General features: G+C 41.0%; 1 non-coding gene and 1 pseudogene across 1 annotated transcript; one reads left to right on the top strand and one right to left on the bottom strand.

The window, feature by feature from the left end:
• Nucleotides 1-1,736: 1,736 nt before the first annotated feature.
• On the bottom strand, nucleotides 1,737-33,563 carry LOC122124914 (annotated as a pseudogene).
• On the top strand, nucleotides 29,740-29,901 carry LOC122124939. Its single transcript, XR_006150694.1, has one exon. It is a non-coding gene; the product is annotated as a U1 spliceosomal RNA (small nuclear RNA).
• Nucleotides 33,564-61,559: the final 27,996 nt, after the last annotated feature.

Genomic DNA, 61,559 nt, shown 5'->3' with positions numbered 1-61,559 from the left:
ATTATGAACCAAGAACTACTTCTTCAAAAGTGTAAAGAAATAAGCCAAAGCCACCAGAAAAGACTCATGAAAAGACTCATAAATGGGTACTTAAGAGAAAACAAAAATGTTCTTAGTCAAACACTGGTAGATAGGATGGGTGGTGCCTCCATCACAGCTTGGCCTCAATCCTTAACCCACTGAGGAATGAGAGTGCCTTGGCCAGGCCTGCCTTCAGTTCTGACCCAGCAGCCTTAGAAGATTTGGGTTCATCCAACCTGGTAAGTTCTAGGACATGAGACCCAGGGGTATCAACACTTACTCCCTAGGACTCCCACAATGGAAGCTATTTGCACTTTGATCTCCCTGGGGCAAGGACACAAAATAACCTGCTTCTAGTCACAGATCACTCTCTGGGACAGTTTACTTTCTAATGAGTGAGACCAGCTTGGCTTAAAGATCTCTATCCCACCCCTCCCCACCCTACCCCAACCTCAGGGCTGGTAGAGGAAAACTTATGGAACTTACCATCTCCCAACTTTACTAGCAACAAGGTACTTGCACCTCACCCAGAAGTACCTTTTCCTTAGAGCTTTCTATAAGTTGCAGTATTCCCATAGCCCTGTTTCTGAAGAAAAACGTACTCTTACAGGTTATTGGTGGCCATGGAGGAATGCTTGGCACAGACAACCTGCCTGGAGCCTCACTGAAAGAAGAGTGAAAGATTCTGGCAAAAAGAACCAGTGATTGATTTGGCCTCCAGTGAAAACAGAAGTGTTCACCCTCTTCCTGGCCATTGTAGGTTCTAAGCAATTGAGATTTCTGTTTCACTCATGTAAAGTAAACATACCCAACAGGCTAGATCCATCCATCCCTTATATCCTTACAACACCCTGTGGGCCTCAGACAGCTTTGACTGCTGGAAAAATGAACATGAGAATGGGTCATTGGGAGAGGCCATGTCTCCCCTCCTCTGTTTGACTTGGAAGTACTGTGTCAAGCAGTTCTTGATACACTATGGGACTGGTCAGCTTCTCAGCCTCTCACTCCCTCAAACAGCTAGAATCACTTCTGTACTTAAAGCTGCCAGACACCTTGAGAAACTACCCTGGCAACCAGGAACTTGCACTCATCCTGTGAGTGCTGCTTCATTGCCAACTGAACTCTAAACACAGGGATCAGTGTTCCTGATACTGTTTCTGGGGAATGTGACTGAAATCCCTCTGATGGGACATGAGACAAGAACCTGTAGTTGTCTGAAGGAGAAGTAGCATCTGGATCTAGTTTTCTTTCTCTTCAAACTGCTTTTTTGCTACTTGCATGCTTTTGAGAGATTGAAAACTATAAAACTGGGCCAGGGGGAAAAACAACAACATTGGCACTTGTCATCCTCCTCTTCAAAATAGCAGAAAAACCATGAATTTAATACTCCTCTTGAGCACCAGTCCTATATTGCTAAGATTAAATCCTTCTGGCCAAATTTATATTTCAAATACACTGAAAGAATAAAAAGGATTCTAAAGAAGAATAAGGGCTCAGGGTATAAAATGTATACTTCTTTATTTATACAAATAGGGTTTTAAAACAATCATATTTAAAAGAAATCTGCATTTTTACATTCACTGTCAGTGAGTTCCTGACAGAGAAGGCTGAGCATGATGATACATAGCAAGGTCCCACTGCAGGACAACAGTAGCTCAGGAAAGCACCATTTATTTGAGAAGCAGTAGGCAGGCTCTGGCATTCCTGTTGCACTGTTAGCAATGGGAAGTCTTAAACCTCTTCTTCCACAAGACTTCTTCAAATTCCCCCTGTTCATCAGCAGTGGCATCTTTGATTTGCTGGTACTTGGACACCGGGTCATTGATGTTGCTTTCAACCTCAGTGAACTCCATCTCATCCATGCCCTCACCTGTATACCAGTGCAAGAATGCCTTGTGCTGCAACATGGCACTGAACTGCTCTGAGGTGTGCTTGAAGGGTTCCTGGATGGCCATGTTGTTGCCAATGAATGTGGCCAACATCGTGAGGCCATGTGTGGGGATGTCACACACAAGTGTCTTCACGTTGTTGGGGATCCATTCTGCAAAGTAGCTGCTGTTCTTGTTCTGCAAGTTGAGCATCTGCTCATCCACCTCCTTCATGGACATGCGGCCTCGGAAGATGGCAGCCGCTGTCAGGTAGAAGCCATGGCGGCGATCACAGGTGACCATCGTGTTCTTGGTGTAAACATCTGCTGGGTGAGCTTGGGCACTGAGAGAGCATTGTACTGCTGGCTGGCACGGCTAGTCAGGGGTGCAAGGCCAGGCATGAAGAAGTGCAGGCAGGGCAAGGACACCGTGTTCACAGCCAGCTTGCGCAGGTCTGCATTCAGCTGGGCAGGGAAGCGCAGGCAGGTGGTGACCTTGATCATGGTAGCCAACACCAGGTGGTTCAGGTCTCCATAGGTGGGCATGGGCAGCTTCAGGGTGCAAAAGCAGATGTCATACAGGGCCTTGTTGTCAATGCAGAACGTTTCATCTGCATTTTCCACCAACTGGTGGACAGACAAGATGGTGTTGTAGGGTTAGGTGAGGATGATAGGGTTAGGTGGATAAAGGCTCAGCCCAGCACTGGGAACTAGAGTGTCTGGATGTTAGGGAGGAGGGGTGCCCGTTAGCCATCTCCCATGGACTATGATGACATATCAAATATGAAGTTGTCTGGTCTGAAACTCTGGCCAAATGGTTCCAATCTCACTGAGTCTAAGGTGCCAGTGTCCAACATCTTGGGCAAGGGCATGACACTGAAGGTGTTCATGATGCTGTCTGGGAACTCCTCTCGGATCTTGTTGAGAATCAGGGTGCCCATGCCTGACCTGGTGCCACCTCCCCGGGAGTAGGCCAGCTAGAAACCCTGGAGGCAGACACACCTTTCTGCTCACCACTTCCAGCACTGACTCCACCAGCTCGGTTCCCTCTGTGTAGTGGCCCTTGGCCCAGTTATTGCCTGCTCTGTTCTGGCCTATCAGACACAAAGACATGATGAGACATATACTCCAGGAATAATGACTTTGCTATATGTATTGTGAAGACTATAGGTTCCTCTGAGCAACTTTGGCTATTATTTTAGATACACTGGTGAAATAAAGGAAATGTTTTCTTTTTTGGGGTCCAGTCGTGGGCCTGAACTCTGGGCCTGGGCGCTGTCCCTCAGCTCTTCAGCTCAAGGCTAGTGCTCTACCACTTAAGCCACAGCACCACTTCTGGCTTTTTTTCCTGATTATATGGTGCTGAGGAATCGAACCCAGGGCCTCATGCATGCCAGGCAAGCACGGTACTGCTGAGCCACCTTCCTAGCCCCCAGGAAATGTTTTCAATGTATCTGGGACCCTACAAATCAACCAGGTTCTAAAGAAAGTAAAGACAATGTGGAGGAAGATACATTTTAACCCAAACCACGTACTTCTAAAAATGAACAGAGCCTGGTGATGGGAAGGGGTCTTAGTGGTAGAGTGCTTGCCTCACATGCACAAGGCCCTGGGATCGATTCCTCAACACCACATAAACAGAAAAAGCCAGAAGGGTTGCTGTGGTTCAAGAGGTAGAGTGCTTACCTTGAGCTGAAGAGCTAAGGTACAGTGCTCAGGCCCAGAGTTCAAGCCCCACGACCGACCAAAAAAAATGAACAGAGCCTGCCTCAATACTGGAAAAGTACTTACTTTCACAGGAGGAACAGGAGAACAGAATGGTCAGAGGGAAGCTAAGCTGCAGGCACTTGTCTGCACCTTGCTCACACATAGCTGTGCTTTGATTTCTGGTGTCCTGAAATGGTTCCCTGTTATTGCCAGGTATTTGAAAGGGCCAGCAACGTTGAAACCTTGTTGGAAGCGTTCCCTGCTCGCTGATCATTCCCTTCAGAGGCTGTTTGCAGACTGGTATTTATCTTTGCTGATTGAGTGGACAGGGACATGATTCCTGTGGACTGAAATAGGTGGGTTAGGTGAGGATGATATCTAGATGAATAAAGGCTCAGCTCAGCTCTGGGAACTGGAGTGTCTGGATGTTAGGAAGGAGGGGTGCCTGTTAGCCATCTTCTATGGACCATGTTGACATACTAAATATGAAGTGTCTGGACTGAAACTCTATGGTTCTGATCCTACTAAGTCTAAGGTGCCAGGCTTTAGGTCCACCATGATGGCCCGAGGAACATATTTGTTGCCTGTGGGAACAAGAGTTGACTTGGGCCTATACTTGACAAGGAACTTAGGAGCAGAGCTTATGATTCTAAGTGGCTCTCAGCATTCATTATATAAATTACAGCATTTCAGACATGGAAACAGAAAAGGTATCTTAAGAATGAATCACCATGCAAGAGGCTTCAGCAACTTTAAGGACGTTTGCAGTTGTCTATTTCCATGCATTTTATTCCTTTGCTTTGGACATGGTGGCTGAAATCTCAGCTACTCAGGAGGCAAAGATGAGCATCAGGCTTTGAGTCTAATGGGGCAAAAGAAAGATAACAACACCTTTTTTTTGTTGTTGTTGTTCATGGTGGGGCTTGAACTCTGGGCCTGGGCACTGTCCCTCAGCTCTTCAGCTCAAGGCTAGCACTCTATCACTTGAGCCACAGTCCAACTTTCAGTTTTCTGAGTTGTTTATTGTAGATAAGGTTCTCAGGGACTTTCCTGCCCAGGCTGGATTTGAACGATGATTCTCATTTCTCAGCCTCCTGAGTAGCTAGGATTATTGGTGTGAGTCATCATTGTCTATCAGCAAGAAGCTTTCTCTTTTTTGTTAATTTTATTTTTATTGTAAAGAGGAGTTACAGTTACATGAGTAAGGAAATGAGAACATTTATTGTCGAACATTGTTACCCACTCCTTTGTTGTTCTCCCACTATACCTTCCCTTCCCCATTTAAAAGTAGCTAGGTGCAGAGCACCAGTGGCTCATGCCTATAATCTTAGCAACTGTGGAGTTGGAGATCATCACTGTTCAAAGCCAACCTGGGCAGGAAAGTCTGTGAGACTCTTATCTCCAATAAACTGATAGAAAACCAGAAATGGCACTGTGGCTTAAGTGGTAGGGCTGCTTGTCTTGAACAGAAGAGTTGGGGCACAGTGCATAGGCCCAGAGTTTAAGTGCCACTGCCGACAAAAAAAAAACAAACAAATAAAACAAAAGAGCCAGGTGTGGCTCTTCAGCAAGTAGATGTAGGGGAAATTCAAGTATAATGCTTTCCTGGGGAAAATACATAAAATTCATATTTCTTGTGTTATAATTTTTCAATAATTGTTATCAAATAGCACATTTCCCTGTATTCAAATACTCAGAGCAACCTTGGGCAATTACTTGCAATTTGCCATTTAACCTGATTTTTCAAAAGGGATATCAGTTAAAATGATATAAACATGAGTTTGAGACTGCCCCCTTCCTAAACAATGACATGAAGAAAACTGGCCATCCTGCCTGATATACAGGATCTAATAAAGACACAACATAAAATACTGTTCGTATCAGTGACACAATTCCACACAACGACTCTCAACCAAGGAACCACAAGATTAAAGTCTTATATCTTACTTAAGCAATATCACCACAAAATACGAAGGTGAGGACATCCCCAAATGTAGATCTATAAAACTCAAATACATTAAATAGCTCTGTCCTTTTGTTTGCACTTTTTCATTGGTTTATTACACAGGAAAACCAATTATCTACGATTCTGTTTGTATACAATGATGTAGAATGGAAACTCTTCATATAAAATTAAATGAATTTCACATTGACAGTTACAAAAACTGACAATCTACTCTGTAGACTTCAGTAAGGTTGTTTGTATTAGGAAAGACAATATATATCACTTAAAAGCAGTGTTTACAAATTATTATTGGGTTTTTCTACATCACAACAATGTTTTTTACTTTAAAAACCTTAAAAAGAATTTATTGTTGGCTAAGTATTCATATTCAAAATGCTGAAGTCCAGAAGTGTTATAGATTTCAGGGTGAGACACTTTATTTATGCTTTATGATTTGGACTATTCACATATATATTAATGACTGAACATCCCTCTTTAAAATTTTAAAATTTTCAATTTCAAAATTTTTTTTTAGAAATTTAATCTGTATTTTAAAGAGGGCAATGCAACTGGGCTCTGGTTGCTGAAGGGTGAAATTCTAGCTACTCAAAAGTCTGAGATCTTAGGATCGCAGATTGAAGCCAGCTGGGGCAGGAAATTCTGGGAGACTCTCATTTCCAAGAAACTACCTGAAATAGTTGGTGTCATGCCACCTCCTGCGGAGTCTGCATGAGATCGCCTTAGACAAAGAGCTTTAAGGAAGCATGCCTGCAGGAAGGGGGTGTTGGTTCAAGGCTTCCCATACACTTGGCTGCACCTTTATAGCCTCTACCTTTATTCTTACTATATTCTTCTTGGCTGTACATTCATTGCTTTTATTCTCGTTTTGGCTATTTTTCTATTTATCCGTGAACAGAGCATGTTGTTTCTTTCCAGTCCAATAGAGATGACTTCTCTAAACAATAAAGACTAGGACCAAAGATTAAATGTGGGCGATGCCCCAATCAATCATCTGATGTGACGCTGCCTCCAAAAACTCCTACAACTTCACAAGCGGTTTTGCGGCTCACGCATAGTAAACATAAAAACTTAAAATTTCCAAATATGTTACAACAAGCAGAATTAATGAATTAAACTAAGCTAGAAGGAGTTATCCCAGAAGCCCAGAGAGTTCTAAAAAAGGAACCCCTGGTAATAAAAGGAAAAGAAAGATTGAAGAGATGAAGGACAATGCCTATGCCCAGAGTTGAAGCTCCATGACAAAAAAAAAAAAATCCAGGTGTGGCTAGTCAGCAAGTACAGGTAGGGGGAATTCAGTAAAAGGCTTTCCTGAGGAAATTCACAAGTGTATACTAAAAAATTAAAACAAAATATATGGTGGAGGGGCTCAGGTGGATACAGCACTTGACTTACAAGATTGAGGCCCCAAATTCGAACTACAATACCACCCTAAGAAAGGCAGGAACTCCTTCCTTGTCATTAGTATTCCCCAGGGACCTATTCTGCCACAGTATTGGAAGCCAGACAGGAGACACTCACTAGCTGCCTCGTTGTAATATACCTCGATTCTCTGCAGCTGTAAGCTGCTGTCTACATAATAGTTGCCAGTGCAGTCAATGTTGTGCTCATCGCTTAGCATTTCCCAAAACTGAGATGGAACTAGAAGTGTATTATGGCCTAGAATGTTAACTGTCCAAACAATGGATTTTAAAATAACTATAAGAAACCCAAGTCCTGTTGACACAAATATTTTTGTAAAAAAATTAATTTTTTAAATTAAAAAAAGCACAAAAATTGATGGTATTTTAGTTTTGTTAATCTCTTTGCTCTCTGGCTGAATAGAAGACATCTGGGTTCTCCTATGTTTATTCCATCTTACGGGATACCATATTCTGTTTGGATTCTATGATGAGAACCTGGCCTTATATGGACATGAAATTGCCAAAGCAGTAACTTGAAGACTCAGCTAGAAGGGTCTCCAGAACCCCAAGGGTCCTCAGAGCATACACCGACAACCACGGACTTAGAAAACACCCAACTTAAGGGAACTGAGATAGGGCATGAAAACTCAGAGAAATTTGCATTAAGGTGGGTGAACTGTTCTCAATTATCTAATACTCATCAGTTGACAAAAAGGGAATACTCTGTATCTGTCAGCTCAAAGACACTGCACTCCTTTCTTTCAAATCAGACCAAAAATGCATTAGTCTATTCCCAGGAAACTAAGTACAATGACTTGAGTCTCAGGTAAGACTAAGACATGCAAGGGATTTGAAACCACCCCAGCCTTGCTTAAAAAACCACACCCACCTGGCCCACACAAATTAGGGAAATTGGGGAAACTATCTGGGGGACTTGATTTCTAGGAGGTTAGGGACTACTATGGAGCCCCACCTACCTCAGCCTAGACATGACCACCACCACCTGCACCCTCCAACCCTGTCCTCTTCATCCTCATCCCCCTAAATTTGAGACTAGGATCCTAGGCCAGTGTCATGCTCCCCTTTGCGCCAATCTGGTTGCCACAGTGGCTTGCCTGTATGTACATGATCTCCCTCACGGTGTAGGGCTGCAAAGCAGTTGGATGCGTGTCCTCAGCAGTGGTGTACACAGAGGAAAACAGGTAGGGCTGGGGAGCAGGAATCTGACACAGCCAACTCAGATCCCCATTTAAACCTCTGGTTGTTACGGGGCAGAGGAGATGGGGTGGACTTGATAGGCAGAGCCAGCACGTGCTCCAACTCAGTCTGCCTACTGCTGGGTAATCAGAGATAGCAACCTGTTATCACTTAGCCCTGGCATCCAGCTGTCAGCCTCAAGTCAATTAGCACAGCTGCCACTCTATTTGGAACCTCTTGCCACACTGCCATCCACCTCCCACCCTGACTCACAAGAGAGGCTGAACCCTGGGATCCAGGAAGCAAGAGGAGGGGCTTCCTCTACACAAGGTACTTGTGCCAGAAGCCAAGAACAAGCCTACCATCTATTTTTGATAGGAGGGCCTAGAACTGAAGGGGCACGTTCTGTTGGATTCCATGACTGATTTCCATTCTGGGAAGAGTCAGGGGCTTAGGGCCTTGCCTTCATACTCAAGTTTTCTTTTCTTTTCTCTTAAAAGCAGCTTGCTTTATTACTTAAGCCATAGGTCTACTACAGTCTACTTTTTGTTTCATTTGGCTTCTGCTCCAAGCGTGAGAACTCAGCTCCTGCTCTGTGTGTGTGTGTGTGTGTGTGTGTGTGTGTTTGGCTGGAGTTAGGCACGTTGGTGTTAGGGCTTGAAATTAAGGCCTGGTGACTCTTTCTGAGATTTTTACTATTATTGAGATTAGGTGATTACCTAAATTTCTCTTATTTCAGAATATTGTGGAATAGTGATATTTAGTTGAAGTCACAAACATATTTTAACCTTCACAATGCAAATTGTCATTATTATGGTCGATAAAGTTTGTGAATTCTGTAAGCTTTGACAATACAATTCTATAAGCTTTGACAATACAATTATTTCTTCCAGGTGATATATACATTTCTTTCCTTTTGCTTATTGTAAGACGTTCTGTCTTTCACTCTCATTCCTCTCCTCTCTTTCTGAGGTTTTATTGATTTACTTAGTTAACTGAAGGGTAGATGGCTCTACTACTTGAGCCACAGCTAAACTTCTGCCTTTTAAGTGATTAATATGAGGCAAGAATTCCATGGGTAGTCCAGGGCAGTACAGAGAGGCTTGAAATCTGAGGATCAGAGTTCAAAGTCAGCCTGGGCAGGAAAGTCAATGAGCCTCTTATCTCCAGTCAACCTAATAGGTGGAAGATAGTAGAGCTGTAGCCTTGAGCAAAACACTTCAATTTTAAGTCCCTCGACTGAACACACTGAAGCAAGTTTCATGGACTTTCCTGTCCAGTATGGCTTTGAACCATGTCCTACAGATTTCTGTTTCCTTAGCATTCAGAATTGTAAGTGTGAGTCAACATTTACAAATCTTTAATTACCTCTTCTTTCACCTTTTCAGTTATTTATTATTTCTTTCTTTTTGGCATTTGTTATTAGGCACTAGCTATTATGCTGATTTTTTGTTTCCCTTGAAACTACCATGACCTACAACTTTGACCACAGGTAAACTACAGGCTGTTTTTCTTTTTTGCAGCTCTTTTTCTAGGGCTTAAACTCAGGTCACAGTGACTGAGGTTCTATTTCTTTTTAATTGAGTAGTGGTTCTTAGGTCTTGAAATTAAGTCATGATGACTTTCCTTGAGGTTTATTTATTTTTACCTTAATAGTAGCTGGTTTCACTACTTGAGCCACAGCTCAACTTTTGCATTTTTTTGTGGTTAATAGGAGATTAGAATATCAATAGAAAGTCAAGAGCGTTACAGAAAGGACTGAAATCTGAGAATCATGTTTCAATGCCAGTCTTGGGCAAGAAAGTCAATGAGACAATTATCTCTAATAACCACCTAGAGGTTGGAAGAAGTAGACCTGTAGCCATGAGCAAAACATAGCAAGTTCAAGCCCCCATACTGAACACAGTAAAATATGTCTCCTGTACTTTCCTTCCTGGGCTGGCTTGAACCAAAGTCCTCAGTTTTCAGTAATCTGAGCAGGTAGAATTACAGTTTTGATTTAGAAGGCCTTAATATGCTCCCTTTCCACCTTTTCCCTTATTTGATTGTCCCTTCCCCCTTTTTCAAAGTTCATGTCCTTTATTATTAGGGCCTACTCATTTATGCTCAGTATTTAATTAATTTATTGATATTGTCAGTTTTGGGGCTTGAACTCAATGCCTAGGAACTGTCCATCAGGGACACAGCAGGCACACTACTATTTTCAGACATAGTGCCACTTCTACTTAGTTGGAAAAAACAGTCACCAGGGGACCTTTTAGCCGAGGCTGGCTTCCAAATGTGATTCTCAGATCTAAGCTTCCTGAGTAGCAAGGATTACAGGCATGAGCCAGAGGCACCTGGCTTGTTTTTTTTAGATCAAAACTAGCAGGCTCTATATTTAGGCCACACTACTTCACTGTCCATGAGATTTTTGGCCTTTTGTTTTTTGCTCAAAGCTAGCAGGAACAAAAACTCAACTCCTGAGGTCTTTTTTTTGGGGGGGAGGAGGCTTGAATTCAAGGCCTAGTGACTCTCGCTGAGGGTTGTTTTGTTTTGTTTTGGGTATTTTGTTTTTCATTTCAAAGCTAGCAGGCTCTACTACTTGAGCCTCAGCTCAACTTCCGCCTCTATTTTTCTTTTAGTGGTTAATAGTAAATAAGAGTCCCATGGGAACCAAGGCACTACACAGTATCCTAAAATCTAAGGATTACAGATTAAAGCCAGCCTGGGCTAGAAAGTCCATCAGTCTCATCTCCAATTCAGCACATGATACAGGAAGTAGTATTTTTAAACTTGAGTAAAAACCCTCAAGTTCAAGCCCATGTCTAGCACACTCAAAAAGAAGTTAGTTGGACTTTCCTGCCCAGGCTGGATTCGAACTGTGATCTTTACATTTCAGCTTGGATTAAAGATATGAGTCTATATTATAAAAAACTAATTGGCTCTTTTCTTCTTCAAATACATTTATTTATTTGTTGGTTCTCTGTCTTGTTTTTAGGGCCTCACCAATCCTGCTGAAGGATAGAATGCTCTAAAACTTTAGTAACAGTTGCAATTTGGTTCATTTTTTGGTTTTGGTGGTTAGTAGGAGGTAAGTATAGACACTCCCACAAGGTCCTGACTTATACTGATTGCGGTTCATTGTCAGGAGACAAGGAAAGTTCATGAGACTCTTATCTCAAATTAACCTCCAAAAGATTGGAAATGGTCAAGCAAAAACTTGTAGATCATATCCCAGAAAGGAACACACACACACACACACACACACACACACACACACACACAATGGGCTTTCCTGTCCTGGTTGGCTTGGAATAGTAATGCTCAATTTCAGTGTTTTGAGTAGCTAGAATTTCAAGTGTGAGCCACCCGTTTCTTGTTAATTTTTATCATTTTTAAGACTCTGTGCTCTCTTGCACTTTTTTTTTCTTTCTTTTTTTTATTGTAAAGCTACTATACAGAGGGTTACAGTTACATGAGTGAGGTTATGAGTACACTTCTTCTTGAACATTGTTACCCCCTCCATTGTTTTCCCCCTACCATCCCCTCCCTCCCTCCCTTCCCCGAGGTTCTTTTTTTTTTTTTTTTGATTGTGATTAAATGATTACATAATTTCAAAGTCACAAGTTCATTCTAACTTCCCTGGAGCAAATTGTCTACCACAGTCTGTAATATATAACAGTGTTCACATGTTATATACCATATTTGTGATCAGCAGCATGGGGATATTTAGTAGTGGTTCAACCAGATGAGCGGGAGTTCTTTGTTTCTTAAGTCCTGTTAGTTTTGTCGTATCACCTAATCTTTTGGATTTAGCATCCACTTATCAGGGAGACCATGTACCGTTTGTCTCTTCGTTCTTGGCTTACCTCGCTCAACATGATTCCTTCTAGCTCCATCCATTTCCCTGCAAATGCCATTATTTTGTCATTTCTAATGGCTGCATAATATTCCATTGTGTACAGATACCACAATTTTTGGATCCATTCATCTGTGGTGGGGCACCTAGGTTGTTTCCATACCCTAGCTATTGTGAACAGTGCTGCAATAAACATGGAGGTGCACGTGTCCTTGTATATTGGTTCCTGTTGTTCAGGGTAGATGCCTAGAAGTGGTATGACTGGGTCATAAGGGAGGTCAATCTTTAGCTTTCTAAGGACCCTCCAGACTGCTTTCCAAAGTGGTTGTATAAGTGTACATTCCCACCAGCAGTGTAATAGGGTTCCTCTTTCTCCACATCCCCTCCAGCATTTGTCGTTGGCTGATTTGTGGATGTGGGACATTCCTGACTGGGGTAAGGTGGTATCTCAGGGTTGTCTTTATTTGCATTTCCTTCACCACCAGGGATGATGAACATTTCCTCATGTGTTTCTTTGCCATTTTTATTTCTTCATTTGAGAAGTCCCTCTTTAGTTCCCTTGCCCATTTAGTAATTGGTTTGTTAGGTTTGGGAGGGATTAGTTTCTTGAGTTCCCTGTATATACAGGATGTTAACCCCTTGTCTGATATATTGCTGGTAAATATTTTTTCCCAATTAGTTGGTTGTCTTTCTAGCTTAGTTGCGATAGATTTAGCTGTGCAGAAGCTTTTTATTTTAAGGTAGTCCCATTTGTCGAGTCTCTCTCCAACTTGTTGTGACCCTGGGACTCTGTTCAGGAAGTTCCTTCCTGTGCCTATTAGTTCAAGTGTCTCTCCTACTCTGTCCTGTAGTAGTTTCAGAGATTCAGGTTTAATGTTAAGGTCTTTAATCCATTTTGAGTTGATGTTGGTGCATGGTGATAGGCTGGGGTCCACTTTTAGTTTTCTGCATGTGGCTGCCCAGTTTTCCCAGCACCAGCGGTTGAAGAGGCTGTGTTTCTTCCATTGTATGTCTTTGGCTCCTTTGTCTAATATCAGCTGGCTGTAGGCCTGTGGATTTATATCTGGATCTTCTATTCTGTTCCATTGGTCTTCGGGTCTGTTTTTGTGCCAGTACCATGCTGTCTTTGTGATTATAGCTCTGTAGTAGAGTTTGAAGTTCGGCATGGATAGCCCTCCCATATTGTCTTTATCCCCTAGAATTGTTTTGGCTATTCTAGGTCTTTTGTTGTTCCATATAAATTTTTGGACTGTTTTCTGTATTTCAGTGATGTACGTCATTGGGATTTTAATAGGAATTGCATTGAATTGGTATATTAGTTTTGGAAGTATCACCATCTTTACTATATTAAGTCGGCCTATCCAGGAGCATGGGAGGTCTTTCCATTTCCTAGTGTCTTCTGCAATTTCTTTCTTTAACTTTTTATAGTTCTCATTAAATAGTTCTTTTACATCTTTGGTTAGGTTACTTCCTAAATATTTTATTTTTTGGGAGGTTATTGTGAATGGGGTTGCTCCCTTCATTTCCCTCTCTTCTTGTGCATTATCAGTGTATAGGAAGGCAACTGATTTTTGTGGGTTTATTTTGTATCCTGCTATTTTGCTGAAGTGACTTATGATTTCTAAAAGTTTGGGGATGGAGTTTTTGGGATCGTGGAGGTATAGTATCATGTCGTCTGCAAAAAGGGATAGTTTAACTTCTTCTTTCCCTATGCGGATCCCTTTAATGTCTTTTTCTTGCCTTATTGCCCTGGCTAAGGGTTCTAGGACTATGTTGAAGAGGAGTGGAGACAGTGGACATCCTTGCCTTGTTCCTGTTTTTAGGAGGATTGGTTGTAGCTTTTCCCCATTAAGTATAATATTGGCTATTGGTCTGTCATAAATGGCTTTTATTGTTTTTAGAAATGTTCCTTCTATTCCTATTTTCTCCAGAGCTTTTAGCATGAATGAATGTTGAATTTTATCAAAGGCCTTTTCTGCATCTGTGGCGATAATCATGAGATTCTTGACCTTGGCTCTGTTGATATGCTGGATTACATTTATTGACTTAAGTATGTTAAACCATCCCTGTGTCTCTGGGATGAAGCCTACCTGATCATAGTGTATTATTTTTTTAATGTGTTTCTGGATTCTGTTAGCTAGAATCTTGTTAAGGATCTTCGCATCTGTGTTCATCAAGGAGATTGGCCTGTAATTCTCCTTTTTGGTTGGGTCTTTGCCTGGTTTGGGGATGAGTGTGATATTGGCTTCGTAGAATGAGTTTGGGATAGCTCCCTCCTTCTCTGTTTCTCTGAAGAGCTTGAGGAGTATGGGTATTATTTCTTCTTTAAAGGTCTTATAGAATTCTGCTGTGAATCCATCTGGTCCTGGGCTTTTTTTTGTTGGAAGACTTTTGATAGCTTCCTGTATCTCATTATAGGATATTGGCTTATTTAATTGGTTAACTTCTTCTTTGCTCAGTTTGGGTAACTTGTATTTCTCTAAAAATGCATCCATTTCCGCCAGATTTTCTTCCTTTAGAGAGTATAGCTTTTGAAAGTAGTCTGTTAGAATTGTTTGGATATCTTGGGTACGTGTTGTGATGTTTCCCGTGGCATCCCTAATCCTATTAATATGGGTTTCCTCTCTTCTTTTTTTAATTAATCTTGCCAACGGGCCATCAATTTTGTTTATTTTTTTCAAAGAACCAGCTTTTTGTTTGGTTTATTTTGGTTATGGTTTTCTGATTTTCTAATTGGTTAATCTCTGCTCTCAATTTGGTTATCTGGCTTCGTCTAGTAGCTTTAGGTCCCATTTTTTCTTGTTTTTCTAGCTGTTTTAGTTGCAACATGAGATTATTTACTTGGTCTGTCTCCATTCTCTTGATGTGGGCACTGAGGGCAATAAATTTGCCCCTCAGGACTGCTTTTGCTGTGTCCCACAAGTTTCTTTGTGAGGTGTTTTCATTTTCATTGAGTTGTAGGAAATGCTTTATTTCTTCTCTTATCTCTTCTGTTACCCAGGCCTTGTTAAGGAGTGTGCTGTTCAATTTCCATGTATTAGAGAAATTTCTGCGGTATGCTTTGTTATTGAGAGCTAGCTTGATTCCACTGTGGTCAGATAGGATACAGGGGATTATGTCGATCCCTTTGTATTTGCTTAAGTTCCTTGCATGAACTATGATATGGTCTATTTTGGAGAAAGTTCCATGAGCTGCTGAGAAGAATGTGTACTGTGTTCTTTTAGGGTGAAATACTCGGTAGATGTCAGTTAATTCCGCTTGAAGTATGGCCTCACTTAATTCGGTAGCTTCTTTGCCAATCCTCTGGTTGGTAGACCTGTCCTTTGGTGAGAGTGGCATGTTAAAGTCTCCTAGTATTATCGTATTGGGATCTATTTTATTCTGTAAGTTTGAGAGCATTTGTTTAACATATCTGGGTGCACCGATATTTGGGGCATATAAGTTGATGATGGTTATATCCTCCTCTTGGATTGTTCCCTTTATTAATATGTAGTGTCTGTCCTTGTCTTTCTGTACTGATTTTAATGAAAAGTTTATTTTGTCAGATATCAGGATAGCTACACCTGCTTTCTTATTGGGGGCATTTGATTGGTAGATCCTTTTCCACCCCTTCACTCTGAGTTTGTTTGTATGTTTGGCTGAGAGGTGGGTCTCCTGAAGGCAACAGATGGATGGGTCTTGTTTTCTGATCCAGTCCTCAGTTCGTTTTCTTTTAATTGGCAAATTCAGCCCATTTATATTAAGAGAAAGTATAGAGAGATGCATTGTTGTCCCTGCCATTCCGTTTTCCTAAGTTTTTCTTTTTTCCTTTCCTCCTGTGCTTGCTCAGTTAGACTTTGAGTAATGCCTGTTTGGGGCAGGTCCCAGTTCCTGGTTGCTTTCTTCAGGTTGTGTCCCCCCTCTTAGAATTCTTTGTAATGCTGGCTTAATGTTTATGTATTCATTTAGTTTTTCTTTGCTATTAAAAGTTTTCAGTTCTCCATCGAATGTAAATGCTAGCTTTGCCGGGTATATCAGTCTGGGTTGGCAGTTATTGGCTCTCAGGGCTCATATGGTGCTTTCCCAGGCTTTTCTTGCATTCATTGTTTGTGTGGAGAGATCTGCAGTGATTCTAATTTTTTTCCCGTTGTAGTATAGCTCCTTCTTCATTTTTGCTGCATGCAGGATTGTTTCCTTATTATTCAGATCCATCATTTTTACTATAATGTGCCTAGAAGTGTTTCTCCTGGGATCTTGCTTGTTGGGTGTTCGATAAGCTTTTGTGATGTAGTTAAGATGGTCGTTTTTGAGGTGGGGAAAATTTTCATTGACTATCTTGTTAAATAGGTGTTGCATTCCCTTGCTCTGGAATTCCTCACCTTCGTCCACTCCGATTATGCGAAGGTTAAATTTTTTAGCATTATCTGCTTGTTCTTGAATTTCCCTTTGGTTTAATTTGAGTGATTTTTCCATATCTGTCACTTTTTGGGCCAGTTGGTGTATTCTGTCTTCTGTATCTGACACTCTACCTTCCATTTCATTCACTCTGTTGACCGTGGCTTCTATTGTGGTTTGCATGGTGGAAATGGATCCCTTTATGGATTCAATGTTGGTTCTCAGAGTACTGATCTCACCTCTCAATGAGGTGAGATGAGTATGCATTACCTCTAATTTGGCGTTTATCTCACTTCTTACTGAGGTTTGTGCAGCTTCTATTTTTGCATCCAACTTTTGTTTGATGTCCTGTATATCTTTTGATAGTTCATCCTTGTGCTCTTTCAATTTCTGATCCATTTCTCGCTTTATTTCTTGAGTCATTGCCTCCAGCAACCCTTGAATGTAGTTTTTGTCTTCCATTCCTGCTTTGCTCCCACTGGGGCTCTCCCCTGCGTGGCTGCTGGCTTTTGAGGTGAGCTTGCTGTCCTGGGTAGTGGTAAACCTTGTGATTTTTCTCTGTGATTTTCGCATGGGGGTTCAGGAGACTGCTCTTCAATCTTGTTTTGGTGTGTCTGACTTTGCTTGGTTGCTGATTCTGTATTGGTAGAGAGAGTCTGTGCCTGATCTGGATTCTGTTAGGAGCCTATTTCCAGCTGCTATTCTGACTTACTTAGGATTCTCAGCTCTTTGCTGTAGCAATTCCCGCCTTTGGAAGGGTTGAGCAGCCTAGACTGCTTGTGTTTGCTCCTGTGGGTGCTCTTGGGACGATCAGATGCTCTGGATGCACTCTCCCAAATACTGGAGTCTGCTATGGGCTCCTGATGTGTTTTTGTTTGTTTGTTTTGGGCTGGTTGTGGGCTTGAACTCTAGGTTTGGGTGCTGTCCCTCAGCTCTTCAGCTCAAGGCTGGCACCCTACCATTTGAGCCACAGCCCCACTTCTGACCCTTTTTGCTTTGTTCAGGTGCCGGTCCCCAGGCCTGGTTCCGGCCCCAGCCTGGAGCACACTCGTTGGGCCTGTGCTAATGTGTATACCACCTAGGTTATGCAGCCTGGAGGACACAGTTCAAATTTCTTCTACTGTTGGTAGTCTTGACCCAGGGGTGCTGTTCCTGGCTTGGGCATTTAAGCTCCCTTCCAGGGGCGCTCTTGCTCTGGCCTGGCCAGCAGAGTGTGCTCCACCGGCTGGTGGAGCTCTCAAACAGTTCCCAGTTTTAGTGGGTCCTGTGGTCCAGGTGTTGGGGTAGGGAGTCTAGGTCAGGGTCTGGGGATTCCCTCCAGCTCTGGTCTCCCTTGAGGGATTCACTGTCCCCTGTTGGGTACTCACCCTGTAGGTCATCAGTTGTTGTTGCAATCCGAGTTCAGTTGGGGTGGTTGCGGGCTGGGTTGGGCGCCCCCCCCCCCGCCGGGTTGCTGCGATCGCGATTGGGCGGGTGGTCTGCCGACAGGTCCCTTTGTCGCGCTGCTGGTGCCGGGCGGCTTTGGCGGGATGGAGCCTCTCCGCTCCGGTGGAGAGTGATGGGTGGGGGTGGGATCCTCGTGGAGACTCCCGGCTGGTAGGTTTCTTTGTTCCTGGCGATCCGCTGTTCTGCAATCCGGTACCTGGTGATCTGCAAGCAGCCCCCTGTGTCTCTGTGGCTCCAGCAGCCCCCGCCGGGCCGGCTGGCCGGCGGCTTGGCGTACTGCCGCGTGGCCAGTAAAGGTTGGGGGAGGGGTCTTCCCTCTTCTCTGTTCTGAAATTCTTCTTTTCCTCTCTTTCTTTTTTTGTTATTTTCCACCTCTGGTTTTTCTCTGAGTGTTCGTCTTTTTGTTGTTGTCGGTCTCTTGGGGAGATTAAACGTTGGAACTCGAACTCTCTTTTTGGTTGGAGAGAGATGTGGCGTTTCCCTACTGCCCCGTCGCCATCTTGGTCCCCCCTCTCTCTTGCACTTTTTAAAAAAAATTATTTTGTGGTTGTCTTAGTGCTAGATCTGTTTTTCACTTACCTTTTTTTAAAACTTTTTTTCTTAGCTTTTTCTTAGCTTTTTTTATGCTCAAGGTTGCTGCTCTACCACTTCAGCCACAGTTCCACTTCTTTTTGCTGATTAGTTGGGAATAGGAGGCTCATTGATTTTCCTGCCCAGGCTGGCTGTGAACCACAGTCCTCAGGTTTGAGGATACTGTGTAGTGCCCTTGGCTTCCTGTGGGAAACTTCTGTCCTATTTACCACCAGAAGATAAAGAGTGTGGGGCAGAAGTTGATCTGTGGTTCAAATAAGAGAGCCTGCTAGCTTTGAATTAAAAAAAAAATACTTGGAAGTCTAATTCTGGTACTAATTGTACACTATTCAAACAAAACAAAACAAAAAAACAAAAACAACTTATGCACAGTGACCAGGTAATAAGGATTCCTAACTGATAACCTGAACTCATTTCCCAAAGCCTTTTTTAGATATATATGGTCATTTGTGTCAGCTGAGGAGAGATTAAAGAACAAGGCTTTACAGGCCAGTTACTCAGGACTTGGAAATCAGGATCCATTGGCAAAGCTTTTCAGAAAATGACTAAAAACTCACTCTTCAGAATTCCAAATGGTTCTTCCTTGCACACAGAGTGTGCAAGGGAAAGAGGGATGAGAAGGAAGAAATATGGGAACTAAGAACCCTCAAACAAGGTAAGTTATGTTAACTTTATTAGATAAAGTAAAACATAGGTGTACGGTGTGCAATCCAGAAAAGGACATGTCACCTCTGTGTGGATCCCAGTTAATTTAGTTAATCGATGGTAAGGAGTAAAACCCACTATTGTATTTATAGAAAGGAGGTACATGGCAGGCAAGTCAGTTCACTAACCTCAAGGATTTTGAACATAAAGGAGTGAAAGTGTTGACTCTGTTTGGGTAACAGGAAGGAACAGAGCTGAGGAGGACTGAGATGTGCAGACATTCCCCAAGAAAGATCTCACTGACATCAAGTCTTCAGATGCATGCTGGTTGCCAGTGGCTTATGCCTGTCATCCTACTCAGAAGGCTTAGATCTGAGGATTGTGGTTTGAAGCCATCTGGGATAAGAAAGTTTGTAAGTCCTTTATGTTTTACAACTCAAGAATATTCATATTTGTTGCTAATTGCAACCCAAGGCAGTGCAATAGGATACCAAGCTGAAGAAAATTAGAAAATACACGGACAGGTATAGAGAAAAAGAAAAAAAAATCAATGAGGACCTGGGGTCCCAAGGCTTACTGGCACTTGGGCCCCAGGTCATACAAGCAATCATATTTATTTGGATTCACACTGGGAAGGTTACCATGGATACATGCAAAAATGAAGCTTCTATATGGCAATCAGAGCCACCACAGTGAGTGAGAAACACTGGTTCCCTATTTGTTTTGAGAAAGGAGAATGCAACCTAGACAAAATCCAGACATTTGGTCTATTTTATCTAGCTTCCTGGGTTAAGTTGTCAATTCTTTTACCTCCCAGGCTTCAAGGCCTTTAAAGCACTATGGAAGGGGGCAATAGCTTAACACTCTCCACAGCTGTGCTTTTTTTTTAAATTGTGAAAATACCATACAGAGGAGTTACAATTACATTGACAAGATAGTGAGTACATTTCTTATCAAGCATTGTTGCCTCCTCCTTTGTTTCCCCTTACCATCCCTTCCCCTCTCAACCCCCCTTCCTTTCCCCCACCCCCTACCGAAGTTGTAAAGTTCATTTTTCAACATAACATCTTATACATTTCATTGTTTTAATGGGGTCACCTGTAACCCTATTTATATATATATATTTTTTTTTATTGTGAAAATACCATACAGAGGAGTTACAATTGCATGGGCAAGATAATGAGTACATTTCTTATCAAGCATTGCTGCCTCCTCCTTTGTTTTCCCTTCCTATCCCTTCCCATTTCCCATCCCTCCCCACGTAGCGCCCCCCACCCCTCCCTCCAGGTCTTCCTACATCCCCCCAAAGTTGTAAAGTTCGCTTTTCAACATAACGTGTTGTACATCTCATTCTTGCAATGGGTCCACCAGTATAACTATTTAAACAATTTGTTTTTTTTTCCTTCCTTTCCACAAATTATACCAACATCAACTACAGTGAAAGCAGGGCTAATACCGTGGGGAGGTACATACAAAGCAACAAAGAAATAATTTTATAAATATGTTGGAAACAATCTCAAGAAAGAAAAAAAAAACATTTGAATCCTTATCTTGGGGTTCATTTCACGTAACATCAACTTGTCTGACAGTTTCTGTTTGTCTCAGACATATACTAGTTATTTCAAATAAGGGAAACCATGTGACTTATATTTCTTTGGGCCTGGCTTACTTCACAGAGCTGTGTTTTAACCTTTGCATAGTCAGCTCTCAGCTTTCTGAGTACTATTCGGGTGATGTTCCAACCTCTCAAACCTTTTCCAGGTTCAACAGCTCAGCTTGAGTCTCCTACACCTATTAATATTAATAGTATGGATTACAAACAGTAAAAAGAGAAAAATAACATTATACATTTAAACAGAAATAACTGACTTCATTCATTTATACAGGACAAAAAATTTAGCACTGCTGTTTAAGTCACTAACAACACTTTTTTAAGATATACTTTCATGGCTTTCATAAAACTTCCTATATAGTCCTTAGAGTGTCTTTTTACCTCCCATTTTTATTTATTGCATTTGCATAGTAGTATATCATCCTTAAAATCATATCACCTCATAACTAAAGTTTATCTTGTAAGTAAATACTTGTGAGACTTCAATAAAATATCAAAAAAGCTGAAAGTGGAGCTGTGGCTTAAGAGCTATAGTACAAGCCTTGAGCAAAAGAGGCTCAGGGGCACTGTCCAGACCCAAATTTGAATCTCTAGTGTCCACACATACACCCCCCCCCCCACCCCAGACCCCACACACAATCAGATGATAATGTCTACGAAGTTCTTCCTTAGGATGATCTTGGTGACATCAGCAACTGTATCAAGTTTCTCTCTCTTACATGCATTTGTAGTAGTAGACAACAGAGTCACTGTAGTATAACACATGTCTAAGACCTGGCATTAGCAAAGGCTATCATGTAACATATCCAACATATAGTCCAGTTCTCTTGATGGTAGATCTGCACATCTTGGGACTTGATGGGACCCATGTATTCTTCAACTAGCTTTCCCATCCTCTGTGCCACCTGCTGTAATGATTCATTATCCACACCAAATAGGCTTTCATAACCTTTCCCTAATTATCTGAATACTGGATGCCAGAGATGTCACGGAGACACTCTGTGGCTATTCCCCTCCTTGACAGTCCATTTTACCTCCTATGCTCTCCTCACAGATGTGGGCAATGGTCTCTGAGAGACTTCGTGCCTGATCTTGGAGAGATTTAGTTTTATTGTATCCATAAGCTTTGGGAAATCATGCAGTGAAGGGTCCAGGTTAGGAACATAGCTCCTCCTTCTGGAGGTTTTCCTGTATGTTCTCTTGGCCATTGAACAGAAGTGGGGTCTCTGAAAGGGAACTTATATGGTGTTTTCTGTCTGTCTTGGTCCATATAACATAGAACCACTTTCCCATCCCTTTAATGATTTAGACATGCTCCATGTGATTTGTGCTGCACTGCTCTCAATGTAGTAACAATGTAGAGGACACAACTGGATGTTGTGTGGATAGCTGTCCATACTTGGGCATGAGTCCCCTTCCAGGCAGGACCCATAACTCCATGCTGGGAAATTGAGAGGAAGATTAGCTGGCTTATATCTGTGTAATCTGAATGACCCCAGGAGGCATTGAGGCCTCCTCTTCATGCCCATGGCCCCTCAGCATATTGATAAAGAATGACACACCATGCCCAATCATCACCAAAATGCTCACCTGATCCTGGGCATTATCACCACCGTCTCACCCACTTCTAGCAAATTCTCTTTTTCAAGGCCTTGCCAATCCTCCTCCTTGCATTCTCAGTTAAAATACTGCTGTCCATGAATAAAGAGCAGAAGACAAGGAAGCAGGTACCCTAGGGAAAGTAAATACTGGACCTCTTCCATGGTGAGAAGATAATGCAACCTGCAACTATAGAATAGCGAAGGAGTTAAGATGGTTGTGCACACAGTCTGTGCAGAAAAAATGCCAGACCTAGTATGCCCTGTTCAGAGTTTCAGTCCATAATCGTCTCTAACAAGGACATCTCAGGTACAGATAAACCAAGTTCATAGTGTCTTTCCTTCTTTTATTCTGTGCCTTTCTGGGGCTTGCACTCAGGAAATGGATACTATCCCTGTAGTTTATGTTTTTCCCCTCAAGGCTACTGCTTTACCACTGGAGCCACAACTCTACTTCTAGGTTTTTTTGTACATAATTGGAGATAAAAGTTGTATAGGCTTTCGTACCCAAGTTGGCTTCAATCACTGATCCTCAGCCTCATGAATAGCTAGGATTACAGGCTTGGCCACTGAGTCTGGCAGCAATACTCTTCCTTTTTTATTTCCTTTTCTTTATTTTTTTTGTAAGTTATGGGCCTGAATTCTGGGCTTGGGCACTGTCCCTCATCTCTTCAGATCAAGGCTAGTGCTCTACCACTTGAGCCACAGTGTGCCTTCCAGCTTTCTTTCTGCTTATATGGTACTGAAGAATTGAATTCAGGGCCTCATGAATGCAAGGAAAGCACTCTACCATTGAGCCACCTTCCCAGACTCATCTTTCCTTTTCTTAAAAAAATATTATTAGGAATATGACGTTCAGAGGGGTAACAGTTAAGTCAGTTAAATTAAACAGTTGTCAGGTAATGAATACATTTTTTGGGGACAATTACACCCCTTCCCTTGCTCTCAGTTTATCCCTTCCACTGTGGCTTTTTTGTGGTTAACTGGAGATAAGAGTCTTCCAGATTTTGCTGCCCAGGGTGACTTTGAACCACAATCCTCAGACATCAGTCTGCTGATGAGCTAGGATTAGAGGCTTGAACTTTAAAGTTAGGATGACTGTTCTGAAGATTGTTCTATATTGCCTATGGGCTGTGGGCCTGAATGGACTTAGGCAGTGAATGCCAGGCAGGTCTGTCATCCGGAAGTATGTGTCCTACTTAAGCCTGACTGGCTCTCAGAACAGATAGGTGATGCTTTCAGAGCAAGAACCAGTGTGTACTAGCTCAACAGAAGTCCTCACTATATTTATCTCATTCAACAACTACTGGGTTGCTTATATTATCAACACTTTCTTTCTTAAGAACATTTGTATTGTAAGATTGAAGTAACTACAGATTTGTAATGGCCTAGGAATATATGTGTGTTATCAGATTTAATATCCAAACTACATAACTTCTCTGAATCATGTTTTACTTATCTTAAAGTAGTTCTTGAATAATACTCTTTATTAGTAATGATATTATTAATATAAGTATTAAAGTTCTTCAAACAAGTTTCTCTTATTAGATGAATCCTTACAGTGACATTGATATTACTTTCTTTTTTTTGGGGGGGGGGTCCAGTCGTGGGGCCTGAACTCTGGGACTGGGTGCTGTCCCTCAGCTCTTCAGCTCAAGGCTAGTGCTCTACCACTTGAGCCATAGCGCCACTTCCAGCTTTTTTCTTATGTGGTGCTGAGGAATTGAACCCAGGGCCGCGAGCATGCAAGGCAAGTGCTCTACCACTGAGCCACCTTCCCAGCCCCAAAGATTCTTTTTTTTTTTTTTTTGGTTGGCCGTGGGGCTTGAACTCTGGGCCTGGGCGCTGTCCCTCAGCTCTTCAGCTCAAGGCGAGCCCTCTACCACTTGAGCTACAGCGCCACTTCTTACAGTGACATTGAAAGCATCTTCTGGAGCAGCAATGGAAAAGATACTTGGTGAATACTAAGAATGAGGGATGAGAAGTGTGAAAAACAGAACTAAGAGACTTACAAGTGTGACTGGGAAACATCTTCCACAGAGCAGAATCCCAGACTTTTGAAGGTTAGTCGGTCTGAGAATAGGTCTTCAACCAGTTCACGTGACCACATGGGTGAGTCTCAATGTTGCCACATAGATATTATTTTGATTCCTATATGAAACACTCATGTCTGATGGGCTTTCACAACACCAGATTTATGAAAGTTTGCTGTCTTCTTTCCTTCAATATTACTTCACACTTCAATATTGAGTGCATTTTTTCTTTTAAAACATGAAAACTCAACACCATCTTTTGGACTGAGGTGTTTCCTGTCTCCCTAAAAATAGCTCTGTTATTTAAGAGGCTTCCTGACAGGTTCCAGTGCCTCACTTCTTTAATACTAGCTACTCATGAGGCTGGGATTTGAAGATCAGAGTTGAAGCCTGCCATGGTAGGAGAGTCCATCAGAATCTCATCTCCAATCAATTAACAAAAAAGCCAGAAGTGGAGCTGTGGATGAAGTGGTAGAGCAGCAAAAAAGGCATAAGGGCAGGTTGCACTCAGCCTCTGCCTGAGCCCCAGCCCAGCTTCAGGCACACACACACACACACACACACACACACACACACACACACACACACGTGTCTTCCTGCCAGGCTTGTCCATGGGGTCCCAATAAATCGTTGGAGACCTGTCTTCAAATGGACTCACCCTTGTATTCACATTAATGTGGAAATTGGCTCTCAGTCACCTATAGATCTATTGGTTCAGGTTGTGTATTTTGCATCCCACTTCCTCTGCTTGTTTTCTGAGGTGAGTTTTGTAGCTCAAAACAGCTGTCCATACACTTCAAGATGCTGCTTATGGTCCCAGGGCCTGCATTCACACTCCAAATGGAAAAATAAAATATAACCTGAGACCGTCTGCTTACTTTGAGGACCATCTATCCAGGCAAGGGCAGCTCCCTATGAATGGCATACTGGAAGCCAGGCTCAGGGTGTTCAAACAGACAGAAGCGAGGTGTGGAGGGCTTGAGTTGTTCTGAGGAAAAGCAGAGAATGGAGGAAGACAGAGAAACTGGGAAAAGACAATCTACCTTCCCATGTTTCCTTGCAGTTCCTGATCAATAGTATAACCTTTGCTAATTGTTCTGCTGTGTGTGTGTGTGTGTGTGTGTGTGTGTGTGTGTGTGTGTGTGTCTCCGTGAATGTTTGCATGTACACAGTAGTTCTGGGCCTTGAATTCAAGGGCTGGGCACTGGGATGTCAGGATGAATGTGAGCAAGTATATCATATGCGTGTGTGGAAGTAACTCCATCAAACCTCTCAGTGTGTGCAACTAGTATATACTAATGAAAGTGAAAAAATGATTAAGTAATGCTCAAACACCTTCCTAAGCTATTTAGAGATAACTTTAAAAAGTATGAGAAAGCATTGTTGGTAGGGGATATGAAAACAGCTAGTTAAAACTATGGGATTATTCAAGCCAGGTCCTAGTGGCTCATACTTGTACTCCTAGATGCTCAGGAAGCTGAGAACTAAGGATCATTATTTGAAACCTGCCTAAGCTGGAAAGTTATGACACTCTATATAAGATATACTACTCAGAAAAAGCTCAAAGTGGTGTTCTGGGACTCAAGCGGTAGAGTGCCCTAAGTTCAAACCACAGGACTGGCAGAAAAAAAGAAATAGTCCAAACTTAAGATGTCTAGGGAGTTTTAGAATAAATATCCTATAAAAACAAATTACTGTATCTTGGGGTTTATTTGTTGTTGTTGTTTTAGATTTATTATGTAAGTGTTTGGTTTCCTTTGTATATTCTTCCCCCTGTGGTATATCCCCTGTTGTCACTGTGCTTGACTTTGATACCCTGCATCTTGTCGATACATTTTTCTAATTTGGGGAGGGGAAGGGAAATAACAAAATGCTAAAACAAAGACACAGGATGACCCGTTGCAACAATGACACCCATAAGACAGTATGTTGGAAATGAACTTTACAACTTCGGGTGGGGAAGGGAGGAGTGTGGGAGGTGGGGGAGGTAAGGGATAGTGGAAGATAAACAAGGGAAGGGGTAACAATGCTTGACCAGAAATGTACTCATTGCCTTATTTATGTAACTCTAACCCCTCTATAGACTCTTTACAATAAAATAAAATTTAAAAAATGAAAAATAACTAGTTACAGCTAAAGTAGGAAAGGAAAAACAAACCTTTCACCCACTGGCCTGTGGCAACAGTAATTAGAAATATACAGTCAGTACAAATAAATTGCAATCCCCCTACAGATTCATGCCTATGGCTACTTCACCTTCTTTGTCCCCAGGGGAAAGTCAGGAGAAATCAGTACAAGCTTCCTATCCTGTGACTACTCAATACCTGTACCAAGATTGTCATCTGTAGGATATCAGATGGAAAAAGTCAACATTCCTTCCAAAAGGGTCTCAAATGAGTCTTATAAACCATAGCCTCCTACTGTCCTGATTTAAATCTTATTTCCCTTCCCAAGCTACAAATACATATAAACTTGTGGAGGCCTCTAGAGAGATGGACAAAGACTTATAAAATATATACTATATTTCACACCTGTAGAAAACTAAAACTAGATCCTTATATAGCACCCTGCAACAGAATCAACTCCAAATGGATCAAAGACCTTGGAGTCAAAGCAGATAGCCTGAAAACATTTCAGGAAGGAAGAAGAAAACCTCTAGGTATCCTTTGCACATGCCGAAAATTTCTTAATAAAGGCCCAGAAACACATAAAATCATAGAAAGGTTGGACAAATGGGATTGCGTGAAACTGCAGAGCTTCTGCATGGCAAAGGACATAGCTAGCAAGATCAATAGAAAGCCCAAGTACTGGGAGAAGATCTTCACTAGCCATACAATGGACAAGGGTCTCATATCTAAAATATATTTAGAACTCAAAAAATTAAATTCCCCAAAAACCAATCCTCAAAGAAACAACTGCCCCATGAATAAGTGGGCTAAAGACTTAAAGAGAAAGGTCTCTGAAGAGGAAATAGGAATGGCCAATAGACACATGAAGAATAAAAATGAAAATCAAGACAATGTTGAGATTCCACCTCACCCCAGTTAGAATGGCTATAATCAAGAACTCTAATAATAACAGATGATGGAGGGGATGTGGTCAAAAAGGAACCTTACTGCATTGTTGGTGGGAGTGTAAACTTGTTCATCCACTTTGGAAAGCAGTATGGATATTCTTCAATAGACTCCATATAGAGCTTCCCTATGACCCAGAAATCCCACTTTTGAGCATTTACCCAAATGATCGCAAACAAGGCTATATTAAAGCTACCATCACAATTGTTTATTGCAGCATTATTTTCCATAGCTAGGATATGGAACCAACCCAGGTGTCCCTCAGTAGATAAATGGATCAAGAAAATGTGACATATATATGTATATATACATATATATATACATATATATGTATATATACATATATATATATACATACATGTATATATATATATATTATACACACACACACACACACACACACACATAAACACGTACACAATGGAATTCTATGCCTCCATTAGAATTACATCACCCCACTTGTTAGGAAATAGAAAGACTTGGAAAAAATTATATTAAGTGAAGTAGGCCAGGCCCCCCCAAAACGTAGGTCTTATAGTTTCCCTTTTTTTCAATATCTAGTATATGTCTAGGACAAGAAGAAAAAATCAAAAGCTATGTACATATGACCATATAGGATGATGTTAAGTGAAATAAACCTCAAGATAGTAACTCAAGTGCTTTTTTCTTCCTTGCTATTGTTTTTAACATATTTATAATGTACTATGTGATTTTTTTTTTCCTCTGGTATGTTCTTCCTCCAGGGTATTACTCTGTATTCACTGTATTTGTTTCTGGTGACCTGTGTCTTATAAGTACATAACAAGATGCTTAAATAAGGATACAGTTTAACCCATTGTAACAATGAGATGTACAAAACACTATGTTGAAAACAAACTTTACAACATTTGTGGTGGATGGGAGGTGTTGGGAAGGTGGGGAGGGAAGGGATGTTTGGGGAAAAAGAAAGGAGGAGGTGACAATGCTCACTAGGAAATGTGCCCACTACTTTACTCATGTAACTGTAAACCTTCTGTACAATATTTTTACACTAAAAATATTTTAAAAACAGCTTAAAGAATATATACTATGTTTCAATAAATTGAATGAGGATTCATAAAAGGCATGTTTTGAATTTTATTTTTAAAATAAAATGAGGGCTGGGAAGGTTGCTTAGGGGTAGAGTGATTGTCTTGCATGCATAAGGCCCTGAGTTCCATTACTCATCACCACATAAGTCGGAAAAAGCCAGAAGTGGTGCTGTGGCTCAAATGGTAAAGCACTATCCTTCATCTAAAGAGCTGAGGGACAGTGACCAGGCCCAGATTTCAGAGTTCAGGCCCCATGACTGACAAAATGAAAGAGAGAAAGAAAGAAAGAAAGAAAGAAAGAAAGAAAGAAAGAAAGAAAGAAAGAAAGAAAGAAAGAAAGAAAGGAAGGAAGGAAGGAAGGAAGGAAGGAAGGAAGGAAGGAAGGAAGGAAGGAAGGAAGGAAGGAAGGAAGGAAGGAAGGAAGAAAGGAAGGGAGGAAGGAAGGGAGGGAGGGAGGGAGGAAGAAAGTTGAGATAGTGTCCAGGGCCAAAGTTCAAGCCCTGAAAAAGTACCCCCTCACCAAACACAAAATCATACACAGGGCTGAGATTCAGCTTAGCAACTTACCGTGCATGAGTTTTGATCCCTAAAACAAGGAAAGGGAGGGATTGGGTGAGGGAAGAGAGAGGGAGGGAGAAAAGGATAGGGAGAAATAACAGCATATAGAAAAGAGGGTAGCTCTGCATAATAAATGATATTCACTAGGGTACATGGTCAGGCAAACATTTTCTGTAAAGGAACAGAGTAAGTACATCCAGGCCTTGGGAGTCACATGATATGCCCTAAGTATTCCATTCTTCTGTGGCAGTGTGACAGGGGACACAGATAAAATGAATGCATTATAACTTTACTAACATTCACTGAAACTTGAATTCTATTTTTATTTGAAATATAGCTAGTGTAAATGTGTGTCTGAATTTTTAATTTTATGTAATTTTGCTTACTGTAAGTATTGTCACTTACAACTTTGTGGCTGGCTACTCCACTGAGTAGAACAAGTCTGGCCTCTGATGAAGTCTTAGAGCACCTCCAAAGTAATCCAGGAATACAAGCCACGGAAGTCACTCAGCTTTTTGGTAGTCACAGTAAGAAACAGTAAAATAAGAAAATAAATAAAACCTTCAATTAAAAACACCAAAGGAGCTTTAATAAACATTCAGCAAAATTTATCTAGTATTTAAAGCTTAATCCTCAGATTTCAGCATTCTGAGTAGCTAGGATTACAAATGTGAACTACTCTCATGTGTTTGTTAGTTTTTTAAATACCAAGTCAGCCTTGTTACTTACCTGGCACTTGTTACTTACCTGGCAGGGGAGATACTATGATCATGAAGATGGTTTTCCAGGGCCAGGCTTATCTATTGCACTTCAGATGTGCTGACCCTGAGATTTCCCCAAATGTGGGAAATTCGACTGTGTAATTTGTGGTAGTGGGGGACTGTGTTAGTTCTCTCCACTGGATAGATAGATAGATAGATAGATAGATAGATAGATAGATAGATAGATAGATAGATAGATAGCATTGTATTTTATATTGGCCTCATCTGCTTTCCTGCACTCAGCAGTCACTTGGTCCTAAGGACTACTATAAACGATGAGGTACCTCTAGGACTACTTTGTAGTTGCTAGGAACTACAAGGAGTAGAGAAATCAGCTTGAACTCACCATGAGAAAATAAATGAGGAAGTTGGGTGCAGGTGGCTTACACATGTAATCGTGAGAACTGAGGATTGCAGTTCAAAGCCAGCCCATATAGGAAAGCTCATGAGATTCTTATGCTCAATTAACCACCAGAAAACCAGAAGTGGGCTCTGGCTCAAGTGGTAGAGCACTTCACTTGAGCTGAAGAGCTCAGGGACAGTACCCAGAGTTCAAGTCCCATGACTTACAAATAAAAAGAAAGAAAACAAATGAGTGACCAGAGCCAATGGCTCATACCTGTAATTCTAGCTAGTTAGAAGGCTGAGATCTGAGGATCAAGGTTCAACACCAGCCTAGGAAGGAAAATCTATGAGATTCTTATTTCCAATTAACCACTGAAAACCGTAAGTGAAAATGTAACTCAAAGTGTTAGAGCACTATCCTTGAGCACAAAAGATCAGGGACAGGATCCAGGACCTGAGTTCAAGCCCCACAACCGACCAAAAAAAAAAAAAAAAGGAATGAGAAGCCACCTTAATGAAATAGCTAGGCAAGTACAATATACAGAATAACTCCTCCCTTCCTTCTTTTCTTCCTTCTATTCCTTCACATCCTTTCCCCCTTTCTATCCTAGAACTTAAACTCAGGGCCTCATGCATTTTAGGTAGGTACTTTACCAGATGAGCCATACACCTGCTTTTTTTGGCTTTAGTTATTTTTCTTTCTTTCTTTCTTTTTTTTGGGGGGGTTCAAGTCGTGGGGCCTTAACTCTAGGCCTGGGCACTGTCCCTCAACTCTTCACTTGAGCCACAACGCCACTTCTGGCTTTTTTCTTTTTGCTTATGTGGTGCTGAGGAATCGAACCCAGGGCCTCAGGCATGCAAGGCAAGCGCTCTACCACTGACCACCTTCCCAGTCCTCATTTTTCTTTTGTTGGTTATGTAACTTGAACTCTGTGCCTGGGTGTTGTCCCTGAGTTCTTCAGCCCAAGGTGAAGGCTCTACTGTTTGAGCCACAGTACCACTTCTGGTTTTCTAGTGGTTTATTGGAGATATGAGTCTCACTGGGCTGCCTGGCCTGGCTTTGATCTGTGATCTTCAGATTTCAGCCTCCTGCGTGGCTAAGATTACAGGCATGAGCCACCTGCGCCTGGCTTGGCTTTAGCTATTTTTGTGGTAGGGTTTTATGTCTATGACCAGACCAGCATGGACCATAATCCTTCTTTTTACCCTTTCTGAGTAGATGAAATAAGAAGCACAATGCATTGGGTTCAATATTGATTGAGATCCAATATTTTGAATGTTTTTCCTGGGCTAACATCAAATCATAATCCTCTCTGTATCTGTCAAGACCCAACAGCTAGCATTACAAGTGTGAGCTCCCATCCCTGGCTCAAATTTCTGATGACTAAAACATCTGAACAGAGTTTTAATAATTTTAAATGTTGAATTTGGGGGCAATGGGTGCTCTTACTTGCCTAGTTGCAAATTGCACCAAAAATTCCAAATATTAACTTTTGATTTCCTAGAGTACATTAAATAAGCAGATAAACTTTAAAAAGCAATTAACTAAAGAAAAAAGCTAAACAGAATACATCCTTACCATTGTAACTTTGGACTAACACCTTGTCAATCATTGCTTCCATCATAGGTTTTTGTCTGGGCAGTATATTCCATACACGGATCATGCCACCCCCAAGGTTGTGGGCTAAACAGCCTATATCCACAGGAGTAAAAGCCAGGCTCTAGGCAAACACACCAAAGGAAGGCAGGGTCCAGCAGCATTGTACGTGGCAATGTCCCAACATATGACCCGAAGTTTTAGGGCAGCTTTAATAAAGCTTTTTCCTTAGGAATAATACTGTATTAAGGCATACCTCTTCTGGGTTTATCACTGCTTAATTGGAGACAAGTCTCATGGACTTTCTGCTTGGGCTGGCCTGAAATCATGTTCCTCAGATCTCAGCCTCCTAAGCAGCAAGGATTATAGGCATGAGCTACCAATGTCTAAATTGATTATTCCTTTAATAAAAATCAAAATGGCTACAGTATGGTTTAACAGAGAGCTTGAATCCTTTTCTGAGCCTTATAAATTTTCTGACTAGAAGCAGAATGACAAACTGACATATGGGAAACATTGTACCATATTAAACCATTTTTCAGAAGAGTATCTGGCTCATCAGTTTGCCTCTTGTCCTCCTATTCTAATGGTGACTTTTCTGCCCGGGCTGGATTCAAAACACAATCCTTACATCTCAGCCTCTTGAGTAAGATTATAGGCATGAGCCACCTGTCCCTGGCACCACCCACATTTCTGTACAAGTGAATAAAACTCAGTGATGTAGTGTCTACCTCTTTAACCCAAAGCAGGTAAGAAACCAAAATTGAATTTGAAATTCAGTTGAATATGAGTCTATATTCTTAACAACAGGGTTGTAAATTATTTGGTCTTTGCACAAGTCTCTTAGTAGATACAGCGCACATGTCATGATTTTTCTATTTCAAATGGTCCATGAGAGATAGCTCGGCATGGTATGGTAAGCCTGTAATTCCATCACTTGGGAAGCTGAAGCAGAAGCAAAATAAGTTCAAGGCCATCTTGGCTATGTAGTGAGATGCCATTTCAGAAGGGCAGGAAGTAAATGGCTCCTGATTATATAAGCCTTGGCAATTACTTTCCCATCTTCTGTGTCTACAAAGAGAACCCTAAGACTCCAAGGCCAAACAGAAAACATGACCCAAAGACTAACACAAAACAACTGGATACCAGCTGTGTCGACTCATTCTTGGGCCAATAGAGTGTCAACCAAAGGCACTCTTGAACAGTTGAGTCTATGTCCCCTCCTCTTCTCTTCAGAAAGGGTCATTTCAAAATCATGATTCCTAGAAATTAAAAGACATCAGTGATATTAGGATTTCCATTCCAGCATATTTACAAGTCAGTGAACACTTAAGACATTGGCAACTATACAATTAAGTGACTAGCAAGTGGAACATGGTACCTGAAGACACTAATAGTTCATAGTATATGGTCTGTGAATTAGAACTTATTAAATTTGCTACCATAGCTGCAGCAGGTGGAGTAACAGTTGGGGGAGGCAGCAGCAACCTTGGCTCCAGCCCCTTGACCTCCGGAGTGCATCATGGAACCTAGCAGCCCTTCACAAAGGCTGGGAGAGAAGAGAGCTGCCATGGAATGCTAGGATCATGCCTCTGGTGTGGCATGCGACCATCACCTCACTTCTGCTTCCTGGGTAGATGAATAGGGGCCGCATGCCTGTGTCACCTCACTCCTGCTTCTGGTCTGGGTGGGTAGGAGCTGTGTGCCTGCACCACCTCACTCCCACTTCCAGTCTGGGTGAGTGTGGGCTGCATGCCTGTTTCACCTCACTCCTGCTTCCACTCTAGGTGAGTGGGGGCCACGTGCCTGTTTCGCCTCACTCCTGCTTCTGGTCTGCATGAGTGGGGGAGTAAGGGCCATGCTGCCTGTGTCACCTCACGACAGCCTCCGGTCTGGGTGGGTAGGGGCCATGTCCCTGCATCACCTCACTACTGCTTCCTGGTTGGATAAGTCTGGGCTTGGTGCCCTTGTCACCTTACTCTGTCTTCCGGTCTTGGTGAGTGGGGGCTGCTTGCCTGTGTCACCTCACTCCTGATTCCAGTCTGGGTGAATAAGGGAGTAGGTGCCATGTGCCTGTACCAACTCAATCTTGCTTCCAGTCTGGGTTGGTCTGACTGGCTGTGAGCTAATTACTATGTCCAGATGCTGTTTACCAGCCCACGCCAGACGTTAGACTTTTCCAGTTCTCATAACAAAGCATGACATTAATGGATTAGGATGGCACCTTGCTAGGTTTGAGAACCATGTTATTAAATTGTGTGTGTTTGCATGTGCACTGGTCTTGGGCCTTGAACTCAGGGCCTGAGGTCTATCCCTGAGGTATTTGATCAAGGTAGAGCTCTACTTCTTGAGCCACAACTCAACATATGGCATTTTTTTTGTGGTTAATTGGGACTAAAAGTCTCCCAGATTTTCCTGTCTGGGCTGGCCTTGAACCACTATCCTCATATCTCAGACTTTTCAGTAGCTAGGATTTACAGGTGTGAGCTACTGGTGCCTCTGTATTTGCTTGATTACCATCGAGAGAGAACTGTGCTTGGTAAGTGTTCTGGAGGAAAAAGAATTGAACTCTTCCAATGAGCAAAGGTGAAAATACTCAGGTTCTAGCCCGGCATTGGTGGATCAGGCCTCTAATTCTACCAATTCAGGAATGTGAAATCTGAGAATTGCAGTTAGAAATCAGTGTGTGGAGGACAGAGTTCTTGAGACTCTTTATCTCCAACAAACTATCACAAACCTGGAAGTGGCACTGTATCTAAGTGGTAGAGCACCAACCTTGAGGGAAAATGCACACAGACAGCACTCAGGCCATGAGTTCAAGTCCAAAGACCACAAAAAAAAAAACAAGAAAAAATTGGGTTCTTCAGTAGAAGTTTATCATTATAAATATCTCTTTCCCATTACATTTAGATCTGTCATAGATGTATGAATCTTAGGGGAATAAGAAACTTGGCTAAAAAATATAGTAAGCATTGTGTGTGTGTGTGTGTGTGTGTGTGTGTGTGTGTGTGTGTGCGTGTGTGTGTGTGTGTGTGTGTGTGTGTGTGTTTGCCAGTCCTGAGGCTTGAACCTAGGACATTAATCTCTTGATTGGCTTCCTTCCATCAAGGCTGGTACTCTGCGACTTGGTACACAGTCCTACTCCCAGATTTTTAATTGTTAATTGGAGATAACAGTTTTACACACTTTTCTGCCTGTGGTGGCCAATTCTGGAATGTGATTATTTTGAATCATGCTGTAAAAAATGTGTGTGCAAATAGCTGTACTATAAGGCTGACTTACTTTCTTCAGGTGTATATGTAGGATTTCTTGTGTGGAACTTCCACACTGATTTCTGTTGGGGCTGCAATGATTCACTTAATTGCCATCATTGTGTAGGGTATCTTTCCCCACCTCCTTGCAAGTATTTCTGTTTTCTTTTTTAATAGGCATTCTGATTAGGCAGACATGAACTTCAACATAGATTTGATTTTCATTTCCTTGATTACTAACGGTGTTGAATATTTTCATGTATTCCTTAGACACCTACATCAGTTTTGGGGAACTATCTAGTCAATTCACTTGCCTATTTATTGATTAGATTATTTGTTCTTAGGGTGTTTCATTTTTTGTCTATATATTCTAGATATTAGGATTCCTTCTGTTACTCAAAAGGCAGGAGTTTAGGCTTATTTTACTTAATCTTAACAAAAGATGCCTGTGAGCTTCAAATTATTTAAATGATGATTGATTAAAAAATGAGAAGGATGTGGCTCACAGAATAGAGTGTCTGTCAACATGTACAAGTTCTGAACTCAGAGTACAGTGTCTACAAAAAAAAGAGATTCTATTATTTTAGAACAATAAAAGCTAATAAGCTACATTTTCTCAAAATATGTAATTCTAAATATTTCACTATTCTTCGTGGTAAAACTATTGCAAATTTTAGCACAAAATAATAATTTTAGGTTCTATTTTTTCCTTGGTAATCATTCAAGCCAGCAAAACTGAAGAAAATACAAGTTTGGCTAGGTGCTGATGTCTCATGTCTGTATTCCTATCTACTCAGGAGGCTGGGACATGAAGATTGAAGTTCAAAGCCAGCCTGTGCAGGAAACTCCATGAAGCTTATCTACAAATAACCACCAGAAAGCTAGAAGTTGTGCTGTGGCTGGAGTACTAGAGTGCTTTCCTTGAGCTGAATAGCTAAGGGACTGCCCCTCGGCCCAGAGTTCAAGCCCCACGACTGACAAAAAACAACAAAAAAACAACTTTGTATAAAGAGTAGAATCTCCAAGTTTTTATTCAAGTTTTTTAATTCTTGTGGCAAATGTTTTCGTTGGATAGAAAGTGGACAGATTATATGTCATTGTGATAAACTTGCTACTATGTGGTTGCTTTTCTCCCATTTATAATTTCATCCATCTAACATTGTTGAACATGAAAAATCCATCAAGGACAAGACATACTATTTGGAAAAACTGGTAAGTTGAAATGACTATTACTTTCTAGTTTGGCAAAGAAGCTGTGATTTTCCTTCCCTCCCCAGGATTTGAACAATGAAAAAAAAATTGTCTTGGTTTTTCCAAAAAGTGAGGAATACAGCTCATATTCAAATAATTAGAAGATAATGAAATGAATGTTTAGGATACATAATATGCTTAATTTTGAACCTTCCTCTCAAGAAACTTCCAAGAAACTTAGCACACATTGGTTAGATATTGATATCAAAGAGCCCACTGCAGGTACTTCATACCTATAATTGTCTACTCAGAAGGATGAGATCTGGGATTGAGATTGGTGCCAGCATGGATGAAGTCCCCTGCTGTTAGATCATATGTCTCTTCCTCCCATCCTCAATGTGAAGTTGTCTCCCCAGATTACCATCTTTCTGATTCATTGATATTATCATTGGGATTTCTGGTTTTCTCCTTCAGCATGAAATTTGCATGGAGAAGGCCATTCATAGCTGTATTCACATGTTTCTCCAGTTGCCTATGGCAGTGCCTGGTCCTTAGTGCTTAGTAGCTTTGTGTAGAGATGAGCCTTAGTGCTTAGTACCCTTGTATAGAGGTGAGCCTGCTCTGCTCATGTAATATCAGAATTCAGTCAGGAAAACTCATCAAGCTGTGGTCTTGTAGTTAATAGTCATTTCTTCTAATTATTTTTTTCCTCCTTGTGTAGCTAAGTCCACATAAGGGTGAGATCAGTGGCTGACACCTATCCGTTGTGATGGAAAAAGAGGTTGTAACATCATAGAAGTTATTGTGAAGCTGCAGGATGACCCCACCACGAAAGCACCCAAAACGGCAGGCTCCCACATTCACGAATACATTAAACAAACTGTCATTCACTCTCTGCTAGGTTTAGACTCAGCGTTTCCCTTTCCTATTTAAATTAAAGAAAAATTCAAGACATGCCTTTTTTGATTTGTCATTGAATTATTGATATGTCCCTAAACAAAAGAAATAAGAATGCCATTTAATGGAATGTAAATGTAAGGCATGGAAAAAAACAACATAAAAGTTCCTAGGGAAAACATCAAAAGTGGCAGCTGCTACAAAAGTTGGTTCTTAAAACCAACTGGTGTCTCACACCAGTAATCCTAGTATAATATAAGTTAATGAAAGTTTTCTTTTTGTGCCAGTCCAAGGGTTTGAACTTGAGACCTGGGCTCTGAGTTTTTTGCTCAAGTCTAGCAATTTACTACTTCAGTAATATCTTCACTTCTAGTACATTTGGTAGTGTAGTGGAGATAAGAATTTCCAAGATTTTTCTGCCTGTGCTGGCTTCAAACTGTGATCCTCGATGTCAGCCTCCTGAGTAAGATAACAGCCATGAGCCACCAGCTAAAAGTTACTTTTGTGAGATATAAAAATTTACTTATATAAGATATAAAAAGCAATATAAACAAATGAAACATTAGAACAAAACTGGAACAAGTTATATAGAAGACATAAAAAGACCAACACCAAAGCCCCAAGTTAAAGCCTAAGGACCACCACAAAAGAAATAAAGAAGTGTAGAAGAAAAGTAATAGCCAGTGACAGAGTTTTAAATTAATCAATCACAGGTGGCTTACACATGTTATATTAACTACATAGGGGACTAAAGTCAGAAAATACCATTTAAAAGGCAAGCCCAAGCAGGGAAACCCATTGGCCATTTTTCTGTGTGTGCCAGTCATGAGAGTTGAATTTGTTCTACTTTATTCAAGGCTGGAGTTCTATCAATCTCAGCTTTTTGGTGGGATCACTACCAGCTAACTGGAGATAAAGAGAATCATGGAATTTCCTTTGCAGGCTGGCTTCAAAACTGTGATCCTCAGATTTCAGCTTCCTGAGGTATTCTGTGCATTGCATGAGACTCTTATCTCCAATGAACCACCAAAAAAATAAAGAAAAGAACAAAAAAAACAGCTGGAGGTTGAGCTGTGTCTCCAATGGCAGAAATGAGACTGATTTCTGGGACAGCACCCACATCTTGAGATAAGCTTCAGGACCAGTACAAACAAGAATAAAATAAATAAATGAAAAGAAAGGCAGAAGAAGAAAAGGGAGAGCAAATTTCAGAGGATAAAATAAAAACTGAGGTAGCTTACACTTGTTATTAAAGTTACTCAAGGGTCACACATCTGAGACTCAGTGTTCAAGGCCAACCAAGGCAGGTGAGTCCATGGACTCATCTCTAATTAGTCAACTACAGTTTTTAAAAAAAATCCACAAATTGTGCTGTGGCTCACGTATTAGCATGCTAGTATTAAAAATGTACTGGGACGGGGCTGGGAAGTTGCCTCAGTAGTAGAGTGCTGCCTTGCATGCATGAGGCCCTGGGTTCAATTCCTCAGCAAAAAATAAGAAAAAAAGCCAGAAGTGGCACTGTGGAACAAGTGGTAGGGCTCTAGCCTCAAGCTGAAGAGTTGAGAGACAGTGCCCAAGCCCAGAGTTCAGGCCCCATGACCGGCAAAAATAAAAAGTACTGGGACAATACCCAGGCTCTGATTTATAGCCCTAAGCCCAGCATACATATAGAAATAAAAAATAGAAATTAAAAAATGTATTGGAAAATCCAATTAAATTTTCCAAATGAGCCATGAGTTTTTGTTTCATGTGTGTAATCCTAGAAACTAAGATAGATGAAATCTGAGGATTATGGTGTCTCATCATCAAATCACCAACAAAACAAACAAACAAAAAAACAGAAGTGAGGCTGTGATTGGAGTTGTAAGGCACCAGCCTTGAGTGAGAAAGCTACAAAACAGTGCCCTGAGTGCCTCAGAGATCCAGCCTCTGGATCACAAAAAAAAAGATAAGAAAAATAGAACCCAGGGCTGGTGACTCATGCCTGTAATTCTAGAACCTCAGGAGGCAGAAATATGGGGATCCAGTGTAAAGACGAAACTTAGCAAGAAAGCCCAGAAGACAGTTCTTTGTGGCACATCCTAGGGCTGGAACTGTACTACTCCCAGATTTGTGGCAGTTAATTGGAGGTAAGGATCTTAGACTTTCTGCTCAGCGTGGCTTTGAACCATGATGGTCAGACTTCAGCCTCCTGAAACAGGCCAAGCTTTGCATGAGTTCTAGCTCCAGGACCATCACCCACAAAACAATGAAATGAATAAATGTAAAGAAGGGTAGAAGAAGAACCAATAACCGAGGCTTCAATGAGCCAATCAGCCAATCATTGGTGGCTCATAACTGTAATTCTAGTTACTCAGGAGGCTAAAATATGAGGATAATATTTAAAGACCAGACCAATTAGGAAAGTCCATAAGACACGTGTGTGTGTGTGTGTGTGTGTGTGTGTGTGTGTGTGTGTGTGTGTGTCTGTATGTCTGTGTGAGAGTCCTGTTGCTTGAACTTGTACTGTTTTTCTCAAGGCTCTACTATTCTCAGCTTTTTAGTTGTTATAATTGGAGATATCATGGACTTTCCTGCCCAGGCTGGTACAAACGTTGATCCTCAGATTTCAGCCTCATGAATGTGGACTGGCTCTACTCATTTCTAATTAACCACCAAAACAGAAAAAAAAAAAAAAACCCTGGAATTGAGCTGTGGTCAACTGGCAGAACTGGGCAATAGTATCTGGTACAGCACTCAGACCCTGAGTTCAAGCTGCAGGACAAACACAGAAGAAACAAAAGAAAAGGAGGATAGAAGTACAAAACCTCTATCAGTGATAGAGGTTGAAATGAATCAAACATTGGTTGCTCACACATGTTATACGAGGTACTCAGGAGGATGAAATCTAAGGATCACAGTTCATGACCAGCCAAGGCAGGAGAGTCCATGAGACTCATGAGACTCATCTATCTAATTTGCCACCAAAAATAAGCTACAAGCTGTACTTTGGCTCATGCGGTTGAGTGGTAGTCTTAAACAGTAAGCTTGGAACAGCACCTAAGCACTAAGTTGAAATCCTAGACACATATTTCAAAAAACAAAAAAAAAACCACAAACTAAAAATGATGGGAAAAGAGAAAGCCAGTTTCAAAATGAGCATTGGTTTTGGTTCATATGTGTATTCCTAGCTATTCAAGGTTCAAAGCTAGACTGGGCAAGAAAGTACATGAGACTCTTATACCCAACTACCCAGTGTAGATATCATTGTAGTTGTAAAACATTGTATTTGTTGAAAAAGCTAAAAAAAAAATTGTTTATTGATCCAGAGATCAATTCCTGGTGCTAAAAAAATGTAGGAGAAGAGAAGAAAGGCCAATTGTAAATTGAAACATAAGCCTGGTGCTTGTTGATCGTGGGGGCAGAAATCTGAGGATCAACTTTCTTTTTTTCTTTTTCTTTTTTTTTTTGGTCCAGACGTGGGGCCTGAACTCTGGGCCTGGGCACTGTCCTTTAGCTCTTCAGCTCAAGGCTAGTGCTCTACCACTTGAGCCACAGCGCCACTTCTGGCTTTTTTCTTTTTGCTTATGTGGTGCTGAGGAATTGAACCCAGGGCTTCATGCATGCAAGGCAAGCGCTCTACCTCTGAGCCATCTTCCCAACCCCTGAGGATCAACTTTCAAGCCCAGGTCAAGAAGCAAAATCCAGGAAACTTTGGGTGTGTGTGTGTGTGTGTGTGTATGTTTGTGTGTGTGTGTGTGTGTTTGTGTACCATACTTTGCTAGTACCCTAGCATTACCAGATTTTGGGTGGTGAATTGGAGATAAGAGTGTCATCGATTTTCTGCCCAGGCTAGCTTTGAAACATGGTCTTCAGATTTCAGCCACCTAATTCAGCTGGAATTTGAGCTATGACTTAAGTGGCAGAACTGGGAAAATATTTTCTGGGACTCCACCTAAACCCTGAGTTGAAGCCCCAGGACATGCACAGAAGAAATAAAGAAGAGTAGAAGTAACCAAGGAAGAGTGAGTGACGAAGGCTTAAATGAATCAAGCATTGGTGGCTCATACATGTTCTACTAGCTATACAAGTGGCTAAAATCTGAGGATGATGGTTTATGTCCAGCCCTGGCAGGAGAGTCCATGAAAATCTTGTCTGTAATTAATCACCCTCCCCAAAAAAGGGACAAAAAGTTATAGTGTGTCTCATGTAATAGAGGATAGCCTTGAATAAAAACTTCTGGGAAAGAATATGAGCCCCAATTTGTAGACCCAGTAACAACACACACATGCAAAAAAAAGAGTAAACAACAGTAGACAGTGGAAAGCACATATTAAAGTTTTAAAATGGCACAAGGGTTGTTGGTCCTGTGTATAATCCTAACCCCACAAGAGGCTGACATCTGAGGATTGTGATATCAAGTCAGCCTGGGCATAAACGTGCTTGAGATGCTTATCCAAGCTACCTAGCACAAAGCCCTGAGCTGAAGCTGAGGTGATAAAGTAGCAGCCTTTGTTTAAAAAGCTAAGAAATAGTCCCCAGAGCCAGAGGTCAAGCTGTAGGACCACTAAAAATTACAAATAAAAACAATAAATAAAAAGGACAGTGGAAGAAGAGAGACTGAAATCTGAGGATCAGAGTTCAAAGCTAACACAAGCAAGAAAATCCATGAGACTTTGTGTGTGTGCATCTCGGTGCCATCCTGCAGCTTGTGTGTGCCATCCTTGAACTTGTGCTGGTTTGTTCAAGGATAGAGTTCTACCACTCCCAACTATTCAGTGGTTAATTGGAGGTCATAGTCTCATGGACTTTCCTTCTCAGGCTAGCTTGATTTATGCTAGGCTTTGTCTCAGACTCTTATCTCCAATTAATTGTCAAAAATAAAAGAAAAAAAAACCTGGGAATTGAGTTATGGCTCAAGTGGCAGAATTGGGCAATCAGTTTCTAGGACAGCAACCAAGCACTGAGTTCAAGCCCCAGGACAATCACAGAAGAATTAAAGGAGGGTAGAAGTGCAGAAGGAAGATCCAATGACAGAGTTCAATGACAGATCCAATGACATTGGTAGCTCACTGATGTTCTATCAGCTACTCAGGAGAATGAAAGCTTAGGATCACAGTTGAAGGCTAGCCCAGGTAGGAGAATCCCTGAGATTCTTATGTCTCACTTGTCACCAAAAATATGCCACTAGCTGTGCTCTAGCACATGTGGTAGAGTGCTAGTCTTAAACAGAAAGTTCTGGGACAGCACACAGACCCTGGTGCTGATGCCCTAGCACAGACACTTACAAAGAAAAGAAAAAAAAGCACAAATTATAAAAGATGGGAGAATGAGAAAATTATACTTTCAAAATGAGTCATGAGTTATTGGTTTATGTGTGTATTCCTAGCTACTCAGAAAGATGAAATATGAGGATCACCGCTAAAAGCCAGCCTGGGCAGGAAAGTGATTGAAATTCTTTTCTCCCACTACCCAGTAAAAGCTGGAAATGAAGGTGTGATAGTAGTTGTAAAGTACTGAAATTTCATGAAAAAAAACTGGGAAACAGTTCCCTGGTCCATAATTCAGCCCAAAGTCGACCAAAAACAAAACTGAAAGAAGAGGAGAAATGACCATTTGAGATTTGAAAATAAGCCTGGGGCTGGTGGTTCCTGCTTATTATTTTAGCTATTCATGGAGCTGAAGTCTGAAGATACATTTTAAGACCAGTCCAAACAGGAAAGTCCATGGGGCTTTTTTACTGTGTGCCTAGGGCTTGAATTTGAGTATTTAGTTGATGCAAATAGTCTCATGGACTTTCCTATCCAGGATAGCTTCAACTTCAATCCTCAGATTTCTGCCTCCTGTGTCTTGCTGGGCTTTACATGATACTCTTATCTCCAATTAACCACCAAAAGGAAGAAAAATAAAACATGGTGATTGAGCTGTGGCTTCAATGGCAGAAATGAGAAAATAATTTCTGGGACAGCACCCAGATCTTGATATTAACTTCAGGACCAACATACACACAAACAATAAAATAAATAATTGCAGAAAAGTTAGGAGAATAAATGACCAATTCCAGAGCTTAAAATGAGCCAAGCATAGGTGGCACACATCTGTGATGGTAGCCACACGGGAGGCTCAAATCTGAGGATCACAGTTGAAAGCCAGCCCCGGTAGGAGAATTCATTGACTCAAATCTAAGTAGCTACTTAAAACAAAACAAAAACTAATAGCCACAAGTTATGCTGTGGTTCATGTCTTAGTGTGCTAGTCTTGAATAAAAACTTCTGGGACTGCAACTGGGCTGATTTTTAGACCCAGGACCAGCATACACAAGAAAATAAAAATACAAATAGAAAGGTGTAAGAATGGCTGGGAATGTGGCTTAGTGACAGAGTGCTTGCCTACCATGTTTTAATCCCTGGATTTGTATCTTCAGTACCTCATAAATAAAAAAGGCTAGCAGTGGCACAGTGGCTCAAGTAGTAGAGTTCTTACCTTGAGCAACAGAAGTTCAAGGACAGTGCCCAAGGCCTGAGTTCAAGCCCCAGGATTAGGAAAAAGAACCCCCCCTCCTGTGAGAAAATCCAATTAAAATTTCAAAATGATCCATGTATGAATGTTTGGTCGATATGTGTAATCCTACTGACTCATAAGAATGAAATCTGAAGGTTGTTGTTCATAGCCAGCCTGGACAGGGAAGTGCATAAGTTTCCAACTAACCAGCAAAAAACGCCAGAAATAAAGCTGTGGTTGTAGTTGTAAAGCACCAGCCTTGAAAGAATAACTTATTGAAGCAGTGCCCTGGCTCAGAGATCCAGCCTCAGGATCACAATAAGAAAATTAAATGCTTGGAAGTAGAGAACCAAGAACTGTTGGCTCATGTCTGTAATTCTAGAAATGCAGGAGACTGAAATATAAGATCCTGTGTAAAGGCAAACCCAATCAAGAAATTACAGTAAACTGTTTTTTGTGTGGTGGCCACACTGGGGATAAGTTTTTGTTGATTGAAGGGAGATAAGAGCTTCATGGACTTTCCTGCTCAGGCTGCTTTCAAACCATGATGGACAGATTTCAGCCTTCTGAATTAGGCCAGGCCTTGCATGAGTTCGAGCTCCAGCACCAACACACACAAAAGGAGTGAAATAAATGAAAAGAAGGGTAGAAGAAGAGAAGAAAGACCAAGTAACAGAGGTTTTGATGAGACAATCATTGGTGGCTCATGTCTGTAATTCTATATACTCAGGCTGACATATGAGGGTACTCTTTAAAGCGCAGCTCAAGTATAGGTGTTCATAAGATACGTGTGTGTGTGTGTGTGTGTGTGTGTGTGTGTGTGTGTGTGTGTGTTTGCCAGTCCTGGTGCTTGAACTTGCACTATTTTGCTCAATGGTCTACAACTCTCAGACTTTAGTGGTTAGTTGGAGATAGGAGTGTCATGAACTCTCCTAAATTTTCAGCCTCCTGAAATTGGCCTAGCTCTATATGATTCTTTTCTCTCCAATTAACCTCCCCTCAAAAGCCAAATGTTATGGTTGGTCCCATGTATGCCATGAGACAACATCTGAGCTTCAATTTCTACTCCCAGGACAAGCAAAAATGGAAAAAGAAAAAGAAAAAAAGGTGGAAGCAAGCACATATTAAAGTTTTAAAATGACCCAAATGTTGATGGCCATGTGTGTAATCCTTACTACACAAGAGGCTGACAACTGAGCATTGCAGAGTCAAGTCAGCTTAGGAAGGAATGTGCTTGACATTCTTATCTCTAGCCACATGGCACAAAGCCTTGAGCTGTGGCTGAGGTGGTAAAGCACCAGCCTTGAGTTTAAAAGCTAACATATAGGCCTTAGAGTCAGAGGTCAAGCTACAGGACCAATAAAATTTTCAAAGGAGAGAGGATGAAGGGAGGCTGAAATCTGAGAGCATGGGTTAAAGCTGGCCCATGCAAGAAAGTCCATGAAGCTTTCTCTGTATGTGCATTTGTGTGCTATCTTGTGGCTTGAACTTATGTTGTTTTGTTCAAGGACAGAGCTCTACCACTCTCAGGTTTTCATTGATTAATTGGAGCTAAGAGTCTCATGGGCTTTCCTGCCCTGGTTGGCTTTGAACCATGATCCTCAGAATTCAGCCCACTGATTCATGCTAGGCTTTGCATAAAACTCATCTCCTATTAACTACCAAGAAGTAAAAAAAACAAAAACCTGGAGTTGAGCTGTGACCAAAGATGCAAACTGGGCAATCACTTTCTAGTACAGCACCCAGGGCTTTAGGTCAAGCACGAAGACAAAACAAGTATAGCCACAAATTATAGTTTGGCCCATGTGGTAAGCTACTAGTCTTGAAATAAATCTCTGGCATTGTATCAGGCCCTGATTTGTAGTCCCAGGACTAGAACATATACAACAATAAAAGCAAGGAAAAATTTAAAAATAAAAGTGAATAAAACATATTAATATTTTTAAATGATCAATGGGTTTGTGGTTCATATGTATAATCAGAGCACCTCAGGAAGCTGAAATCTGAGGATCATGGTTTGAAGTCAGACTACCCAGAAAAGTACATTTGAAACTTATGTCCAATAAACCAAAAAAAGCTAGAAGTGGAGCTGTAGTTGAAGTTGTAAAACATCATCCTTGAGTCAGAAAGCTAAGAAACAGAAGGGCACTGCTGGTTCTAGCCTGTAATCCTACTACACAGGAGGCTGAGATATGAAGATCATGGGTCAAAGCCAGCCTGGTCAGGAAAGTTCATGAGACTCTTATCTGCAATTAAACACCAGAAAACCTGAAGTGACTCTGTGGGTAAACTGGTAGAGCATTTGCCTTAAGCTGAAGAGCACAAAGACAGCACCCAAGCTGAGAGTTCAACCCCTACCCCCCTTCAAAATAACTAAGAAACAGCAATGTGGCCCAAAGATCAAGTCTACTGGACAAAATTTTAAAAAGTATTGAGGTTGAAGGCAAGAAAGAGATGGTTAAAAATAGTAAAATAAGCCGGGTACCAGTGGCACACGCCTGTAATCCTAGCTACTCAGGAGGTTGATATTTGAGGAACAGTTCCAAGCCACTCCGGGCAGGAAAGTCCGTGAGACTCTTAACTCCAATAAACCACCAGAAAACTGGAAGTGGTTCTATGGCTCAAGCGGTAGAGTGCTGGCCTTGAGCTGAAGTGCGCTGGGACAGCACCTAAGCCCAGAGTTTAAGCCCCATGAACGACCAAAAAAAATTAATATAAGTCAGCAGTTGGTTTCTCATGCCTGTTAATTCTAACTACCCAGGAGGCTGAAATCTAAGGGCTGTAGTTCAAAGCCAGCCCAAGCAAGAAAGTCCATGAGACTTGTTTGTGTAATTACCAGTATTAGGGCTTGAACTTGCCCTGTTTTACTCAAGGCTAGAGTTCTACTACCCACCGCTTTTTGGTGATTAATTGGAGATAAGAATCTCAGACTTTGCTGCTCAGACTGACTTCAAACCAAGATCCTCAGATTTCATCCTCCTTAGTTGTGCTGGGCTTTGCATGAGACTTTTCAAAAGAATGAATCTGGAAGTTGATCTGTGGTTCAATTGGCAGAACTGAGAAAAATCTCTGAGAGAGTGGCCACTCCCTATATGCAGAAAAAAAAATGCTAAAAGCTTTCAAAAATAAATAAAAGTAGTTGTAATATAGAAAAAATAAAAAAAATGTTTAATATGATATAAAGAAAAGCTATGTTTTTTTTAATGTGGCAAATGAGAACATAGTACAAAGTTTCAAAATGACATACTGAGAGTAAGGGAAAAAGGAAAATTTTTAAAAATCATGTAAATATTAAATACAAGCTGACATGACCAAAATATAATGTGATCAAAAGCTTATCTCTCTCTCTTATCTCTCACTTGTAATTGCTTACAAATAATTATCCCTCCAGTTTCAGCAGATACCACAGTGATTTAGACATGACCTCTCTATGAAGCCTTAACTTTGTAAGGATCTTCCTGCTTTAGCCTCTTGAGTTAATACTGCAAGCATTGCTCTCATTTTAATATATGAGGTTTCCTTTAAAACTCAGAATTAATATTCAAATAATGGATTTTCTGTAATGAATGACTAAACATCAGAGATCCACCAGAGATCCTCTGAGGAATACAATCAAAACAGTAGAAAAGCACCTACCACTCAAGGTAGGTAACAGAAGGAAGATTTAGCGTTTTTTTGGATGTGCTGGGGGTTGAACGCAGGGCTTCATGCTTGCTAGGCAGGTATAAAATTCAGTGACATTAATTATATCCACACTGCTTTGTAACCATTACCTCTATTTGTGAACTATCTTTTCGATACTGATGGAATCCACACAATCATTGAGTAATAATCACCCCAATGACCTGCCCCAGAAATTTTAATCTTCCAGTTTCTCTTATGAAATGGTTTAGTCAATATGTTTCACATAAATAGTAGATTATTTTTGGTGTCCATCCATGACAGACATATATTAAATTGCAGCTTTTCTGTGGATGTCATAATCCATTTATGCATACCTCATATTTTATAAACCTGTTCATCTGATAGACACTCTAGGTATTTCCAACTTCTGACTATTGTAAATGTTGCTGTTATCATTGGCATATGAGCTATTAGTTTTTTCTTTTCAGTTCTTTTGGTTATGCAATGAGCAATGGGATTGCTGGGTAATGTGGTCATGCTATGTTTTGTTAGAAGAATGTGTCAAATTCTACCATAATTGTTATATCACTTTTCATTACCCCAGAAATGTAAAAATGGTCAATACAATACACAAGAGTATTTCAAATCTTCCACAGCTGTGCCCTAAAGGATCATTTTTCTTACTTTTTACTTGTTTTTATTTAGGTCATGCAGGCCTGGAACTGTGAAGCATTGTCTAGAGCTGAAGTGAGAACAATACCAAATGCCACTTACCTAGCCTCCAAAAAAATTTAATCTGGTAGTCATTTTTTTCTAGAGATAAATTTTAGTGATTATTTGCATTTTTTACTCTTTTAAAATAAGATTTTGAATTTTAAAATGACTTATATAAATGTAACATCTCTGTGTACCTTCTTTTTAATAAGAAGAAAAATTATATTTACAAAAAATATAAAAGGACAAAATAAGCTTCCCAGCAGGAAAATACATTACAATCACAGTCTGATTCTGACCCAAGCAAAATAATACAATAAGAACTCATCTAAAGTAAAATGAAGTACAGGGGCTGGGGACAGGGGTCAAAGGGTAGAGCACTTGCTTGCCCAGCACCAGCCTCTGAATCAAAACCACAGTACTGCCAAGGGATAAAATAAAGTATTAAACTTAAGGAAACATGCAAATAATAGTATGATGGATAACATAGATGTACACACCTGTAATCCCAACACTTGGGATACTAGGCAGGAGAATTATGAAGTTAAGATCTGACTTGGCTATATAATGAGACTGCAAAGAATAAAATAAATCAAACTATATTTTTAAAGACTAGGGTGTATTTCAAGTGTAATTCAAGTAGTTTTGAATGTGCAAGGAACTGATACAATGCACAAAAATTACATGCTTTGATAACTACAACGTTCAGTTACACTGCAGTATAAGGTGCCCCTTGGCTGGAATCTCTCCTGAGGAAACCTAAGGCAGTTGATGCATCTGTCTTCTTGGCTGGACTGAGGGTGTTGCTGGGCAAAATGTTTTGATCTCCATTCTTGAATCCCACTTACAACTCTTTTTTAGTAGACCACCTACAAATCTCTCCCATCTCAATAACAGGGTCTTCTGTGTTTCAAGTGAAGTTATCTTTGATATCTCTTAGGGCTCTCCTCCCCTTTGTCTGGAACTGCTCTGTTCTTAGGCCCACATTCAATAGCTTGTTCTGAGAAGAGTGGTAGTTATTTTGCTAGCCTCCTCTATCCACTGCCATTTCCTCCTCAAATTAGTCTTTGGTATCAGTATGAGTCTGCTCAGAGTGTAGAGCCAGTCTAGGCTGGCTTTGAACCGTGATCCTCAGATCTCAGCCTCCTGAATAGCTAGGTGTGAGCCACTGGCACCCAGCCATCATTTCTTTTTTCCAGGAAAATTTAGGGGGATTGAATAGCACAGCAGCACATATATTTGATAGCAACTGCCCCAGGGTGAACCAGATGCTCAGACCAAACCGCTGACCTTGATATTACCTTTGGTATCCAACAAGATGTTGTTGGACTTAAGGTCTTGGTGTGTGATTCTATTCTAGTGTGGGTAGTGAACAGCACTTATAATTTGTGTGAAGAGCCTCTAGGTTTCATCCTCATATAGGTTGCAGAATTTTCAGATCCAACCCAGGTGGTATCCTCTACTGACCAGTTCCATGATGAAATACACATACTCTTCCTTCTCCATCACCTGGTACAACCTCATGATGTGTTTGTGCCATACCGTCTTAAAAATGTCCACCTCATTCTTTAACTGATGACTGGAGAACTCTCCTTTCAGGAGTATTTTAACTGCCACTGCCATGTGTGTGAGGTGAGGATGGGCCAGCTTCACTTGTCCATTAGTACCATGGTCAATGAGCTCTTTCATCTGGTATTGTTTGATGATCTCCTCCTTCAAAGATCTGGAGGATGATTCTTTGTATTCTTCCATGCTTCTGCTATGGTGGCAGGCAGCAAGTCTACCTAAAATTAACTGAATAAAATAATGAAAAACCCAGAAAAAGTAAAAATAAATACTAAAATCCAAATAACAACTCACCCCCCAGCCAAAAATATCATGGATTTAGCTTTGAGACAGTCCAGTGGGTCACCAATCAAGAGCTCCTAAAGGTGTTAACTGACATAGGTTGGAGCATAGTGGCTTCCTATATATCCTGCATGACCTCTCAAAATGGAGCTATCACAGCCCAGCATAGTGACATCATAGAGGAAATGGACCAATCAGAGTCTGGGCCAGTGAGGTCAGAGAGAAAGTGGACCAATCATAGCTTGCCAGCATTGCTACTGTAGCTCATAGGCTTCAAAGACTGTGGCTAAGGACTCCATGTGGGCTTGAGGTTGCTCTGGTCATATTATGCCATTCCTGAAACCACTAGGACAGTACTCATAGTCCTCTGACCTTATAGAAGACTCCTGAATCTCATAAATTGCTTCTGTGGAGACACTAACCAATAGCCTCCATTCTTGATGCCCACCTTATCCTATATCTTGTTCCACCAATGAAATGGCAAAAAGGCCTCTGCCTTCTCAAGGACAGCTGTCCTACAACTTGCTCCTGAGGGGACAAGGTCCAGAATATCTGAGCCACAATCCTCACAATTCACCTTCCTGAGTAGTTAGGATTATATGCCTGAGCCATCGTTAGGTACTTAGCTCATCGCTCACATTTGGAGGAAGTATATATATTTGTTAGAAAGGTTGGTATTAGATATGTCCTTTAGCACCTTAAATTTGTTGCCCTTGCTGTCTAATAGTTAATCTAGTGTCGGATGAGAAATTTGTCATAATATCATTGAAGATCACTTGTGTGTGATGAGTTGTGTCTCTGTGCTTTGGGAGATATTCTGTCTTTGACTGTTTAATTAGAATGGGTCTTAGTGTGGACCTGTGTAATTATGTTAATTGACTTCTTTAAGCTGCTAGATTCCTGCATAGAAGGGTTCATGCTTTCAATCAAATTTGGGATGGTTTTGGTAATTATTCCTTCAAATACTATGTATTTTTTTCTCCCTGTATGTTATATATATATATATATATATATACACACACACACACACACACACACACATTATACATACAATACATATTCACATTGCATATGTGAATACACATATATATGCCTACATATTTATATTATATATACATTTATATACATATTTTTTTTTCACATGACATCCTCTTTTGTGATTGTTTATGGAGGAAGTCTAGATTGATCCCAGCTACTCCATCAGAGTTAGCGTTAGAAGTTTTCCATTTTATTACTTGGTGAAAATTTTCTCGGCAAAGATATTTAAACTGGTACAAATCAGAGCTAGCCTCTCTCTCTCTTTCTCTCTCTCTCTGATTTCCTGCCTGTCAGGTCTCTGAGCACAGGACCATGGCTTACCAAGTTCTTCTAGTGTGTGCTGTGATCTTCTAGTGTGTCCACTGTCATGTTGTGCTTCAAAGGCCACCACGCCTGCACCTGGAAGAGGAGCTGTTCCAAAGTCAGCCTACACAGGTGTGCCTGCCTCTTTCTTTATGTCAAAGCCCCCATAGCTACTGGGGTGGACATAGTAGATGCCAATGTGCCAGGACTGCTGACTGCTGACTGTGGGCGACTCAAGCACAGCCTTTTTTACCCAAGTCAGAGGTCTGCGTTGGATCCTGGGGGCATTGCCCTGTTAGTGACTGTGCTAGGAGCAAGGCTGTGCACTGAAGAAGCCTCACTGTGGCCTGACTTCTGGGGAACAACATATGTCAAAGGCTTCTCTGGGCTCTTTTCAGAATACATGGGCATGTTCAAGAAGCAGAAGCTGACTCAAGGGGCCCCTAAACACAGGGTGGGCAATGGACCTTGGAGGAACAGGGCTATCCAGTTTGGCAGGGGGACAGGTGATGAGCCTGTATTAGTAGACTGCCGGCTTCCTAATGAAAAGTTAGACTTTCTTGCTACCCAGAAATATCCCCCTAAAACTGGATGCACCAGAGAGTCCCATGCTGGTGAGGGGCAAAATCCCAAAGACCAAAGTAGACAGACCAGAAGTACTTGGTGCTCTTGGTGGGCAATTCAACGCTGGCACTGGCAGGAGGAGCTGCGGGTTCCCTAACACTGCATGTCCAGGGAAGCCAGAGCTCAAGCAGACACCAGGATTGGCTAGCTGTACACTAGACAGGCTGGAAGGTGAAACCTTGCTGGATAGCTTTGCAGAGTCTGCAACTTGAGGCACCTGAAGGCACAAGAAGCTGCCTAGCATCTACTCAGACAAAGAACTTGGGGACAGCAGCTTTCCCAACTTGGAAATGAGTGTTCAGCTCACTAGAGGATGCTTGGTCAGTTTGGGTCTGGGAGGAATGGCAAGCCTGCTGCTGGATGGAGCAGATGCCCCTTCCAAGGCTTCTGGGGAAAGGGGAGCTCCTCAAAATGGGCTCATGGGAAGGCTGGTGTGTCTTTCCCAAAGAGAGCACCTCCAGCTTGTTTGGCTGTTTGCTTGGGTAGGGAGTCGCCCCTCGGGGACAGTGATATTAGGAGACAGTGTTTGTGAGATTATCCCCAAATGAAACAAACCCCTGAGGGAGCAAAAGAGTAAGGATTGCTGAACTGCCCACAGAAGGTGGAGTTGAGGTCATGGCTGCTTCTGTCTTGAAGGACCCTGAGGCTTTGTCACCAGAGGACAAATGAGTGGACACTGGCATGGAGCCTGATAATTTTAGGAAAATTTTCAGAGAACCCTACTTAGCTTGCATGTCACTCAGCAGGACTAATACTGGGTGGGGAGTTTGGGCTGTTGTCGGGAGCCCTAAAGGGAGTCTTTCTGCATGATAGGCTTGACTATCTCACTGGAACATCTTGAGGCTGTTTACAGAATCTGGTCTTTTCATCCTGCCCCAAACAAACACCAGGTAGCTGCTAACGACCACCTTTTCACACTGCCCTAAGCAAACATCCTGCAGCTGCTACCGCCAATGAAAAAGCTTCCTTATTCTAAGCATATAAATACCCCTGTGTGAAAATAAAAATTTGCATCTTGATCAGAATCCTTGTCTTGCTGTCATTCTTCGTGTCTCTTGTCCCTTCATTCCTTCTTGCTTAGGTTCATTGCCCTCCTTGAAGTCCTGCGGGTGGGGATAGGCTGTAAAACTGGGCATTACAGCTTGTTCTTTTTGAAAGGCTGAGGACTCCTTCTGGCAGCGGTTAGAACTTTATGAGGTCTGAGAACATTATGTGATTAGGTGTGGTCCTCTGAGCTTCATCTTTGGGCTGTTATAGGGCTGAGCCCTCCCTCCCTGCTGTCCTGGTGCTCTCAGGATGTGGGCTGGTGTCTGGCGGGTAGAAAAGGGCAGTGTGTTTACCCCCTGACACTCACTGTGAAGAACTATAGTTGGCAGGGAGGATTGTGCCATTTGGAGGTCTGTATGTTCTTTGAGTAAGGGAATCTACACACCTCAGAGCACATCTTGACTTTCTCTCTGAACATTTGTTTTGTTTTTTTTTTGGAATAGTAGTCTCTGAAATGCCTAAGAGTTCTAAGGCTCCAGAAGCTTTCTTGATTTCCAGACATGTCCCGGGCTTGTTCTTTTTCATCTTACACAGCTCTAACTTCCTCCTTTAGTCGTGGTCTACTGAGCCCTTTGGCTCTGGCATAAATGAGAAAAGACAGGCAGGGCTGTCTTGTTGCTAAGGAAAAACAGACAGGGCTGTCTTGTTACATAGTTTCATTTTATTCTCCAATGTTGGCAAATAAAGCCAGCAGATTGGACTTCAGGAGCTGCCCAAGATCATTGCTCCATCCTTTTTCCCTGCTCTTACCATACTGCCTTTCCATTTAAATTTATTTTCATTTTCAATTTTTGTATTGGTGATTGAATTTAGGGCTTCAATAAGCCGAGCATAGTGATGTGAACCTAAAAGCTTAGCTTTTGGGGAGGCTGAGACTGCAAAAGTTGTGTTTTCAGATCAACCCAGGCAGAATTCTTTGAGACCTCATCTGAACAGAAGAAGCTGTGCACAGGGGTGTGCACCTCTCATCCCAGCAGTGATGGGAGAGGAAAGTGGGAGGACTGAAATCCAGTTGCACACCTGAGCAGGTAATGAGACCCTGTCTCAAAAACAGCAAAAATTATACAAGTGTGGCTCAATACTACAGTGTGTATCTGGAAAACATGAGGCCCTGAGTTCAAACCTCAGTACCATAAAAGGAAGACAACCAGTTATGTTTGGAAAGCTTATTAAAAGTAGTCTTTTTAAAAAAATGTATTTTGATATTGGGTTTGAACTCTGGGCATTGACATTTTACCTTAGTGAAAATTTTCACATAAGACTGAATTTTGTTTTTTGGGGATACAGTTGACCCAGTGTAACAATAAGATGTACAAAACACTAAGTTGAAAATGAACTTTACAACTTTGGTGGGGGTGGGATGGGAAGGGTATTTTGTGGAGGTGGGAGGGAAGGTAGGGTAGGGAGAAAACAAAGGAGGAGGTAACAATGATCAATAGGAAATGTACTCAGTACCTTGCTCATGTAAATGTAACCCCTCTGTCCAGCATTTTTACAATAAAAATGTACAAAAAGAGACTCATCTTATACTATTGAGCCACAGCTCCACTTCTAGCTTTTCATGTGTGTGTGTGTGTGTGTGTGTGTGTGTGTGTGTGTGTGTGTGTGTCTGTGTCTGTGTCTGTGTGTCTGTGTCTGTGTGTCTGTGTGCCAGTATTAGGCTTGAACTCCAGGACTGGGCACTGTCCTTGAGCGCTTTTGTTCAAGGGTAGTACTGTACCACTTGGCCCACAACTCTCCTACTGGCTTTTTGTGGTGAAGGTGATAAAAAGTTTTGTGGACTGTTCTTGCCCCAGCAAGCTTTGAACGGAGATCCTCTGCTCTCAAACTCCTGAATGGCTAGGGTTATGGGTGTGAATCAGCAGTATATGGTAGGAGAAGTGTTCTTAAGCAGAAATAATGTGGATGTGCTGGCCTTGTGCAATTTGGTGGCATGCTTTTTTTCTTAGAAAGGAATTCCTTTACTGGGAGGCCAGAGGTTACCCTGGAAGCTAGGAAGGCAGAGGAAATGCAATCTCCTATCTCCAGAGGGACCTTTGGTATGATGGTTGTAAGACCATCATCTTCCTTTATCAGAGCAGATATCTATGCTAACCTGAAGGTAACATTGTTTTCTTCATCAGCTTTGTCTTGGTTGCATTAAATAAGAAAATTACTTTGATAACTCTCACCAAAGTTCACCAGAGAGAGGGGGGAATGAAGCTTTAAAGTGAGGCATTAGATACTACACGAATATACCAGAAGGGGCAAGGAGAAATGAGACTTCATAAATACAGATTTTTATTTAAACAAAATAGGGAGACGACATGAATATATGTCAGTACTGGACAAGTGTGCTCAAAGCTTTCTAATAAACTAGCATTTAAAGGAAGTATTTTTATGATGCAGGACTGCTCATATTACCTATGTAGATTGTCTAATACCTTCACTGTCTTCCCAAGGGAAGATACTGTCCCTCCAGCTCAGAGCAGAGCATCTAAGATAACATCTATCAATTACTGGGCAGTGGAAGATCATTCAAACAGCTGGTGAAGTGTGGACAAGCTGCTCTAATCCTGTTTCCACCCAATTCTAGCCTTTGCTGTATAGAGTTCACAGATCAGGGGAGATGCTTGAGAATACTGATGGACCCACAAATGTGTGTGTGTGTGTGTGTGTGTGTGTGTGTGACAGTACTCATATGCCAGCATGGGGCTTCTTTTGGTCTCACAGGTGTTTACTCCTTCTTCCCCAAGTCTACTGAAAAGATTTGTCTTTCACTGCCTGAAATGCAGCAGAGGAGGAAATGATACCCGAATTCTCAACTGGTAGATCAGATGGGTCCTTCTATGTGCTCTGATTTATACTAATGCTAGTGTTAATACTAACCCATGCCTGGGAATATTAGCTGACACTTTTTGTGTATTTTGGCACTAGTTTTTTTTACATGGATTAAGCAAATAATTCTCATAAGAATATCAGGACATAGTGTTAAGTATAACATTCTGTATACATACAAACACACATACTTGGCAGCAGTCTTCATTATGTAAAGTGGACCATGAACTGTAGAGAAGTTCAATGAATGCCTCTCAGGGACCAGATCCTACAGTCAGCACTTTGGAGCAGGGACTCACAGGAGTTTGACCAACAAGTTGGAAAAAAGATGATGTGGATCACATGCCACTGTTGGCTACTGGCCTGATCTGGAGGGATGCAGGTTTTGCTATCTTAGCACTGTCCCCCATGGCCTGGCCTGGCCTGGCCTCACCCCAACCCCACCTAATCTTTGGCACAGGAAGGACAGTTTTGTCCTTTTGGCCATACGTTCATCTGACACATAAGGTTGGCTCCATAGAATTTCCAGAGGACAGCAGGAAGATATTTAGAAGATATATTAACTGAGGTCAAAAGGGCAAAGACTTACTGTAGGTCTCACATTTGGTTAATAGTGGGGGTTTTTGACTCCTTGATTCTCACAATGCTCCCTTAGAAAAATAATCTTGTAGATTGGAAAACAAAGAGGCAATTTAAAAAATCTATATGTAATGTTAATTTTTATTCTTGAATTACTAAAATGCATGCAGAACCTGTCAATTCAAGAAGCACAAAATGGCAGATAGTGTGAGCTTTACCCCTGTCCCTCTACTGTGGCTCTCTTGTTCCAACCTGGGGTGACCACTGCTACTAGTTAGTTAGGAATTCCTACATCTAAAGTAAATGTTCACAAAAGGAGACTTATTGTCCACAGCTACCAGAGGTCCACCAAACTGCTAGCTTAGAACAAGGCCAAATTTCCTTTCACACTATAGAGATTGAAACTTCTACACTCAGGTTCATAGCCCTGAGCCAAGTCTGTGCTGGAACCACATGACTGAAGGTGATAGCTCCTAATTCACCAAGGAAGAAATCTTCAGTAGCTGGAAGTCCGCTCTCTGCCTTTCCCAATAGGTCACAGTATCAGCTATGAGGGCTAAGGAGTTACACAGGATTTTCAGAGATTACTAGACATTGGGGCTTAACTTTTGTAATGGCAAGTTTTGCTTCAGATCAAATACTGGGCCTGCACAACAGCAGCAGCTCAAGTGGAAGTGATGTCCAGAACTTGTGTAAATGTCTCAGAACATTTGAATTTTTTTTTTTTTACAGAATTGTCTTTTTTCCTACAATCCACAACTGTGGCCAACTGGGGGCTTTCTTACAGATAGTTGACAGAAGATACAACACTGGATCTAGTTTATACCTCTTTCTACAGACTTGTTCTGGAATATGACTGTTGCAGTCTTAGATTTACAAGTCCACTTTCTATCCCTCTCTCTTTCCCCACACTCTCTGTCCTTCAGTGGACAATTCAAATGTAACTTGTTGAAAAAGAATCTTGGAAAATTGTCTTAACGTTAAACAGTAGTGTCCACCTTTCAAGTCTGCCAATATTGTTAACCCAGCTGGAGAATAAGCAAGATAAAAAGTAAATGCACAAACAGATGCATACACCGACACACACACCTACAGCAGATAGACACATACATACACAGAGACACAAAAATACCCCACAGGACATATAAACCTTGTTCTCTTAATAATTTAAATAGACAAAAATATGTGATTCAGGTAGGAAATCACTAGGGTGGGTGTACACCTGTGTGCACGCGCGAGCACACACTCTCTCATACACACACATACCCCCCCCCCCACAAACACACTGGAGCTTGAACACAGGATATGTGTAATGTCCCTGAGATTTTGTAATGAAAGCTGCCACTTTACCCATTTGAATCACAGCTCTACTTTGGCTTTTTGATGGCCAATTGGATATAAGAAACACACTGACTTTTCTGCCCAAGTTGGCTTCAAACCACAATACTCACATCTCAGCCTCCAGACTGGTTGAACAATTTATATTCTCACTAACAGTGATAGAGCTCCCTTTGGCCACATCCATGACATCATTTGTTGCTAATCACTTTAAAAAACATTTTTATTGGCCTTCCTTACTGGGGTGAGGTGGAATTAGAGTGTTGTTTTGGTTTACATTACTTATATGTTCAGATTTGTTGAACATTTCTTCATGTATCAATTGGCCATTCTTACTTCTTCTGAGAAGTCTCTCTTTAGGGCATTACTTCATTTAGTAATGGGGTGTAATTGGGGTGTTATTTGAGGGTTTCTTGGGGGCTAATTTTTTGTGCTCTATGTATATTTTTTCTATTAGGCCTTTGTCTGATGCAAAGCTCATAAAATTCTTCTCCCTTTCAGTGGGTTTTCTATTTAGCTTGTTATGTCCTTTACCAGGCAGAAACGTTTAAGTTTCATCCAATACTATTTATCTAGTCTTTCTTTGATTTGTTGTAATTCTGGATCTTTAGTTAGAAAGTTTGGACCTGTGTTCTAGGAGCCATGGTGTTTCCCCTGCCACTTCTTGTAATTGTTTCATGGTGTCTGGCCTTATATTGATGGCTTGGGATATATGGACAGCATTAATTTGATCTTCTTACAATTCCTTGGTTCACAGAGACTGTAAAGTGGTACCCTTTCTAAGAAAGATGAGGTGGTTCCTGGTGGTTTGGAAGGAGGATGGCTTCCCAGAAGTGTGAATATGGAAATCATAAGTGGGAAGTTCAGGCATTATTATAGTAATTACATATTTATTTATAAGTACATTGAATCCCTATCAATGACACTTTTCTCATCATCTCCCCCATCCCTGAAACTCAATTCCTTCCCTTCAATTTTCCTAGTTTCATTGGATATGCATTGAAAAATATGACTTCATTCACCTGCTCCCCACTTTTGAATTTTCAGTTTCTTCATACTCATTTTATTGTACTGTTAGTTTTTCCAATTAATTACAACATTTAAAGTCTTTCTTACATTTACTGTACTTTGTGCAATATGTTTATGTATATGTGCACAAAACCTTTATGTGTTTACTTGTATATTTAAAAAGTGGACCTATCTTCCACATGTGAGAGAAAACATGCATCCTGACTTCACAAAAATTTTTCCAGGTCTATCCACTACTTTACAAATGATGTAAAAATCTAATCTAAGAGTAAAAATCCTCTGTGTATATATACCATATTTTCTTGATCCATTCATTTATTGAAGGCATTTGTGCTATATCTATACCTTGACAATAAACTGTTATATGGGTGGCCTTCCTTTATCCTGATTTGTAGTCCTTTGGGTAAATGCCCCAAACTGGTATTCTGGACCACAGGGTAGTCCTAGTTTGTTTGTTTGTTTGTTTGTTTTTTAGTGTGGTTCAACAAGTTCACATTCCCACCAGCCCTGTTTTATGTTCCTTTGCCTGCACATCTGTGACAACCACTTAAGCCACGGCATTACTTCCAGCTTTTTCTGTTTAAGTGGCACTGTGGAATCAAACTCAAGTCTTCATAAATGTTAGACAAGCACACTACCTCTAAGCCACATTCCAAGCCCTTGGGTTATCTTTTAAATGCCATTTTTTATCATGAGTTTTCCACTGTCTTGCTCATTCTGGCTTTGTACAGTGATCCTCAGATCTCAGCTTCCTAAATACCTATGATTACAAACAATGAGCCACTGGTGCCTGGCAAGTGGTGATTTTTAACCTACTTTTAATTTTCCTCATTAATGGAAGAGCTGATTAGGTAACATGAAGAAAGGAGAAAGTCAGAGGCAAAAGCAAAGTAGTGGATACTAGAAAAGGACAAAAAAGTGTTACAAAAATTGGCAAAATGAAGTAAAGATTGCAATTTATTTAACAACACAAGACCAATGTTGCTTTTTTATTTTACAAACATCCAGTGGTTACATACTGCTGGTACATTCCATTAACAGTAGGAGAATGAGGGGACATAAAAAATGTTTACTACATTTGAACTTTTCTGTATACTAAACTTATGCCAACACAATTTATTGTAAAAAATGCCAAAAAGGCCAGGTGTGATAACATATGCATGTAATCTCAACTCTTAGGAGGCTAAATTGGAGGATTGAAAGTTGTTATATAGGTTATACCAAAAGTACGTCTCAAAAATAAAAGAAAGGGAAAGGAAAAAGATGAAAGGGAGAATAAACAACTCCAACCAAATATTTCATGGGCAATTGTGTCAAAGAAAATACCTTCTTTTTTTCCTTATTGTTAGGTGTCAAACCCGGAAAATTGCCCATTGTAAACAAGTTTTTTACTACTTGAGTATGCCTCGAGCCTTTTTATTCATATGGTGGTTTTTAATTTGTTTGGTTGGTAGTTTTCATTTCTTTTTTGGTTTTTTTTTTCTTTTTATTTATTTTTTGTGAGGATAGGACATGGTTAGCTCAGGTTAGTCTTCTACTTGTGATCCTCCTGTTTTTACCTCCTGAATAGCTGGAATAATTGGTATATGCCACCTCACCCAATATATCTCTTATTTGACTACTGCAGAAATTTTTATTTTTTATTTTTTTTAATTTAATTTTATTTTATTTGAGAACATACTGTACAGAGGGGTTACAATTACATGGGCAGGATAATGCATACATTTCTTACCAAGCATTGCAGCCTACTCCTTTATTTACCCTTCACCTCCCTTCCCAGCCTCCCCCCTCCCCCCTACCCAATCCTTCCCCCCTTTCCCCCCCCACACCGACATTGTAAAGCTCGTTTTTGACATGACATTTTGTACTTCTCATTGTTGCAACAGGTCCACCTGAATCCTTAAACGACTTGTTTGTCCCCATCTCCTCCACAAGTTATACTGACATCAAATATAGTGAAAGCGGGGGTTATACTGTGGGGGAGGGACATACAAGCAACAAAGAAATAATCTTATAAATGCATTAGAAACACATGCATGAGAGAAAAAAAACATTAAAATACATATTTAAGGGTTCATTTTCCTAACATCACATTATCTGACCTTTTCCGCTTGACTCATACATATACTATATATCTCTTATTTGACTACTGCAGAAATTTTTAAAAAGAAGAAACACCTCCTAATTAGCTTTATAATCCCCATGACAAAATGAGAATGTATTTATAGTAATTTTATTCATGAAGAGAAAGGCAAAAAATCCTAAACAAAAGAAAATATGTATCAGAAATGAAGGACCGTTTACATTTATCCTTTTTCCCTCTTTCCTATGCGTGTGTTTTCCTGAAGATTTAACACTGGATTTACACATGGTAATCAAGTTATTCTAACACCAAGCTGCAACCCTACTTACATAGTTAAAATTTAGAAAACCTAATGCAATTTATCATACTGAGTAACAAAGAAATCCCATATATTCATCTGAACAGATGATGACACAAAAGTATTTAATATTTTAATATTTCTGAAAACTCTGAAACTGAAGGAAAATAGCTTTAGCTTATGTAGAATATCTATCAAACACACACACTGTTTTTTAAAAATTAGCTGAGGTATTTCTGATGCAATCAAGAGATAAATTTATTTTCAGTGATGGAATTCGATGACACATTTGATGTTTTAACGAAGAAGAAGAAGAAGAAGAAGAAGAAGAAGAAGGAGAAGGAGAAGGAGAAGGAGAAGGAGAAGGAGAAGGAGAAGGAGAAGGAGAAGGAGAAGGAGAAGGAGAAGGAGAAGGAGAAGGAGAAGGAGAAGGAGAAGGAGAAGGAGAAGGAGAAGGAGAAGAAGAAGAAGAAGAAGAAGAAGAAGAAGAAGAAGAAGAAGAAGAAGAAGAAGAAGAAGAAGAAGAAGAAGAAGAAGAAGAAGAAGAAGAAGATCACAATGGAAAGAAAACACTGTAATTTGTGAGCAAGATGACATGGTAGTCTACATAAAAATTCAAACATGTTTACAGGTATACACCAAGAACTATTCAGTAAGTTGGTTTAACATGAAGTCAACCAATGAAGAAATAAAAT

This window comes from Dipodomys spectabilis, unplaced genomic scaffold (genome assembly GCF_019054845.1).
Source record: "Dipodomys spectabilis isolate Male_0828 unplaced genomic scaffold, ASM1905484v1 ptg000254l, whole genome shotgun sequence".
Lineage (NCBI taxonomy): Eukaryota > Metazoa > Chordata > Mammalia > Rodentia > Heteromyidae > Dipodomys > Dipodomys spectabilis.
This window is presented reverse-complemented; position numbering and strand designations above follow the sequence as displayed.